The sequence below is a fragment of the Rhineura floridana genome, chromosome 3, assembly GCF_030035675.1.
Source record: "Rhineura floridana isolate rRhiFlo1 chromosome 3, rRhiFlo1.hap2, whole genome shotgun sequence".
Taxonomy (NCBI): Eukaryota; Metazoa; Chordata; class Lepidosauria; order Squamata; family Rhineuridae; genus Rhineura; species Rhineura floridana.
In genome coordinates this window covers 222,075,123-222,136,606 of record NC_084482.1, presented here as the reverse complement: position 1 = coordinate 222,136,606, position 61,484 = coordinate 222,075,123, and the positions used below count along the sequence as shown (strand labels likewise).

The following is a 61,484-nucleotide window of genomic DNA, read 5'->3' as shown; positions in this document are numbered from 1 at the left end:
TGTAACAAATGGTGGCAGCGGTGAAGAGAATAACAATACCAGTATTCAGAGTCTCTGGGAATACTAGTATTGGGACGTTACTGGTGGTTGCCTAGCAGGGGGATCTGTTGAGATCTGTGCTAGAGCGGGGAGAGAAATCATAAGAGAGAGCGGTCCGGACTGGTGGAGTCCCTGGTGGTGCCTAGAGACAGGCAGTAACCACGAGCAGGTAGGAACCAGACAGGGAGAGCCAGGGAAGGACGCATCACAGTAGGCCCTGCTGGTTATTGGCCCTCACTATTCATCTCTCCCTTATTTATTCATTAAATAAAAAAGAGGTTTACAGACATTAAAGCTAAAGACATTATGCACTATGACCCCAAAGTCTCTTTCCTGGTCAGTCCCTGCTCGCCCCGCCCCATTATACACTCTTGGGGCATGCATTGGTGGTGAGATGACTGGCTAGGAACAAAACCTTGAGATCACAGTGTACAACGTGATGATGATGTTTACCCCTTGTGTGAAAAGAACTGAAAATAACCCTGCTGTCAATATCTATTATTTGTTGGTTTGAGGCTGTGTGTTTTTACTTGATTGTGTTTAGAATACCAAAACAAATCATATTACATTTAATATATCCATAATAATAATAATTTCATCAGTACTTTTGATGCCAACACAAAAATGGTATCAAGTTCTTCTGAAAGGTCTCCGTGTTCTGAATTGTTCCCTCCAATAATTGTTTGGAACTGTGATGACTCAGAGCCAGCGTTTTTAAGAAAAAGAAACTAAGTTTAGGAGGCCTAGAGGAGTCACATGCCTTGCTGAAGCTTATCAGTAAAATACATGCTGGGAAGCTGTTGTGTGAAGGCTAGCTTGGAATGCAGATATGGGTGGAGAAATTAATGTGCCGGGTACATAAGAAATGATGGGCATGCATAAGTTAGAAGATGGACCAATGGAAAGGTGGCAGGATGCCATTAGGGGGCCAATTAGAATGTGCCATGAATTTTTGCTTGCATTGTATAAAAGTGTAGCACCCCCCCCCCATAAGGGATGTGCTTGTTTTGTGAATTATCGCCTTGCACCTCTTCTGGCCAGAATGAAATAAAGCTTGTTGGACCCTTCAACCTGGGTATGGTCATTTGGCTGTACTGCGTACCGGGCAACTAACCCATTTGGGAGACAACAACTGGTTATTTTATTCAACTTCTTGATACCTCAGGTCTTCTTCATTTTGATGAGGATGGCACTGAGAGTATGCTGCACAAAACCTGCCTCCAGGAAGAGCCCAAAGTTCTCAATAAACATCTGTGTCAAGGCGTCTGTTGTCCTGTTTTGAAATTTTGAAAATCCCATTTGAGTAGAGATGACTGTATGAGACAATAAAATTGTCTCTCTGTTCAGCAGGAGCAGCGAAACCTCTATGAAATCATTTTCAATATTCTTTCAAACATTAATATCTGTCTCCAGGTTCAGTCAACATCCATCCCACTCACTCTCTGAATTCTCCTGAGAGATTACAAAGTGGAACTAGGCTCAGACACCAAATGCCCCAGCCCTCTCCATTCCTACCTGTGAAGTTTTATAGATGCCCAACAAGCTTGAAATCTGGATTGAGTTTTGAGAGTCAGCCCCTTCAAGAACAGCCAGTAAATGATTCTGTCTTCCACAGTTGTAGTTTGGAACATTCACCTCCCCAGGAGACAGCAGGTCTAGCAAAGCATCATACGTCACCCTTCCATCAAAAAAGTTCTCATGGATGCTGTAACCCAGTGTGATGTTCGGTAAGAGCCTGGGATTTTTGTTGATCTCCTGAATGGCAAACAAGTAGGAGACAAGCTGCCAGAATCTTACGGCTGATTTCCTGCAAAAATGTGCTTATTGCATCATCATCCTGCATTCATTGAATGAGATTCAACTGTTGGTTTTTGACATGCTTTTACAGACAATGTAAAGTTCTGGATTTAATTTCTAGAACTTATGCTAATACTGATCCAAAGCCAAATCCACAAGCTCCAGCCAATCCTCACTTAACGACATGTGGGGGGGGTTGGGAGGGGCAGAATAGCCTTGTTCATGAATCAACAGCCATTACCCTTTTGAAAGAGTGGAAACATGGTCACTGTTCTGCCGGTTTGATTTTATTTATTTATTTATTTAATTAATTAATTAATTTATATACCGCCCTAAGCCCGAAGGCTCTCTGGGCGGTGTACATAAAAAGTAAAAGCAAGCACAATATATAAATACAATAAATACAATAACTCAAGAAACAAAAACACACAAACAATACGAGAACCAAACAACATCCAAAATACAACATAGTAATAAAATACTGTAAAAATACACTTTAAAATGCCTGGGAGTATAAAAAGGTTTTCACCTGGCACCAAAAAGATAGCAGCGTCGGCGCCAGGTGCACCTCATCGGACAGACCATTCCACAGTTCGGGAGCCACAACCAAAAAGGCCCTATTTCTAGTCACCATCCTCCGAGCTTCTTGATGGGATGGTACTCGGAGGAGGGCCTTAGGTGTTGAGCGCAGTGTATGGGTAGGTTCATATTGGGAGAGGCGCTCCACCAGGTATTGCGGTCCCATGCCGTATAAGGCTTTATAGGTCAAAACCAGCACTTTGAATTTAGCCCGGAAACAAATAGGAAGCCAGTGCAGACGGGCCAAAACAGGTGTTATATGAGCGGACCTTCTGGTCCGCGTCAACAATCTGGCTGCTGCATTCTGGACTAACTGTAGTTTCCAAGCTATCTTCAAGGGCAGCCCAATGTAGAGCGCATTGCAGGAGTCCAATCTAGAAGTTACCAGAGCATGAACGACTGAGGCGAGGTCGTCACTGTCCAGATAGGGACGTAGCTGGGCTACCAATCGGAGATGGTGGAAAGCATTCCATGCCACTGAGGCTACCTGAGCCTCAAGAGACAGGGAAGGGTCGAAAAGAACTCCCAAGCTACGAACCTGTTCTTTCAAGGGGAGTGTAACCCCATCCAGAACAGGGTGAACATCCACCATCTGGGCAGAGAAGGCACTCACTAACAGCGTCTCTGTCTTGTCTGGATTAAGCTTCAGTCTGTTAGCTCCCATCCAATCCATTATCGCGGCCAGGCAACAGTTTAGTACGTTAACAGCCTCACCTGAGGAAGATGCAAAGGAGAAATAGAGTTGCGTGTCATCAGCGTACTGGTGACAATGCACTCCAAAACTCCTGATGACCGCACCCAGCGGCTTCATATAGATGTTGAAAAGCATGGGGGACAGTACCGATCCCTGTGGGACTCCACAATGGAGAGTCCAGGGTGTCGAGCAGTGTTCCCCAAGCACTACCTTCTGTTGACGACCCACCAAGTAGGAGCGGAGCCACTGCCAAGCAATACCCCCAACTCCCAACTCCGTGAGCCTTCCCAGAAGGATACCATGGTCGATGGTATCAAAAGCAGCTGAGAGATCAAGGAGAATCAACAGGGTCACACTCCCCCTGTCCCTCTCCCGACAAAGGTCATCATACAGGGCGACCAAGGCTGTTTCGGTACCAAACCCAGGCCTAAAACCGGATTGAAACGGATCAAGATAGTGTCATCCAAGAGTCCCTGGAGCTGGCCGGCCACCACCCGTTCCAGAACCTTGCCCAGGAACGGAACATTTGCCACAGGTCTATAGTTGTTCAAGTTATCTGGGTCCAAGGAGGATTTCTTCAGGAGCGGTCTCACTACCGCCGCTTTTAGGCAGTCAGGGACCACACCCTCTCGCAAAGAGGCATTGATTACCTCCTTGGCCCAGCCGGCGGTTCCGGTCCTGCCAGCTTTCACCAGCCAAGAGGGGCAAGGATCCAGCACAAACGTGGTCGCCCGCACCAGTCCAAGGGTCTTGTCAACATCCTCAAGCTGCACCAACTGAAACTCATCCAATAAATGAAGACAAGACCGTGGTCTGGATGCTTCATTGAATCCAACTGCTATAATATTGGAGTCTAAGTCCACCTTGTGTCTCCACCTTTCACTTCAGAAAACCAGGACACACAACACTAGTCAAACCCTGCCTCTTTTTAAGAGTAAAAATAGGGTTGCCAGGTGTCCAGTTTTAGCCCGGAGACTCCAGTTTTTTGAGGTTGCCTCTGGGTCTTCAAGTGAATCTCCTTAATCTCCGGACTCTTAGCTTTCATTTTTTAAATAAATTAAGTTGCTAGGTGGTCTGGTTCAAAAGATATAAACCAAAATGTCAGCTGCTCCCCCCCAGCAATGTTTGTTAGCACCGGCTCCTCTAATCCTTGCCCTTTCAGGATTTTAACCAATAAGTGAAGTCAGGGTTGTGATTGACAAGATTTGTTGACCTCAGGCAATAGCTAAATTCACAGTTTCCTTTTCCTGCTTGTCTCACATCAGGAAGTCAGTAAATATATAACTTTCAGCAGCATAAAAAGTACTTTCTCTGTACAGGATTAGGACTTTTTGGAGACCAGGGTTCAAATCCCCACACAGCCATGAAGCTCACTAGGTGACCTTGGGCCAGTCATTGCCTCTCAGTCTCAGAGATAAACCCCCTCTGAATACCCCTATTCATAGGGTTGCCATAAGTCAGAATTGACTTGAAGGTAGTCCATTTCCATTTTGAGAATGGCAGGTGAGGAAGCTTTATTCTACCCTACCCAAAAAGGCTTTGACTTGAAGGCAGTCCATTTCAATTTCCGAGTAAACATGCATAGGATTGCACTATAACAGAAGATCACAGCAGGTTCTTGGTGGGAATAAAAGTGTACGTGCCGGTTTTTTACTTGCAAACATGGCATACATATTTTATCTTTCAAATAATTTTTGAACAGAAATTTTAAAAAGTGTACATGCTGCAATTATTTATATTTGATATTTATTGCACTTGTATACCACCCCATAGCCAAAGCTCTCTGGGCGGTTTACAGCAATCAAAAACATTAAAACAAATACACAATTTAAAACATATTTTAAAAACAATTTAAAACACAATTTTAAAATTCAAAACAATATTAAAACAATTTAAAAACACATACTAAAATGCTTGGGAGAAGAGGAAAGTCTGGACCTGGCACTGGAAAGATAACAGTTGGCACCAGGCGCAATGTTATACTTTTCTAATTAAGGAGTCAAAAAAGTTTAATTTTTACTTAAGTGTTACTGGACAAAAAAACCTGCCCTATTCATTTGTCTTATTCATAACATGTTTTGAAAACCTTCCCAAAATGTTCATAAAATTGTGGGGAACATTTACTGAGCTTTACAGTATGTGAGTTTTTTCAGAGTTGGTGGTGACTGGAGGTACTTTAAAATGGAGCACTTAGATCCTAAATTGGACAAGCAGTAAGTGAACAAACCATCTATTTCTCTGTCTCTGCTGTGAGAATGAGAATGAGGGGAGAGTTGGAGTGACTTCATTTGTCATAGATTCTTGTGCTCTAAACACGCTCTGAATCTCAGTTGCAGTGACTCCCCTCTTTCCAGCATTCTACATTCCTGACATTCTGTTTTCCTGCCACTGTGTCCAACTCCCATGTGCTTTGTATCCAGAGGTCCTTCCCCTTGGGTCCCCACATGTTGTTGGACTACAACTTCCATCATCCCTGACCATTGGCCAAGATGGCTGGGGCTGTTGGGAGCTGCAGTCAAAGGAAAAATCTGCAAATTACTTGAGAAGATAGGTGGACTAATGTTAGTGTATTGGAAGAAGCAAAGACCACCAGTGTTGAAACACTGATCCTCCAACATCAACTTCGCTGGACAGGCCATGTTGTTCGAATGCCTGATCACCATCTTCCAAAGCAGCTCCTTTACTCCCAACTTAAGGATCGAAAAAGGAATATCGGTGGACAGCAAAAGAGATTTAAAGATGTTCTCAAAGCTAATCTAAAAAAATGTAACATAAACATTGAGAACTGGGGAGCCTTGGCCCATGAGCATCCCAATTGGAGGTCAACCATTATCAAAGGTGCTATGGACTTTGAAGAAGCACGAGTACAGGACGAAAGGGACAAACGAGCTAAGCAGAAGGCACGTCAAGCAAATCCTCATCGTGACCATCTTCCATCTGGAAACCGATGTCCTCACTGTGGGAGGCTGTGTGGATCCAGAATTGGCCTCCACAGTCACTTACGGACCCACCACTAAAGACCTTATCTTGGAAGACAATCTTACTCGGCCACGAGTGATCGACAATGAATGAATGAATGAGTAATAAGAATAAGAATGCACACACAGAGAGACGTACAGCCACATGTGCAGCTTAAAATGACACATGTTCCCTTTTCTAATAGTTGAAAATACACATCACCCCACACACACACCATTCTCCCCTCAAGGCACGTTGACTCTCTGGGCTGCCTCCCCTCTTGCCATTCTCCCCCACTGATCATTACTCTGCTAATCCATAGGATCATAGAATAGTAGAGTTGGAAGGGGCCTATCAGGCCATGGAGTCCGACTCCCTGCTCATTGCAGAAATCCAAGTGAAAGCAATTCACTTGTCCCCAGCTCTTCAGTTAAAGGTGCATAACAAACCCCCTTCCAAGAAAAGGTAAAGTGAGGGGAGCAACAGTAACTCCATCCCCACAAAATGACTTACTGTTCAATGCTGGTAGAGGGAGGCTTGTTGAACTCACGTGGATGAAAGAAAGCTTGTGTGGCAGAGATGACCCCACCAATGAAGTGATCTCCTGGACTGTAATAATTGAACGGGTCTATCTGATCCCTCTCCAGAGTCAAGGGGCATTTTGCCTTCAGAATTCCACAGTCCGCATTGGGCACTTGCAGCAGCAGCTGCAGCAACACCATCCTGTGTCTGCCTGGAACAGTCTCCTCCCTTGTGGCTGCTTCCCCTCAACTAATCTGAAAAATTATTGGATAAAGCCAAACTCTTTCTGCAAGGCATTCCCAACCAAGACTTCACATCTGAAGGGGATGGAAATCAACCTCACATCCAAATTTTCCTTCTCATCTGTCCTAAATCTCAGCCCGTCCTCTCAATGGCACAGGAGACAATTATGCTTCAGCCCTTTCTGCCTCGGATGGGGAGGATGTCACCTCGTGTTGCTCTCAATTCTGATGTTTATTTTTGTGGACTCAAAGTCAATCTTTGGAGCTTTGAACATGAAAAAAAATCACTATGATTTTGATAATTATAAGGGGAAGAAGCACCTCCTCTAACTCCATGCTCAGGTGAATGATTGGAGAAAAACATGTTTGCAAAAACTCCCAGATGTGGCTCTAGATGGATAACAGAGGGAGCAACTGAACATGTCTAATCGTGATGAAAAAACACATTCACAAGAGTCAGGATCAAAATTTCCTTTTAGGACAGTGATGGGGAACCTCTAGTCCACAAGCTAAATTAGGCCTGCCAGACAAGCGAGGCTGTTTTTGTTCAAGGCATTCCCACCTGCGCTACACCTGACACCACATGTGGGTCAGGTAGACACAACTGGTCCACAGGGGGTTTGTAGGCAACACCAACAAGCTGCTTGGTGGCACTTGCAAAGTCCTGTCCAGAGTGTTTTACAAGCACTGGCAATCGGTTGATTATTAGGGGTTGGGAACGTATTGGTCTTTGCTTCCAGGCATCCAGAGAAGGGAGAGGTGGGGAGAAGAGAAATAGAGGCTTTCCTCTTGGAATACAGACACTCATGCACCCTTAGTCAATTTCGCTTTCCTGCCTGCAAGGCTACTCTCTTGGAGTCTTGTCAATTTCAACCACAGCCTGCAGGTTCTCCGCAGCCCATCTGAGCTTGCAGTAGCTTTTGCAAAATATCGCAAATACAAGCAAAAAACCCACAGGAATTATTGGCATGTAAGTGGTTTGCTAGAGCGTCTCAGCCATCCACAACCATAGAGACTGGTGGTCTACCTTCCTAGACATGACACATCATTACTTGCTGTTCTGGAGAAATAAGTGGAATTGCAATCATGTGTATGTCCAGAAATGTTAAAGGTAGAAAAGCATACAGTCGGTTTTGTGAAATATCGCAAATACAAACAAACAAAAATACAGGAATTATTGGCATATAAGTGGTTTTCATGTTTCTTTTATCAGAGGGAACACCGCAAAGCCTGCGCTGGTTGCGTCAGCGCAGATTGACACAGCAGGACATGGGGCTGTTTGCCCGCATTCCGTGCCCGAGCCAAGAGCGGCCACCTGTGGGAGGGGCTGTTTGCTTCCCTCAGAGGCAGCATTCCTGCCGCCGAGCCTCATAAAGGTCTGGGGCTGAACCCTGCAGTGAATGAGCCCAAGGGTTACGGGGGGATTCACCCTGCGATTACAAGCGCTGATCCCTTGCACTGCCCACAATCCCCCTGGATGGTCAGGGGCACCTGGAGACACACACCCCACCGGCGCTGCTCCAGAGTGGTGAGCGACAAGGAACTCCATTACAGCCACTACTACCAAACCATCAGGAAATTCAAACTTTCACGCTCGTACGTTCAAGCACATGTGCCTTGTTGTGCTTTGTTGCAAAGGGGGAGAGGAGCATATGTCATATTTTTGTGGACCAATTGGCTGATAGCGGGAGTGTTATGGGCGGAGCTGGGAAAAAGTGAGAAGTACAGTTCTTCTCGCTGCATGTGTGGGCACAAAAAAAGCGGGTTTTTTTATTGGGAAAGAGCAAACAAACAGGCAAAGTGAGGACTGAGGGCTCATCCAGACGACTGCAAAATGTGTGACATGCCTGCTATGTGTGTTCATTATTTTTCGGTCGTCCAAATGATGTCTCGCGCTGTTACGCATTTTCGCAGGTTAAATCCGCTCCTTGCAATACCTGCAAAAATGCGATTTGCTGTTTAAAATTGGGATTCATCCGCTGTGCCTTCAGGAGTTAGGATGCAATACCGCGGACTTTACAGCTGATGGGCAGTTCTTGGGCATTTCCCCTTGCCCCTTCTCCTCATTCCAGCCAATCACATATCTGCACTTTTGCGCATGTGCGAGAATAAGCCCGGGAAAATTGAACCAATCATCGCAATGGTGGGGTGTTGGAGGGGGGGGTCTGCAACTACTGCGCAGATGCATTTTATTTTTTGCCAGCCTGCAAACTGGTCGGCCGCTCTGGGTGAGATCTGCAATGCACAGCAAGCGAGAAAGGGGCTGCTGGTCGGTTTCATGCCAGCCTCTGGAAAGTTTTGTCAATTTCATTCTACTTGCTGGGGTTTTTGCTTCAAATCAGAAAAGCATACATTCCTTTAAGTGTAATATCAAATACGCACAAGAAAAGGGCTTCTGGACGGTTTCTTTTTTTTTTACAATAATTTTTATTCAAATTTTCATAAAACATAGAAAACAAAATCATAAAACATTCAAAGACAAAAAACAAAACAAAACAAAAATGATTAAACAAAAAAATAAAATAAAATAAAATGTTGACTTCCCATTTGTCACATATCAAATCAGTTATAGGTCTACAATATATAACAATCCTGTCTCTTAAATCATATTATAAAATCACTTTCCTCCAGTAGTTATCTTAATTAATCATCAAATCTCATAAACATTACTTTATTCTTTCCACAAAAAGTCAAAGAGAGGTTTCAATTCTTTAAGAAATATATCTATCAATTTTTCTCCAAATAAACATGTCAATTAATCCATCTCGTTAATAATTATAATAATCTTATTGTCATAACCATAGTCCAAATAAACATTTCGATTAATCCATCTCATCAGAATCTGTTAGGTCCAATAATTTCAATAGCCATTATTCCATTATCCCTATTAGTTCCATCTTCCATCTTCAATAGTCCTGTTAAGTCCAGTAATTTCAGTGTCCAATCTTCCATCATCAGTATTCCATAATAATCTTGCTGTTGTAGCCATAGTCATATAATAAGAGTCTGATGGGAATTTCCTCTATCCCAAATATTTTCTTGCCATCCATTCTGAATAAGTTGCTGAAATACTGTTGTAAAGTCATATCTGTGTTCTTCTTTTTTACAAAATGCACTGGCTCATCTCTTAAGAGTTTTTCCATTGTCACATGGCTGCAGTTAATTCCATAGATTTTCTCTATATCAAGCTCCATCACATCATTCCAGTCCAGAAGATTATCCAAGCCATTGATAACTTTATCTCTAATATCTTCATTAATTTCTTCAGAGATAACGTTAAATTCCAAACAGTAGATTTTATTTCTAAAATCCATAAACTCCAGATCTTTTTCCAATTCCACATTTGTTCCAATCTCCAGGGCTTGTATCTTCCCTTTATTTTTTCTTTTCTCATCTCTGATCTCATTCTCCTCTCTCACAGGGTCCCCTATTTCTTTAAGCTCCTGCGTCATTTTGCTCAGTTCAATTTTCAGCTCCTTACTACCCTGTCGCAGGGTTTGTTTCGTTATCTCAATCTCATCCATTATTTTCTGAAACATAATTACTTCCAGATTCTCAGCCACTTTCTTGATTGCCATTTTTAAAACCACGAAAACAAAGCAAAACAAAAATAAAGAAGAACCACTTCTTATTTCAGCAACAATTGGGTTAATATTCCAGGCTTGATGACATCACAGTATAAACAGAGCAACCTGCCTTATCTCTCTTGTGCAAGAATGCAAAACAAATTTAGTTCCCAGCATCAAAACAGTTAGTGGCGTCGTGAAGAAGCAGATTCGTCAAAATAAAATAGACCAAAAAGAGAATAGTCCCAGACAATATAATATTCCTCGGAATAGAAATCAGGAATAGAAATCCCTCTTCTGTTTATTATCTTTAGAATGCACTTCCAGGACAGCTTTTTGCGACAGAAACAGAGATAAGCTGTTAATTTCGTGAATAACAGAGAAGAGCTATATCTCACCCAGAAGTTGTCCAAAGCCGATCAATCTGACAAATCTCCTTTTGCTGCAACAATTTAAACCAAGTAAAAAAAATAATAGAAAGAAGGGTGCTTGCCTGTTAGTCCGTTCTCTCTTTGAAGAAAAGATAAACGTATCGCTTAAGCAGATAGAGCTTGTTAGAAAGTCCGTCCGGCATTGTTGGCTGGACCTTATCTCATAAATTAATGAAATCCAGTCCTCCCAACAAAAACAGGCTTTGAGGTTGATCTCTACGTTTCTCCCTGCCCGGGAGAAATTTCATCAGTCAAAAAAAAAAAAATGTTCTGACTGATTTATATCTGAATAAGCTTCTTTTGAGGCGGGAGCCCGTCCCAAAAGCAGGCACAAGCGAAGTCACCCTTCCCGGAAGTCCGCTTCTGGACGGTTTCAAGCCTGCTCCGGAAAGCTTTTTCAATTCATTCTCTATGGGAAGGAAAGGGAGAAGGGGGGGGTGACACGTTTCTTGCTTTTTTGGAGAAATAAGTGCAATTGCCAGCGTGTGTATCTCCTTAAATATCAATAAAGGCAGAAAAGCATACATTCGTTTAAGCATAATATCGCAAATACAAACAAGGCAGGCGTGAAACCGACCAGCAGCCTTTCCTTCCGAGGCGAGAACTCCTTTACAGCCATATTGTGCTTCTTTGCAAAGGGGGAGAGGAGCATACGTAATTTTTTTGCTGACCAATTGGTTGATGGGGGAGGTTTTAGAGGCGGAGCTTGGAAAAAGTGAAAAGAATGTAGGGGTCTTACCGCTGTGTGTGCAGGGGCAAAAAAGCAGTTTTTTTAACTGGGAAAGAGCGAACTAAAAGGCAAAGTGAGGACTATCAGATGACAAACCAAATATGGAAAACATAGATTATCCCGCTCTGTTTGGATGAGCCCAAAGACAACAAAGGAAGGGAGGAGAAACAAAGACAGGACAAAGCAAGGACTTCAATGCACGAAGTCTAAGTATCCAAATCATAGAAAGTAAAAAACCTAAGTGGAAACTCCAAAAGCTTTGGAGGGAAAAAAAAAAGGTTTGAAATTAAGGGACCAGTTGGCAAGTCCTCCAGGAGACAATTCTAGGAATACGGATCAGCAAGACAAAATGGCCGAAGTCAAGGTAAAGTGCAGACACCCTTGGGATGGGTAAGAATCACTGAGTTTGAGGAGGATCCTGACCAGGGCTCTAAGGAGAAACAAGACCTGCTGAATAGAAAGGATGCCGGGGGGGCTGGGAGGTCCTCCAAACTGGTGTTTTATTGCAGGTGTATTCCGCATCATGCTCTTGACACAATTATAGCACATTAGTGGTGGATTTATTCTCCTTTCTTCATTGTTCTGTGAGGCTTCCCCAAAGCTACCACTTTACTGCTGTCCGGAGGGATAATAAAAATTTAAACATTAGTGGTATAACAAGTTACAGGATTTCAGCAAGAAGTTACCCGATATGCACTGACTGGAAACAAGCAGTACATCTTCCCTGAACCTTCAGCAGGCACGAACAGTACTGAAAGGGCATGCGGTCATATATGTCCATCCTGATGCCACCATGAGCACCAGTCATCATGGATGCATCTTATAAATGGCACCTGGAGGGTCCCTTATTTATTTCCAAATGGAGTGGGGGTGGGACAGCACCTGGCCTTTGAGTCTAGCCTTTCCTCTGAGATAAGGCTCCATATACACGTCTGTTAACCCACCACAGCTCAAGCCACACAGTCCAGACCAAAGGGTGCTACAAATGGAGAAGAGAGGCATGAATGAGAGGTGGGAGTATGTGAGATTTTTGCAAGAGAGGCAGAGACAATCGTGACTGCACATTTCCCCTCATACCTCAAGTGCTAGAAACATGCTCCTTTTTTTTAATTGGAAAGCTAGGAGTGTGAAGATTATGGTCCATCCAGGGGGTGGGGAAAATGCACTCTTTGCTTTCCTCACCATAAATGGCCATGGCTGCAGAGAAAACAGCTCCAGAAAGGCATCTAAACCACTCACAGCTCAAACAAAGGCAAAGCAAGACAAAACATATGGGGGGGGGTTGGCAGTCAACCTCTCCCCAAACCCTTAAAAATTACCCAGACTCCCCAGGCATACACCCTGCCACTGTCAAGAGGGCCAGTCCTTTGCTGCAATGGGAAGAACAGAGCAGGAAGCCACTCCAAGGGAGGGCAGGGAGGGAGGGCCAGGGACTGTCTGAAGCCCGCATCTGGATCCAGGGTAGCCATACAGATCCATGGCCTCCAGAACTCTTTTAAGAAATCAGTGGTGGAATTGTGGGAGCTCTTCCTCTTTCTCTTCTAGCAAATGCCTCCCAGCCCCTCAGGACCAAGTTACATTCTGAAGAGATGGATATGAGTCCTTTAAGCATTTAAACATAAGGAGAGCCCTGAGGACTGTCATACATTGAGACTTGATGATCTCTGTGTTGACCACTGGTGGAAGCAACACAATGGAAACAACCATACCCTCATATGCTGGAGATGAATAATACAAATACTACTACTACTACTACTACTAATAATAATAAAATTGTTGTTGTTGTCATTTACTGCCTTTCAAACAAGGTCCCAGGATGGATTACAACAGCTTAAAATTCAATATGAAAAATTATTTAAACAAATTACAATCACAGAAATAGGGTGAGACACCTTCAGTGTCAAAAGGTCGGGTATTATTATTGCCGTTGTTGTTGTTATTGTTATTATTAATGAAATCTATTAATATTATTATTTATTAATATTTATTTTCCAAAATGGAACTCAAAGCTACTTACAAAAAAACCTGTGCTCAAAGTGGTTTACAGCAAAAGCAAACAATTACAAAAACAATTTCATAATAAAATAATACAGCAGCAGTAATAAAACAATAACAAATGTCACAGCAAACACAAAAACCTTTTCAATACTAAAAATATAACATTACATTCTTTAGTAGGCCACGTTACTTTAGGTAAAGGGTTGCACCTTCAGCATTCCCATAACTATAAAGTGATATTGCTAGATACGCCTGGGTGGGGAGGGAGTTCCACAACTTAGAGGCTGCTACCGACAAGGCCATCTCCTGGGACACCCCACTGAGCTCCTGAGTATGGTGTAACCACCAAAACAGCGCCTTCTGCTACATCAACACTTGAGAGCGTCTGTGGGGAAGGAGGTAGTCTTGCAGATATTTGGGACCCAAGTCATTTAGGGCTTTAAACACTAATGTGAGCACCTTGAATTGAGAGATTTCCCTCAGGAAGTGTGGAAGCCTGCCCTTATGGAGAAACTGGAATAAAAGATCAGAGCAAAGCTCAGGGGGAACTACCACAAAGGACTTCAAAGCTGCGCTTGGAGTAACCATATTAGTTATGCTGCAACACTTGGAGATAACTGTAGGCCACCCTCAGCACATGGGAACTTGAGGAAAGATGATCTTGGATGACAGAAAGGGACTCTTGCTTCCTCTTGAAGAATGACATCAACATTTTCGCCTTGTGGAACTCGCATATGTAATATTGACTCTCTCAGTGGTTGTCACTGTTACTCTTTTGCATTTATGTTTACAAAACAAATAAACATCATACAACAACTTTTGGGGGGGCTAGGAAAGTGACAGGGAAATGGATTTACAAGTGTGGGATAACAATCGATTGACGTGAATTAGGGTTGCCAGATCTCCGGCAAATGGCCGGAGTCTCCAGCCCTGCCCTTACCTTTATCACCTCCAGCCAGGATTGCCTCCATGTTGTGTAATCTCCGGTTTTCGGCTGGAGTCTCTGGCTACCACCCCTTAATCTCCGGACTCTCAGCTTCAATTTTTTTTAAAAAAGTAAGTTTCTAGGTGGTCTAGTTCCCGAGATATACACCAAAACGTCAACCGCCCTCCCATGCGACTTTCTTTTACAGATCCTTGCTCTAGCTACAACTCCCATCAGCCCAATCCAGTGGCCATGCTGGCTGGGGCTGATGAGAGTTGTAGTTTAAAAATGTAACTTTTCAAAGCTCTGGCTGTAACCCCGCCCTTTCAGAATTGTAGCCAATGAAGCCAGAGTTGTGACTTGTTGATCCAGGCATGCCTAGGCTCAACGTCAGAAAATGGTGGCTTTAAGATTTTTGCAGTTTGGGTAAGTAATATGGCTTAACATTTTTCCCCCTCTTCTGTCCAAGAGTCAGACCCTGGGCTATGAAATATGAAAGTATTTAATCCAATATCTGCTTTTCTGGGAGTAAAGCAATTTCTGGGAGTAAAGCAGTACCTGGAGTAAACCCCATTGAACTCCATTAGGACTTACTTTCCAGTAGACATGGTTAGGATTGTGCTGTAAATTAATGTCACTTTTGAGTAAACATAGCACAGACTTGTGTTTGTGCTGTAAATCTTTCTCTCTCCCTCCAACCCTATTTTTAAAGAAATTAGGCAGGGTTTATCACAGTTTTTATTATGTAGGAAACTAATACTGATTTTTTTAAAACATGAATGAAGTTTATTTATTTTTATTTTTTTATTTTTTTATTTATACCCCGCCCTTCCTCCCAGTAGGAGCCCAGGGTGGCAAACAAAAGCACTAAAAACACTTTAAAAATCATAAAAACAGACTTTAAAATATATTAAAACAAAACATCTTTAAAAACATTTTTAAAAGCTTTAAAAACATTTTTTTTTTAAGAAAAGGTTTAAAAACATATTAAAAAACAATTCCAACACAGACGCAGACTGGGATAAGGTCTCAACTTAAAAGACTTGTTAAAAGAACAAGTTCCTTATCACTTCAGGGTACAGTTTTCCCTGGTTGAGTAAGCCCCATTGAATACATTGGGACTTGCTTCTGAGTAAACAAACATAGGATTGCACTATAAATATCTTTACAGGTTGTATAAATAATAAACATATTTGATAGTCATGCTTATATAAATATTTTCATAGAATCATAGGATAGTAGAGTTGGAAGGGGCCTATAAGGCCATCAAGTCCAACCCCCTGCTCAATGCAGGAATCCAAATCAAAGCATTCCCGACAGATGGCTGTCCAGCTGCCTCTTGAATGCCTCCAGTGTTGGAGAGCCCACTACCTCTCTAGTAATTGGTTCCATTGTCGTATGGCTCTAACAGTTAGGAAGCTTTTCCTGATGTCCAGTCAAAATCTGGCTTCTTGCAACTTGAGCCCATTATTCTGTGTCCTGCACTCATGACCATTGAGAAGAGATCCCGGCCCTCCTCTGTGTGGCAACCTTTCATGTCCTTGAAGAGTGCTATCATATCTCCCCTCAATCTTCTCTTCTCCAAGCTAAACATGCCCAGTTCCTTCAGTCTCTCCTCATAGGGCTTTGTTTCCAGTCCCCTGATCATCCTTGTTGCCGTCCTCTGAACCTGTTCCAGTTTGTCTGCATCTTTCTTGAAGTGCAGAGACCAGAACTGGAGGCAGCGCTCAAGATAAGATCTAACCAGTGCTGAATAGAGGGGAACTAATACTTCACATGATTTGGAAACTATACTTCTGTTAATGCAGCCTGATATAGCATTTGCCTTTTTTGCAGCCACATCACACTGTTGGTTCATATTCAGCTTGTGATCAACGACAATTCCAAGATCCTTCTCACATGTCGTACTGCTGAGCCAAGTATCCCCCATCTTATAACTGTGCATTTGGTTTCTTTTTCCTAAGTGTAGAACTTTGCATTTATCCCTGTTGAATTTCATTCTGTTGTTTTCAGCCCAATGCTCCAGCCTATCAAGGTCCCTTTGAATTTTGTTTCTGTCTTCCACGGTATTAGCTATGCCCCCCAATTTTGTATCATCTGCAAATTTGATAAGCATGCTCTGTACCTCCTCATCCCAGTAGTTAATAAAAATGTTGAAGACCACAGGGCCCAGGACCGAGCCCTGTGGTACCCCACTCGTTACTTCCACCCAGTTTTGTCATGCTGTGTCCCTATAAGTATCCGATTTCACACTATGGTTGTACAATACTTCCTTTACATTTTAAGTATGCCTTGGGGTGGTCATGGTTCTCCATTGTTTTCATCCTGAGGGGCAGATAGGCTGAGAGATGGTGAGTAGCCCATGGTCACCCACTACAGTTTATAGCGCATTTCTATTTTGAAAAATTAATTAAAACAATTTACATGCAGGCAAAATTTATTAAGTGGATTCACACAATATGTGTAAAGCACTTCCAACTCACATTTAAAATGCATGACTTCCCTTAAAGAATTCTAGGAACTGTAATTTCTCCCTCACAGTTATAGTTTTCACCACTCTTAACAAACTGCAGTTCCCATGATTCTGTGGTGGGATTCATGTGCTTCAAATGGGTGTTGAATGTGCTTTAAATGAATGGAGTGGATCTGCCCTAGGTATGATGTTCATTCAAGAGTGAATTGAAAAGAACAATTTTAAAAGATACTTCTTACTCTTACTCATTTCTCAGACCTCCAGAAAGGTTTACTTCAGAAAGTCAAATCTGTAAAAGCGTTTGGAGCAGCCACATTAAAAGATAAAGCCAGGGTATTCCAGGCAGGGGGTTGCCAACCCTGCTGGGATATGGATGTCTTTGCAGAAGAACCCTAGTCAAGGTTTACCAACAGCACAGTCCAAACTATATCTACTTAGTAGTCAGTCCTTTTTGGGGCTTAATCCCTATGGGGCTTAATCCCTTAGTAAGTGTGTTTAGAATTGCAGCCTTCAGGAGCCTCCATCTTTACTCCCCAAAGCTCCCATCTAACATCTCCACAACACTAGGCTCCTTTGTCTCTGCAGTGGCCTTCTTGTGACTGCCCTGGCCTGAAGGCACTTAACCCTTCTTGCTGAAAGCAAGTAGGCTAGATTAAATGTTCCCTACCCAGGCTCCATCTTTTAGCTAAGATTTCTATCTTAATTTCCAATCAGATATTTTTTTTAATTGTATGCTCCAAGCAACTGTGAATGATGCTTAATGTATCATGCTTAATGACATTACTGGGGCCCGCCCTGTGATATCACTGTGGCCTGCCCCATGACATCCATCGGGCCCACCCCATGACATCACTCAGGCCCGCCCCTCAAATCCTAACGTGGATATAACTCCCACGAAAGCAAATCTGGGTGAATGCTCATTGCTGTATAATCTCCCTTTAAACAAATTGGAAAGGACGCTCAATAAAGAGGGGACATTGCATAACCCTCTGTGCAATCCAGATGAATTATCAGTGAACAGGTTGTCAGGAGGGGCCCAAATTTTTTTCTGGTTTTAGTTCCTATGTGGGATATATACCGTCTGAATCCCACAGAGTAACCAAAGGTTGCATCACAGGTGCCCAAATACGTTTCATTTCTCTTTCCTCATTGCTCAGTTCCCTAAGATCACACTTACCACTTTAGTGTATTTTAACACCAAGTCATTAAACAAAATTCATTGTTAGCCATTTACCATCTTTTTAAGGATGCAGAAGCAGGAACAGCACTCTTCAGTTTAGGGTGCTAGCCTGCTAAGTGTAGGATTGTGTGTGCACCAGGCTGTTGTTTTATTATTTATTGATATTTAATTGATGGGTTTGCTTTTTTATTTATTTTATTTATTATTTGATTTATATCCCTCTATTCCTACCAGCAGGAGCCCAGGGCGGCAAACAGAAACGCTAAAAACACTTTACAACGTCATATATGTTTTACTGATGCATTTCTTTGCGATTTCTTTCTTATGATGCTGTGTTTTATGTATACCACTTAAGAGATTTTGCATGTTAAATGGTATATAAATATTATTAATCATAATGATTCTTCAAAGTGCTCAGAGTGGCATGTCTGGATCTATCCTATGTCCGTGGGTGACAATTTAGTGCCACTGATCTGAATTCTGCCTTCTTGAACCTTTCTGAAAGGAGGGTTTCCAGATGCCTCTCTACCATAGTTGGTACTATGGGATTTACAGGGCAGAAATTCCTAAAGGACTATGACAGTGATATTCCTTCTTGTAGCATCATCAGACCATAATCTCCATATTAAGAGACAAGAGAGAACTCTCACTGAGAGCTCAAACATACAGAGTTCACCCAGCAATACACTTTCAGATGAAAGATTGTGTTTAAGCAGAGGCCCCAAATACATGTAAAAGAGAGGATGGACTATCATTTAAAGCAGGGCTGAGGAACCACTGGTCCCTGGGCCAGGTAAGGTCTCTGCGGCCTCCCCTTCCATCTTGGTCTTGTGGTCAATGTGAGTGAGAAGCTTTATGTGTGAGTGCTCGAAGTGTATGTATCACTGAGACCTGGATGGCCCAGATCTGACTCAAATCTGCCTACCTGGGTGCTCATTATGACATCAACCCAGACTGGAATGGTGGAGGGAGGAGGTGTTGCTGTAGTGCATAGGAGTTCACTCCCTATCACTGAGAAAGTCCTCTGTTGTGGAGCGAGCCTGGAGGGCCTGCCTCTGGTGTTGGGCCAAAGAGACAAACTAGGGATGCCATTGGTGTGGAAAGACCATTTGTGTGGAAAGACCATTCACCAGTAGAAAATACCACTTTGCTACTGCCTTTTTTCCTGGTGCCTCTTTCCGTACAGGGATAATTTCATGTTTTCTTAACCTTATTGCTTGATGGCTGAAATGCCTTTTGTGTAGGAAGGAATACATATTGCCCAATATGTTCTAGAGTGTCAGTTTCTAGAGTTTTCCTTTGAAGTTTGGATTTTAACAATTACTAGGATTTCCAATTATAAATTAAAACAGGACATTAGATGTAAACAGCACCCAAATGTAGAAATGGCTGCAGTTTCTGTGACCAAATACACAGAGAAGGATTGTGTGTAGGTCCTCTGCAAATTGTTCCAGAAACTTTCCCCTATGGTAAAAGTTAACCTAGATCCAAATTTTACCTTTGCATTATCTGCCATGAAGATCCATCTTGAAAGCCTGGGCATGACTCTTGCTGAGACTTGGAGCTTATCTTGCTTGTGACATCATACATGACATCATAATGAAATACTTTATTCAGCCATCTCCATGCTCACACCCAATGGCCAGTTTTGAGAGCAGTATGGATTAAGTTCAAAGCTCACTCTACAACTGGGGTTATGGCAGTTTAGAAATGATAGAAAATGGTAAATGATGCCTGAAAAATATTTGAGGCCCTGATGGAATTATTGTAAAAGCAAAGAAGGTCTATAATGGATTATGTAGCTTGTGGGGGGAGGTAGTGGTTTCACCTCTTTTTCTATTCACACTTGGAACATGATTGGATATCGTGAGAATCACACTGCATCACAGATTTCCAGAAATCAAGAAGAAATATTAGCTGGAATATGTTGTTCCCTTTTCCTACTATTCTTTGTCATGTTTTGGATGCTGAATCAGAATGGAGCACTATTTATTCTCCACCACAAAACCAATGTGAAAGTGAGGACTCTCACATAATTTTCACTTTAAGGCAGAACATTGTCGCTAAATGCTCTAAGCATTCAGGCATAACTTCAATCTTTGTATCTGGATTTCAGATCTCCCATATTTATCTTCATTTCTACAGATACAAGAGTAATTGGATAGATCAAAATTATACAGCCAAGAAAAGATAATTAATGACATGAGTAAATTTTTAATAAACCAATAATTGCTTAATCAGCATAGGTGAGTACATTTTTACTACAGATTAGCGAAAAGAGATCAGTCAATTTGGTTTAGTCAAATATAGCCTTGATAAAAGTTCTAGAGGCAAACAGTTCTGCAAGCCAAATAGAAATATCGAGGTAGAGTCATGAGATAATTTACTGGGACACACCAAAATGTTACTTAGTGGTGAACAAGCTGTGGAGCTCTCATAAGAAAATAAGAAGAGCTGGATTAGGCCACTGGCCCACCTGGTTCAGCATCCTGTTCTCACAGTGGCCAACCAGATGTCTGTGGGAAGCCTGCATGAAGAAGCTGACCTCAGGAGCACTCTTCCCTCCTGCGACTGGTATTCAGAAGCAGAGAATAGCATAGCCATTGTGTCCTCCAGAACTCTTCAGCAAGGGGATTTTAAGCAAAGAAAGGAACTGAAGGGGATTGTGGGCAGAGCAGCCTTGATGCTAAAGTTGCAGAGTTGGCATTTTGTTCCAGTCTTAAAATGGAGGTGCAAGGAAATTGTAGACATAAATGGATTGGACTCTAAGTGCTTCTTACAGGCTTCAGATTAAACCTTGGTTATTTGCTCTTTTGGGGAGTAGTAAATCCAGGCAATCTAAAACAACAACAACAAGAGACTGTGAGACATACTGTATTTTTCAGAAATAGCTTAAAAAGACATTCCATTTTGGAGTAAAACATTTCTTACTTCTTAGTTTCTTGTTCTTTCCTAATGCCCCCTCCAACTCTGATAAAATGGCACCAAATAATCTTTCACCCCAAAGACGATGATTTATTTTACTGCTGTTTAGTTCCCAAGGGGACAGTATGTGCTGTACTTGATGCCCTTTTGGATACAGCAAAATGGCCAGTTTTCACCCCTAAATAGCTAGGTTTGGTCGACTCAAATCATATCTCCACACCTCCAGGAGAGAAACAAGGAGGGGGAAAAGTAAAAAAAAAGAGGGACCAAGTAATGGTCAAAAGAGAAGAGATTGGCTCTGGTGCATTGTGGATGATATATGAAGTGCTCTACATGTTTTGGAGAAGTTTCTCCTTCTGGAGTGGAAAACATTCCAATAGACAAGATTAGTACCTTAGATACAGCACTATGGTCATTACGATTAACATATTTTAATAACCTTTAAACCACATTTAATGTTAAAACAATTATATTATATATCCACAGTATACACACACATACTATACATACATATACAAACATTTCACCTTATGCTTGCTAAATGATGCATTTGAAAAAAATGTTTCATAAGAATCGGATTTCTCCTTTTGTTTTTGTTGTTAGATGCTCCTTTGTATTCAGGTCAGGTCTCAGGACAATAATGTGGCACTTGGGCATGAAGATGCAGCCCAGAAGACCAGCACTGGAGGCCAAGATGGAGAAGACCTGCAAGGCTACCATGTATTTCCCTTTCGTGCTCAGATAGGTGGGCACAAAGGATCAGCTTGGCCTCATTGAAGGCCCCAGGAAGCTTCCTGGCTAGGAAAGCTACTGTGAAGCAGATGGCAGCCAGGAAGCCCATGTAGCCAAGAGCAACATAAAACATGGCAACAGACCCTTCATTGCATTGTTGGATGATCTCTCCAGGTTGGGAGTACATGTCTGAGTCTGGGAATGGGGGAGAGGTCCCCAGCCAGAGGGTACAGATGACAACTTGGACACTGGAACTGGAAATGACAATGGAGTTGGCCAAACTCTTCCCCAGCCATCTTCTCACCTTGTTCCCTAGCTTTGTGGCCAGGAAGGCCAGTACTACAGTGATGGTTTTTGCCAACACAGAACAGACAGCAACCGAGAAGATGATGCTGAAGGCTGTTTGTCTGAGAAAGCAGGTCACTTTCCTTGGCCGGCCGATGAAGAGGAAGGAGGCCAAAAAGGAAAGCAGGAGGGAGACAAGGAGAATGTAGGAGAGGTCCCGGTTGTTGGCTTTGACTATTGGAGTTTTGAGGAATTTAATGAAGATTCCTAACACAAAGCTAGTTATCAAAGAGAAGAATAGGGTCAAGGAAGCCAAGAGGATACCCAAATGTTCTTCATAAGCCAGGAAGGTGATCTTTTTGGGGACACACTGATCTTTGGCTTTGTTTGGATATTGATCTTCTGGACATTTGGTACAATGCTCCGAATCTGCAAAGCACATGAGTAATATTTTATATCCATCTTTACATCTTATCATTTACAAAAAGAAATACCAAAGAAATTCACACTTTAAAACAAATTGAATAAAAGTCATTACTACTTTGCCTATGACCTAGGTGATCAGGAACTGGTGTTAAGAGGGAAAATCTGGGGAAACAGGTACAGTATGTCTTTAGTTGGTGGTGAAAACATCCACAGTTGGTGCTCACATGATGCCAACAGGGAGAGTATTCCACATGGTAAGCGCCACAGTGGAGATTGCCCTCTTTTGCAACTGGAAGCAAGTGTTTCTCAGTTTTTAAAAATGTGTGTGTGTGTGTGTGTTTCTTTTGACAATAGATGCATAAGTGTAATCAATATGTGTGGATTGGCTTAATTTCTAAATAAGAGGCATGAAGTCAGTCTTGTCTGAAAATCAGTCTTTGCCCCTTTTACATGAAAGGTCTTCCCTTGTTCACAGATGATGATGATTTTAATTTGTATACCACTTCATACTTTAAAAAAAAGCCTCTATGCGGTTTATAAAAAATCCAACAAAATTACACATTTATAACAATAAAAAACATTTGAAAAATCATCAATATCTTGACATTGACATTAAACATCATAAAAACAAAAACTATACATTTAAGACAATACAAAGCATTTGAAAAAATATCTTAAACATTAGTTCAATCTGAAATAACTAACATAATAAATCACAATTACTACTAGCAGATTGAAAGACAAATATACCATGAAGAGGAATGACCACACCCACCAAAACACACAAGGGTGTGTATATAGGTAGCAGCATCCCTCCCACTTCTGCTGTTACCACCCAACTTAAGCTCCCATCAAAAAATGGGATGAAACTAAACACTCTCAACCTCTGGAGCTCCCTCCTCTCACCAGGGAGCACCAACAATCATTCCACCCACATACCACAGGGGGTAACACCGTAGTCCTGAGGATAATGCACAAATAGTGATCTGCAGCCACCCAAGTTGCATGTCCATGGACTGGGATGTGGAGATGCATTGGGTTGAAACCATCCAGCGACTATACTCTTCTTCCCCACCAGTAACCTGGCAGTCTCCGTTAATGCCTTATAGGCCAGAATCTTCTGCTCAGGCTGCTCGCCCCCAGGTGAGAGCCACAGGACGGGAGCCCTGTTTGCTCTCACCCTTCGGAGCACACCAAGGGCTCGTGCCTTTTCAAGGCGCAAGTTTAAATAGGCAGCTGGAGAGAGGGACCAAACACAGCCTTCAGTCAGGGACCCCACTGCATCTCCTTTCACTACAGGCTCATCCAAACTCACCTGGATAATCCACATTTTGCCTATTCATGTTGTGCTTGAATAGTCCCCACTTCTGTTTTTTTTCCGCTTTTTCGCCTGTTTTTTTTTAAATGTCCAGAAAACCGCTGTTTTTTTGGCCATACATCAAACATTCTTTCCGGATTTTCCCAAAGTCCAACCTCTAACTCCGCCCCTATGAGCCAATTGGTCCACAGAATATGACGTGTGCTCCCTGCACCAAAGCACACGCAGGCGCTTGGACGCAAGAGTGGGAAATTTGAATTTAAGTTGCTGTAATGGAGGACGAGCGAGGGAGCTAGCAGAGGGTGAGTGAGCAAGCGGGCAGGAGCCCAGAAATCCCCAGCCAGGCAGTGTGGTAGTTGCAATGGAAGCAACATGCCAACCACAGCCCCCCGCACTTACCCGCGAGGGGAGGGGAGGGGAGGGGGTAGAAAAAACCCTGCTTTGGAGTTACGACGCTGAAAGTCCAAAACACTAAAAAAGCACTTCAAGCTAACTTAACATGTCTCTGAACCCCAAAATATATGTTGGGGTACCCTGTATGATATATCACTGTCATCGGGCGACTCTCCCCTTCAAGAATAGCAATACATTTATGCAATCGAAACCATCAGGCTTCTGATATTACTGTAAATATAATGATGGCATAAAATCATAACAAATAAGTAAATCTGCTCTGGGCCAGGACTGCACTGGCATCTCATAGTGGACACCCTCCCCTTTCCTGGGGTATATAATTTATCCTACCCCAGAGCAGAGTTTGGGGTGAGCACCCCCAGTTACTTATTTTTGCTGTATGTCTTTTTCTGCTTAGATTTAGTGTAGATGCCCTCTTCTGTGCCCTGCGCCCAGCAGAAGCTCTGGGCCAGGCGGGATGCTGTGGCATCTCATAGAGCACACCCTCCCCTTTCCTGGGCTGTATCATTTGTCCTGGCCCAGAGCAGATTTTCGAGTGGGCACCCCCAGTTGGTTATTTTTCATCTTCCACACTGCAGAGAATAACCGGTGGGATATCTTTGCTTGTTTTTTTTTTTAGTGAAGAGATAATAGCAATCTGCACATGTGTATGCACCCCCGCACCACAAAGGAAGACTGAGACACAAACACTGGCTTTATGTTATATTTATTTAAATATAACAAATAGTTGGAGAACCTGCAGGCGAAATCAACCAAATATGGCCAAATTCAAACTGTCCAGGCAAGTGAAGTTCAATCTAAATCAATCTCCTGGGCAAGTATTAGGAGGAAATAACTGTTGAATTGTCCCCTCAGCATGTGACCAGCTATAGGCTGTGGCTCCCACGCCAAAGATTAGGAGGAAATACCCCCCTTATTACATGAGCCTTGGGTGTTTCCCCCACTGTTGCACCTGGCCCCCGGTGTACTGGCGTTCACCTAAAATGCACAACCACGGTCATGAGGTTCTTCCTCCCAGTCGCTCCATCCCCTTGATCATTCTGGTTGCCCTCTTCTGAACCTTTTCCAACTCTATAATATCCTTTTGGAGATGAGGCGACCAGAACTGTACACAGTATTCCAAATGCGGCCGCACCATAGATTTATACAACAGCATTATGATATCGGCTGTTTTATTTTCAATACCTTTCCTAATTATCACTAGCATGGAATTTGCCTTTTTCACAGCTGCCGCACACTGGGTCGACATTTTCAGCGTGCTGTCCACTACAACCCCGAGGTCTCTCTCCTGGTCGGTCACCGCCAGTTCAGACCCCATGAGCGTATATGTGAAATTCAGATTTTTTGCTCCAATATGCATAATTTTACACTTGTTTATATTGAATTGCATTTGCCATTTTTCTGCCCATTCACTCAGTTTGGAGAGGTCTTTTTGGAGCTCTTCACAATCCCTTTTTGTTTTAACAACCCTGAACAATTTAGTGTCATCAGCAAACTTGGCCACTTCACTGCTCACTCCTAATTCTAGGTCATTAATGAACAAGTTGAAAAGTACAGGTCCCAATACCGATCCTTGAGGGACTCCACTTTCTACAGCCCTCCATTGGGAGAACTGTCCGTTTATTCCTACTCTCTGCTTTCTGCTTCTTAACCAATTCCTTATCCACAAGAGGACCTCTCCTCTTATTCCATGACTGCTAAGCTTCCTCAGAAGCCTTTGGTGAGGTACCTTGTCAAACGCTTTTTGAAAGTCTAAGTACACTATGTCCACTGGATCACCTCTATCTATATGCTTGTTGACACTCTCAAAGAATTCTAATAGGTTACTGAGACAGGACTTTCCCTTGCAGAAGCCATGCTGGCTCTGCTTCAGCAAGGCTTGTTCTTCTATGTGCTTAGTTAATCTAGCTTTAATCATACTTTCTACCAGTTTTCCAGGGACAGAAGTTAAGCTAACTGGCCTGTAATTTCCGGGATCCCCTCTGGATCCCTTTTTGAAGATTGGCGTTACATTGGCCACTTTCCAGTCCTCAGGCACGGAGGAGGACCCAAGGGACAAGTTACATATTTTAGTTAGCAGATCAGCAATTTCACCTTTGAGTTCTTTGAGAACTCTCGGGTGGATGCCATCCGGGCCCGGTGATTTGTCAGTTTTTATATTGTCCATTAAGCTTAGAACTTCCTCTCTCGTTACCACTATTTGTCTCAGTTCCTCAGAATCCCTTCCTGCAAATGTTAGTTCAGGTTCAGGGATCTGCCCTATATCTTCCACTGTGAAGACAGATGCAAAGAATTCATTTAGCTTCTCTGCAATCTCCTTATCGTTCTTTAGTACACCTTTGACTTCCTTATCATCCAAGGGTCCAATTGTCTCCCTAGATGGTCTCCTGCTTTGAATGTATTTATAGAATTTTTTGTTGTTGGTTTATATGTTCTTAGCAATGTGCTCCTCAAATTCTTTTTTAGCATCCCTTATTGTCTTCTTGCATTTCTTTTGCCAGAGTTTGTGTTCTTTTTTATTTTCTTCATTCGGACAAGACTTCCATTTTTTGAAGGAAGACTTTTTGCCTCTAAGAGCTTCCTTGACTTTGCTTGTTAACCATGCTGGCATCTTCTTGGCCCTGGCGGTACCTTTTCTGATCTGCGGTATGCACTCCAGTTGAGCTTCTAATATAGTGTTTTTAAACAACTTCCAAGCATTTTCGAGTGATGTGACCCTCTGGACTTTGTTTTTCAGCTTTCTTTTTACCAATCCCCTCATTTTTGTGAAGTTTCCTCTTTTGAAGTCAGATGTGACCGTGTTGGATTTTCTTGGCAATTGGCCAGTTACATGTATGTTTAATTTAATAGCTCTGTGGTCACTGCTCCCAATCGGTTCAACAACACTTACATCTCGCACCAGGTCCCGGTCCCCACTGAGGATTAAGTCCAGGGTTGCCATCCCTCTGGTCGGTTCCATGACCAACTGGTCTAGGGAATAGTCATTTAGAATATCTAGAAACTTTGCTTCTTTGTCATGACTGGAACACATATGCAGCCAGTCTATGTCTGGGTAGTTGAAGTCACCCATTACTACCACATTTCCTAGTTTGGATGCTTCCTCAATTTCATATCTCATCTCAAGGTCTCCCTGAGCATTTTGATCAGGGGGATGATAGATCGTTCCCAGTATTAAATCCCTCCTGGGGCATGTTATCACCACCTACAACGATTCTGTGGAGGAGTCTGCCTCTTTTGGGGTTTCGAGCTTGCTGGATTCAATGCCTTCTTTCACGTATAGAGCGACTCCGCCACCAATACGTCCTTCCCTGTCCTTCCGATATAGTTTATATCCAGGGATAACCGTATCCCACTGGTTTTCTCCATTCCACCAGGTCTCCGTTATGCTAGTACAATGGCAGACATAGACAGCAAGCACATCCGCGTCCAGAATGGTGCAAAGGGGGGGATGTGTTTTGCATATGCACAGTAACTCAGCAGTTTGTGTATTTTCCTAAGTAGCAGGTTTTTACCCTGCATTTAGATCTCTGAGACTTAAGATCTAGTAAAATAAAAAAAGCTACTTTATTTATAGAAATACATAGTAGATAGAAAGACATACCTAGTTCTAACTAACTAACTAAGCTGAGGCTCAATGCCCAGGCTTGGATATTGCCCTCATGGCTCAGGAGAGAGAACCAAGACAGAGATGCCTCCTCTCTCCTCGGACAGCCAAAGAAAAAGGCAAAGGAAGGAGGGGCAGATCAGGTTCTGTGAGCATATCAATTTACAACAGAAGGAAGTTAGGTACAGAAGAACACAGGTAAAGGTAGGCCACCCTAGCCAGCTGGAAGACCCGGACTCTTATCTTCCTTCTGCGATACAAACACAATAACCCAAACAGGAGTTGCTCTTGCCCCAATTCCAACAATACTTTCATCAACAGTATGAAAAGCCACTGAGAGATCGAGAAGCAGGAGCCAGATCACATTCCCCCATCCTGCTCTCAATAGAGGTCATCTATCAGAGTTACTAAGACTCACTCAGTCCCATGGCGAGACTTGAACTCAGACTGGAGCGGATCTAGAGGATGATTAGATTTATTTTATTTATATCCTTCCCTTCCTCCCAGGAGGAGCCCAGGGCAGCAATCATCATCATATACTTTACACTCCAGTTTGCGCATTGTCTCTCTTCGTAGGTTTCAGCCACAGACATAAAATAACGAGAGTATGGTGCAAATTGATATATTTGTATAGAAGCATTTTATTGTCTGGATAGATCATTTATGGGTTCTAACAACAGGTGCTGTTTTTAAATTACCCTCTTCAGGGCAAAAGTTTGAGGTGCCCACAGTAGGACAAATCCAAGATTTCATTGTAGGTGTGGCTGGGCATCCTGGTATATGAGGGTGGAAGGAAAGTAGGACCAAAGTCCAATTGTTGACTGGTTTTATTGCAGTTATATCCCACCTTTTCTCCAAGGAGCTCAAGGTGGCACACCTAGTTCTCCACCTCTTCCATATAATCCCCAAAATAACCCTGTGAGGTAGGTTAGGCTAGACTGAGCAGTCACTGGCCCAAGGTCACCCAGCGAGCTTCATGGCTGAATGGAGATTCGAACCCAGGCCTCTCCCAGGCCATAGTCCAATAGCAGGCGCCATCTCTGCTATCTTTTCGGCGCCTTTTGAAGACTTTCCTCTTTCAACAAGCCTTTTAGGTTGAGACCTATCCCAGTCTGCGTCTGTGTTAGAATTGCTTAATATGTTTTTGATAACGTTTTCCACCATTTTTAAAAATGTTTTAACGCTGTTTTGTTGTAATGTATTTTAAGCTCTGTTTTAAGATCTGTTTTTATGATGTTTTAAAGTGTTTAGGGCGGGATACAAATTAAATAAATAAATAAACAGTCTGACCACTACCCTACTCTGGCTCTCAATCTACTTAAAAGCGAGTTCCTAGTAAGTGTCCATACGATTGCAGCCTTTAAATATAAATTGACTTTATAGCCACAGAAGAAAAAAAGAAAAGAAAGGTTTTTTGAACCCAGAAACTGGCTGTGCCTGCTCAGTCTTTCTCAAAGTCTATACGGGGAATGTCCCTGTCGCGGGAGAAGTGATGCAATCGGGGCGCGACGCTCCCCTCCAGGCTTTTTGTATGTCCAGTACACGTGCAGGCAGCCCTTTGTGGTCAGTCCTGGCGGAGGCGACCAAGGCCTGGAGAGGCTCCGGCTGCTCCAGAAGGGTGAGGGGCTTGCGAGGAAGGAGGGGAGGGGGTGTGGGAGAGGGCGGGGTGCTGAGTTTGGGGGCGCCCCTTTCCATCTGGCGCGGGTGGGGTGATGCAGCAGCTCATCAATTGAGCATGGTTACGCTCGCATGACCCGCAACGATATTACACAAGGAAGTTGTTGTGTTTTATGCTCTTCTCTTGCTTAATATATTCCGTTTTGCACTGCGCTAGCTTTCTGCAAAAAACAAAACAAAACCCTTCCAAATATTGGTGTGCAATAAAGTAATATTGTTTAAAAAGCAGAAAACAACCCAGCCAGTTCTGGACTTTGCTTCAAGAAGGATGCACCGCAACTGGAACGGGTTCAGAGGCGGGCAACAAGAATTCCCCCAGGCGCCTGGTTAGCCACTGTGAGAACCGGATGCTGGACTAGATGGGCCACTGGCCTGATCCAGCAGGCTCTTCTTATGTTCTTAATGATCAGGTGAAACAAAGCCCGGTGAGGAGAGAGTGAAAGAACAGGCGTGTTTAGCCTTGCGAAGAGAAGACTGAGGGGAGGTATGATAGCACTCTTGGAGTACTCGAAAGGTTGCCACACAGAGAAGGGCCAGGATCTTTCGATCATCCCAGAGTGCAGGACATGGAATAATGGGCTCAAGCTGCAGGAAGCCAGATTTTGACTGAACATCAGGAAAAACTGCCTAACAACTGTGGAAGCAAATGTTAGACTTAGCGTGAGAAATTCCTTTTCTGCAGGGGAGGAGGGGAGTCGCCCCACTAAGTGTTTTTTGGCCACTGTAGGGGGGTGGTGAGACAAGGAATTTGACAGGTAGGCAGGGGAAAATATCATATTCAGGCTGTCTGAGAGGCCCCAGTTACAGCGGCCAGCCACCTCCCTGTTTTGTGACTTGATTCCTGTTCGGTGTAACCAACTCCGCCTTTCCTGCACCTTTACTAAAACGAGGCTCTCCCCTTTTTTCTATCTTGTCTCTGCCTTTTTTCCATATGTATATATATGTAAGAGGATAGGCTGATTATAATGTAGGGTTTAATCTGTGTTTTGTTTTGTTTTTAGACCACAAGCAACACCCAATTATTTGTCTTTTTCCCAGTCCATGGTATCTGCAAAGCTCTCCTCCAACACCACATTTCAAATGAGTTTATTTTTTTCTTGTCCGCTTTTTTCACTGTCCAACTTTCACATCCATACATAGAGATCGGGAATACCATGGTCTGAATGATCCTGCCTTTAGCATTCAGTGATACATCTTTGCATTTGAGGACCTTTTCTAGTTCTCTCACAGCTGCCCTCCCCAGTCCTAGCCTTCTTCTGATTTCTTGACTATTGTCTCCATTTTGGTTAATGACTGTGCCGAGGTATTGATAATCCTTGACAAGTTCAACGTCCTCATTGTCAACTGTAAAGTTACATAAATCTTCTGTTGTCATTACTTTAGTCTTCTTGAAGTTCAGCTGTAGTCCTGCTTTTGTGCTTTCCTCTTTAAATTTCATCAGCATTTGTTTCAAATCATTACTGGTTTCTGCTAGTAGTATGGAATCATCTGCATATCTTAAATCATTGATATTTCTCCCTCCAATTTTCACACCTCCTTCATCTTGGTCCAATCCTGCTTTCCGTATGATATGTTCTGCGTATAGATTAAATAAATAGGGTGATAAAATAAACCCCTGTCTCACACCCTTTCCGATGGGGAACCAGTCAGTTTCTCCATATTCCGTCCTTACAGTCGCCTCTTGTCCAGAGTATAGGTTGCGCATCAGGACAATCAGATGCTGTGGCACCCCCATTTCTTTTAAAGCATTCCATAGTTTTTCATGATCTACACAGTCAAAGGCTTTGCTGTAATCTATAAAGCACAGGGTGATTTTCTTCTGAAATTCCTTGGTCCGTTCCATTATCCAACATATGTTTGCGATGTGATCTCTGGTGCCTCTTCCCTTTCTAAATCCAGCTTGGACATCTGGCATTTGTTGCTCCATATATGGCAAGAGCCTTTGTTGTAGAATCTTGAGCATTACTTTACTTGCATGGGATATTAAGGCAATAGTTTGATAATTACTGCATTCCCTGGGATCCCCTTTCTTTGGAATTGGGATGTAGATGGAACGCTTCCAGTCTGTGGGCCATTGTTTAGTTTTCCATATTTGTTGACAAATTTTTGTCAAAATTTGGACAGATTCAGTCTCAGTAGCTTGTAGCAACTCTATTGGTATGCCATCTATTCCTGGTGATTTGTTTCTTCCCAGTATTTTAAGAGCAGCTTTCATCTCACATTCTAAAATTTCTGGTTCTTTATCATATGGTTCCTCCGTGAATGAATCTGTCATCCTGGCACCTCTCTTATAGAGGTCTTCAGTGTATTGCTTCCATCTTCCTTTTATTTCATCTCGGTCACTCTTGGTTTAAATTTCCCTTTCATTTCTCTAATCTTTTGGAACAGGGCTCTTGTTCTTCCCTTTTTCTTGTCCTCTTCTATTTCTATACAGTAACTATTGTAATAGTTCTCTTTGTCCCTACGTACTAATCGCTGTATTGTTGCATTTAGGGTTCTGACGGTGTTTCTCCTTTTGCTTTTGCTTTTCTTCTCTCTTTAACCATTTTAAGAGTTTCTTCGGTCATCCATTGGGGTCTTTCTTTTTAACTAGAGGTATTGTCTTTTTGCATTCTTCCCTGATAACATCTCTGACTTCATTCCATAGTTCTTCTGGTTCTCTGTCAACTAAGTTTAAAGCCTCAAACCTGTTCCTTATTTGATCTTTATATGCTTCTGGGATGTTATTTAAATTGTATTTTGGCGTTATGATTGCTTTGTTAGTCTTCTTTAGCTTTACTCTGATTTTCGATACAACCAGTTCAGGATCTGTACCACAGTCTGCTCCTGGTCTTGTTTTTGTAGAAAGTATGGAACTTCTCCATCTTCTGCTACCAATTGTATAATCAATTTGATTCCTATATTGACCATTTGTTGATGTCCATGTGTACAGTCATCTTTTCAGTTGTTCAAACAATGTGTTTGCAAGAAACAAATTATTGGCTTCACAGAATTCAATAAGTCTTTCCCCTGCTTCATTTCTGTCTCCTAAGCCCCATTTCCCCACAATTCCTAGTTCTTCTCTGTTCCCTACTTTTGCATTCCAATCCCCCATGATTATCAGCACATCTTGGTTTGCTGTGTGATCAATTTCTTCTTGTACTTCTGCATAAAATCTCTCCAATTCCTCTTCTGCATTTGATGTCAGAGCATAGACTTGGATGATGGCTATATTGATAGGTTTCCCATTTAATGTCATTGATATAACTCGCTCAGACCTTGTGTTGTAGCTCCTAATTGCTTTTGCTAGATCACTTCTCACTATTAAAGCAACCCCATTTTTTCTTAATTTCTCATTTCCTGCATAAAATATTTTGTAGTTGCCTGATTGAATATGTCCCATTCCCGTCTATTTTAGTTCATTCACACCAAGTATTGTAATGTTGATGCGTTCCATTTATTGCTTTATAGTATTTTATGTATTTTAATTGTATTTACCCCCTCTAGGATGCACACGTGAATGTGGTGAGGCGGTTTGAGAGTGTTGAAGAAGCTAAGAGCAATGCTGTCGGGAGTCTAGACCAAGAGGCTAGACTCCTAGCAGGGGCACCCAAGGTGGAATGGTCAAAGCTGAAACACCAGACTAAGATGCATCCATACTCAGAGGAAGGCAATGGTAAACCACCTCTGAATATCTCTTACCACAAAAACCCTATGAACAGAGTATCCAAAATGCAACACGAGATAGTGCTGGAAGATTATAGATAGATAGATAGATAGATAGATAGATAGATAGATAGATAGATAGATAGATAGATAGATAGATAGATAGATAGATAGATTCCCACACGTATATACTAAAGGGACTACAAAGGTAATATTTAATGCAGAAAGCATAAGAGCAGTGTCAGGCTTGACCTTCAATCCCTCCCAAAGTCTCTCCGGAACAAGATCGTTTTCAGAAGTCTCCGAAAAACCATCAGAGAGGGAGCAGAGCGGACTTCTTGGGGTAGAACTTGGGATAGAATTATCACCTTATTGTGTAAACTGACAAGGCCCCGGACACTTGTCAGATGCTCCTCTAGAAGCACTGATTTTCACAGCCAAGAATATGGCCACTATCATTGTTGCTAATAGAGCCCCCTGGTTAACTTACGGGACAGTTGACAGAACTTCTAGAAATAATCTGGCTGCTGTTCCTTTCACAGGATTCAGAGTTTGAGGAAGAAAATTTAAATAAAATCCTCGTTGAGACAAATGACAAGCTATACCTTCACTCCCCCCCCCCAAAATAAGTGTCCTAATCAAAAGATCTTCTTACTCCTTTCACCCCCAAAGAGGAGGCTTTTGTTACAGGGGCTTTTGTGGAGAGAGACCAGTCTGAATTCCAGCAGAAGGCCAGCCTTCAGCAACCCCAACTCTGGCCCCAGCCAAAAAGTCCCATCAGGGGACATGTGCTGATGCTAGGCTCCAGAGGTCAGGGACAAGCCGCAGGGGTTTGCTGAGGTTTGGCAGCAGACCTCAGATGTATGGGTATTAGTGATACTATCCCAGGTACTCAGACTGGAACTCTCCTGTCTTCCACTCACTCATTTCTACCCCACACCAGTCTTCAGGGACCAGATCAAGGCTCACAACATGTCCCAAGAGAGAGAACGCCTCCTATTGGGATTGATAGAGCCAATCCCAGTGTGGGAGCAGGGGTTGCTGATCTACTCCCACCTGTTCCTAGTCTCCAAGAAAGGGGGGGCTTTTGGCCTGTCTATAAGCTCAGATCCCCCATCAAGATATTCTTTAGAGGTGGTTCCGCAGGAGACGTTAAAGTCCATCACAGGGGTGTTACAATTGTGAGATTTTCTTGCATCCGTAGGACTCAAAAGGTCCACCTCCACGTTCCAATATTCCCAGCTCATTGGAAATTTCTCAGATTCACTTATGGAAACAAAGGTTTTCAGTGCAAGGCAATGCCATTTGGCTCACCTCAGCACCATGAATGTTCGCTAAACTCGTGACTAGCTTGGAGCCACACCTCAGGCAGCAGAAACTCCACATTTATCCTTATTTAGATGACCTCTTGATCAGGTTTCTGTCACTACTTCAAGCACAAGGAGATCTTCAGCGTATGCTGCGGTGCCTGAGGAGTCACGGGTTCCTCATATTAAGTGCTTTTTGAAGGGACAGCACTATTTCTCCGTTTGCTCTTCACAGGTTTCCTGCATGGAACCTTCACAAGGTGCTCAAGTACCTTACTACAGCCCCATCTGAGCCTCTGGCCTCAGTCTCCGCAAGACTCCTGGCTCTCAAGGTAGCTTCCCTCATGGTTATCCCCTCAGCCAGGTGGGTGGCAAACAGCATAGTGTCAATTAAGGGTGACCTCTGCACATTTCATGCAGGCAAAGTGCTACTCAGAACTAATCCTTCTTATATTCCTAAAGTTAATTCAACTTTTCATATGTCTGAGGAACTGATCTTCCCTTTTGCCCTAACCCGTCACATTCCTCAGACATTTTACTGCACAAATTGGATGTGAGGCAGGCACTGAAAATTTTTGTTAAGCACGCCAAGGTGTTTAGAAAAACCACCACCCTGTTTGTTTCCATTCATGTTTCCGCTAGGGGAAAGAAAGCCCAACCGGCAAGATTTGGCAAATGGATTAAGGCCTGTTTTGGCTTATCCTGTGAGTCCCAGCACCTTTGGGCTATCGGTCACACCTCGGCTCCACCGGGGTGGCAGTGACCTTGGTGGTATTAGCAACTAACACTAGCAGTGCCGAAACCTGCAGAGCGGATACCTGGGCAGTGCCATCTACTTTTACTAAACACTACAAAGGGGACACATGCGCTTCAGCTGAAGCAGCCTTTGGGCAACGTCTCCTCCAGGCAGTGGTATCTTCACAGTGAGCGGAAGTGCAAATTCCCACCCAATGGACTTGGGCCCTGGTAAGTCCCAGAGTGGCTATGTGGATGAGCCTGCTAGGAAAATGGAGCGTAGGTCACTTATAAGATCTGTTTTAAAGGCCTTTCCTAGCAGATGAAACCCACATAACCACGCTACACCCTGCATGCATCTGCTCACTGCTGCAACACATGATTTTAGAGTCTTGCTGTTAGGCTTAAACAGTTTTTTTTTTTCTGGACATGTGTTGCTTCCCTCTCTTTTTAACCATTTTAAGAGTTTCTTCAGTCCTCCATTGAGGTCTTTTTCTCTTTTGAACTAGAGCTATTGTCTTTTTGCATTCTTCCCTGATAACCTCTCTGACTTCATTCCATAGTTCTTCTGGTTCTCTGTCAACTAAGTTTAAAGCTTCAAACCTGTTCCTTATTTGAACTTTATATGCTTCTGGGATGTTATTTAAATTGTATTTTGGAATTATGATTGCTTTGTTGTTGTTCTTTAGCTTTACTCTGATTTTCGATACAACCAGTTCATGATCTCTACCACGGTCTGCTCCTGGTCTTGTTTTCACATATATGTAATCAATTTCATTCCTATATTGACCGTTTAGTGATGTCCACTTGTACAGTCATCTTTTCGGTTGCTCAAAAAATGTGTTTGCAAGAAAAAAATGATTAGCTTCACAGAATTCAATAAGTCTTTCTCCTGCTTCATTTCTGTCTCCGAAGCCCCATTTCTCCATGATTCCTAATTCTTCTCTGTTCCCTGCTTTTGCATTCCAGTCCTCCATGATTATCAGTACATCTTGTTTTGGTGTGTGATCAATTTCTTCCTGTTCTTCTGTGTAAAATCTCTCCAATTCCTCTTCTTCTGTGTTTCCATTGGAGTGTAGACTTGGACGGTGGTTATTTTAATAGGTTTCCCATTTAATCTCATTGATATAACAGGGTGGCTCATAACATGCTCTTGGAGGTCACTGATTCATAGGGTCGCCATAAGTCATAGTTGACTTGGAGGCACATAACAACAACAACATTACTTTCAGACCTTGCGTTATAGCTCCTAATTGTTTTTGCTACATCAATTCTCACTATTAAAGCAACCCTGTCCCAACTTAATTTCTCATTTCCTGCATAAAATATTTTGTAGTTGTCTGATTGACAATGTCCCATTCCCATCCATTTTATTTATTTATTTATTTATTTTATTATTTGCTTTATATCCGACCCTCCCTCCCAGCAGGAGCCCAGGGTGGCAAACAGAAACGCTAAAAACACTTTAAAACATCATTAAAAGACCTTAGAATACATTGAAACAAAACAACATTAAAAACATATTAAAAAAAACTTTAAAGACATCTTTTTTTAAAAAAGAAAGAGTTAAAACTTATTATTAAAAAAAAATTAAAAGCAATTCTAACACAGACACAGGCTGGTATAGGTCTCCACTTAAAAGGCTTGTTGAAAGAGGAAAGTCTTCAAAAGGCACTGAAAAGATAGCAAAGATAGCGTGCCTAATATTTAAGGGGAGGGAATTCCACAGGGTAGGTACCGCCATACTAAAGGTCCATTTCCTATATTGTGCAGAACGGACCTCCTTATAAGATGGTATCTGCAGAAGGCCCTCACCTGCAGAGCGCAGTGATCGACTGGGTATATAAGGGGTATGGTGTCCTGCTCCCAAGCTGTATAGGGCTTTGTACACCACAACTAGAACCTTGAGCTTGGCCCAGTAGCAAATGGGCAGCCAATGCAATTCTTTCAGCAGCGGGGTGCATTTTGTACCAGCTGCAGCTTCCGGACCAACCTCAAGGGCAGCCCCACATAGAGCACATTAGAGTAATCCAGCCTGGAGATTACCAATGCGTGGACAACTGTGGTCAGGCTATCCCAGTCCAGAAACCTCACTTATGCCAAGTATTGTCATGTTGATACGTTCCATATCTTTCTTGAAAATTGCTAACTTTCCCTGGTTCATGCTTCTCACATTCCATGTTCCTATTAATAATAATAATAATAATAATTTAATTTATATGCCGCCTATCTGGCCGATGGCCACTCTAGGCGACATACAATTTAGTTGCAATAAATGCATCATAATAAAATACACATAAAATACATATAACAATAAAACTATGAATAAAGAACAATAACAGTTCAGAGTAATAGGCGATTAGTCCTAAAAAATTAACCCTCCCCGGAAGTCCCAAAGGCCTGTCTGAAGAGCCAGGTCTTCAAGGCTTTGCAGAATACATTCAGGGAAGGGGCATGCCGAAGATCATACGGGAGGGAGTTCCAGAGAGTGGGGGCCGCCACTGAAAATGCCCTCTCCCTAGTCCCCACCAACCTAGCTGTTTTAGTTGGTGGGACTGAGAGAAGGCCCTGAGTGGCTGATCTTGTCGGGCGGCATAATTGGTGGCGCTGGAGGCGCTCCATCAGGTAAACTGGGCCGAAACCGTGTAGGGATTTAAAGGTTAATACCAACACCTTGAATTGAACCCGGAAAATAACTGGAAGCCAGTGTAGATCGAACAACACTGGGGTGATATGTTCCCGGCGGCGACAATTTGTGAGTAGTCGAGCTGCAGCATTTTGTATCAGTTGTAATTTCCGGACCGTTTTCAGGGGTAACCCCACGTAGAGCACATTACAGTAGTCTAAACGAGAGGTGACCAGGGCATGTACTACCAGTGGGAGCTGGTGAACAGGGAGGTAGGGTTGCAGCCTACGAATGAGGTGTAATTGATACCAAGCTGCCCGGCTCACTGCCGAAATCTGAGCTTCCATGGACAGCTTGGAATCAAGAACAACCCCAAGGCTGCAGACCTGGTCCTTTAGGGGCAATCTCACCCCGTTGAACATCAGGTCAACATTTCCCAACCTTCCCTTGTCTCCCACAAGCAGCACCTCAGTCTTATTGGGATTTAACTTCAACCTGTTCCTTCCCATCCATCCACTCACGGATTCCAGGCACTTGGACATGGTCTCCACAGCCAACTCTGGCGAAGATTTAAACGAGAGATAGAGCTGAGTGTCGTCCGCATATTGGTGACACTGCAGCCCAAATCTCCTAATGATTGCCCCCAGCGGCTTCATATATTTATTTATTTATTTATTTAGTTTCATTTATAGACCGCCCATAACCAATGGTTCCCTGGGCGGTGTACAACATACAAAATACAATATAAAATACAAGTAGGCTAAACAATATCAAAAACAACTAAAGCAATTAACACATCAAATACATAAAAATATATTAAATATATTTAAAATGTATTTAAAATGCATTTAAAATGCCTGGGAGAATAGGAAGGTTTTAGCCTGGCGCCAAAAAGATAACAACGTAGGCACCAGGCGTACTTCCTCGGGGAGACTTCCACAATTCAGGGGCCACCACAGAGAAGGCCCTAGATCTTGTCATTACCCTCCGAGCTTCTCGATGACTCGGTACTCGGAGGAGGGCCTTAGATGTCGAACGAAGTGCACGGGTAGGTTCATAGCGGGAGAGGCGTTCCATCAGGTATTGCGGGCCCACACCGTGTAGGGCTTTGTAGGTCAGTACCAGCACCTTGAATCTGGCCCGGAAACAAATTGGCAGCCAGTGCAAATGGGCCAGAACGGGTGTAATATGTGAGGACCGACTGGTCCTTGTCAGTAATCTGGCTGCTGCGTTTTGCACTAGCTGCAGCTTCCGAACCGTCTTCAAGGGCAGCCCCACGTAGAGTGCATTACAGTAGTCCAATCTAGAGGTCACTAGAGCATGAACAACTGAGGCGAGGTCGTCACCGCCAAGATAGGGGCGTAGTTGGGCTACCAGACGAAGATGGTAGAACGCATTCCGAGCCACCGAGGCTACCTGAGCCTCGAGTGACAAGGAAGGATAGAAAAGAACCCCCAAACTACGAACCTGTTCCTTCAGGGGGAGTGTAACCCCATCCAGAACAGGATGAACGTCCTCCATCTGTGCGGAAAAGGCACTCACCAACAGCGTCTCAGTCTTATCTGGATTGAGTTTCAGTTTATTAGCTCCCATCCAATCCATTATCGCGGCTAGGCAACGGTTCAGCACATCAACAGCCTCACCTGAGGAAGATGACAAGGAGTAGTAGAGCTGCGTGTCATCAGCGTACTGGTGGCAACGCACTCCAAAACTCCGGATGACCGTACCCAGAGGCTTCATGTAGATGTTGAAAAGCATGGGGGACAGAACCGATCCCTGTGGGACTCCACAATGGAGAGTCCAGAGTATCGAGCAATGCTCCCCAAGCACTACCTTCTGGAGACGATCCGCCAAGTAGGAGCGAAGATATTAAATAGCATGGGAGAGAGGATAGAGCCCTGTGGCACACCACAATTGAGAGGCCAAGGGTCTGAAACCTCCCCCCCCAATGCTACCTGTTGATGCCTATCGGAGAGAAAGGAATGGAACCACCGTAATACAGTGCCTCCTATTCCCAATCCCTCCAGGCGATGTAGAAGGATACTGTGGTCAACAGTATCAAAAGCCGCTGAGAGATCGAGGAGGACAAGAAAGGTGAATTCTCCCCTATCTAATGCCCTCCTCATATCATCAACCAGAGCGACCAAGGCTGTTTCAGTTCCATGTCCAGTCCTGAAACCCGATTGGTATGGATCCAGATAATCCGTTTCATCCAACTGTCGACAACTGATTAGCCACCACTCGCTCAATGACCTTGCCCAAGAATGGTAAATTCGAAATTGGGCGAAAGTTATTCAAAACCTGGGGATCCAAGGAGGACTTCTTTAAGATGGGCTTTACAATTGCCTCCTCAGGGCTAATGGCATTACACCCTCCTTCAAGGATGCATTGACCACCGCCTTGATCCCCTCGCCCAGTTTCTCTTTGCAGCTCACGAGGAGCCACGATGGACAAGGATCATTTAGACAGGTGGTAGGCTTCACAGTCGAGAGCACCTTGTCCACATCCTCAGAAGGGAGAGGCTGAAATCGATCCCATTTGACTGGCTTGCAACTGGCCAACTCTGATTCATTCACTGCATCCATGGCGTACGGGATCGAGCTCCGTAAATGTTCGATTTTGTCAGCAAAGTGCTTTGCTAATTTGTCACAGGAGGCCTTGGACTGTTCCAAGGGTTCCTGAGCAACTGGACCGACCAGGCTTCGGACCACTTGGAACAACCTCCTGGGACAGCACTCTGCTGATGCAATAGAGGCAGCAAAGAACTTCTTCTTTTCTGCCTTTATTGCCACTTGGTAGGCAGTTACTGCTGCTCTAACCTGTGTCCGGACATCTTCAGAACGGGATTTCCGCCACCGGCGTTCTAGTCGTCTCACCACCTGTCTCAGATTTCGCAACCGTGGTGTATACCATGGTACTAACTGAGTTCTGTTCAGGGGGAGAGGACGTTTCGGTGCCACCCGGTCCAGAGCCCTGGTGATCCCTTCATTCCACTCCAACACCAGGGTATCAACCGAGCGGCCTTCAGCAGGTTCCAATTCCCCAAGCGCAGTCAGGAATTCCCCAAGCGCAGTCAGGACCATTCTAATAGGTCCTTTCCCCCTGCGGAGAGTGTGAGGCATCAAGAAGTCTATGTTTACCAGGTAGTGATCTGACCATGACACAGGGGTGGAAGAGATCACCCCCAACTTCCCCTCCCCTCTCAGGACAAAAATAAGGTCGAGAGCATGACCGGCTACATGGGTGGGCCCAATATTACTAAGGTGCAGTTCCCAGGAAGCCATGGTTTCCAGGAAATCCCGAGGGGCCCCAGTGAGAGTGGTCTCAGCATGCACGTTGAAGTCACCCAGCACCAATAATTATGTCCATCGTACAACCCTGGACTCTCCTTTCACATCTGTGCGCATCAGCCTCTGGGCTTCCTTTTGGCTTTGACCCAGCTTTATCATTAGTCACAGCGCTACTCATACTTGTCCTTTGTTCTTCCCCAGTAGCTCGGTGAGTGCCTTCTCACCTGGGGGTCTCATCTTCCAGCACTATCTCGTGTTTCATTTTGGATATTCTGTTCATAGGGTTTTCGTGGTAAGAGGTATTCAGAGGTGGTTTACCATTGCCTTCCTTTGAGTCTGGATGCATCTTAGTCTGCTGTCTCAGCTTTAGCTATTCCACCTTGGGGGGCCCTGGTAGGAGTCTAGCCCCTTGGTCTAGACTCCTGACGGCATAGATTCTCAGCTTCTTCGTTAAGGTGTGCATCCTAGAGGGGGGATAATCTTTGACAAGTTCAATATACTCATTGTCGACTTTAAAGTTACATAACTTCTGTTGTCATTACTTCAGTCTTTTTGATATTCACCTGTATTCCTGATTTTGTGCTTTCCTATTTAGCTTTCATCAGCATTCATTTCAAATCAGTTCTAGTTTCTGCTAGAGGTATGATATCATCTGCATATCTTATTGATATTTCTCCCTCCAATTTTCACACCTTCATATTGGTCCAATGCTGCTTTCCATATGATATGTTCTGTGTATAGATTAAATAAATAGGATGATAAAATACACCTGTCTCACACCCTTTCTGATGGGGAACCAATCAGTGTCTTCATCTGTCCTTACAGTAGTCTCTTGTTCAGAGTATAGGTTGCTCATCAGAACAATCCGATGCTGTGGCACCCCCATTTCTCTTAAAGCATTCCATAGTTTTTTGTCAAAGAGATCGCTATAATCTATAAAGCACAGGGTAATTTTCTACTGAAATTCCTTAGTCCGTTCCATTATCCAATGTATGTTTGTGATATGATCTTAGGTACCTCTTCCCTTTCTAAATCCAGCTTAAACATCTGGCATTTCTCTCCCCATTTGTTGTAGAATATTTTAGCCTTTGTTGTAGAATCTTGAGCATTACTTTACTTGCATGGGATATTAAGGCAATAGTTTGATAATTACTGCATTCCCTGGGATCCCTTTTCTTTGGAATTGGGATATATATTGAACGCTTCCAGTCAATGGGCCATTGTTTTGTTTTCCATATTTGTTGACAAATTTCTGTCCACATTTGGACAGATTCAATCTCTGTAACCTGTAGAAATCTGTTGGTATGCCATCTATTCCTGGTGATTTGTTCCTTCCAATTATTTTAAGAGCAGCTTCTACCTCTCATTCTAAGATTTTTGGTTCGTCATCATACAGTTCCTCCATGAATGAATCTGTCATCCTTACATCTCTTTCATAGAGTTCTTCAGTGCATTGCTTCAATCTTCCTTTTATCTTATCTCCATCAGTCAGTGCATTCCACTGTTGATTATTCAATTTTACACAGCCACGAGAGTGGCTGTATATTATAGCCAGCGTGAATTTTCCACATTCCGCAATGTTTATTTATTTCTTTATAGAATTTATTAGTCGCCCATCTGGCTGGCTGTCCAACCACTCTGGGCGACGTACAACATAGGCATATAATACCTAGACATTGAAAATCTAAAAACAATGAAGATAAAATCTAGCACACCCCAAAAGCCTGCCTGAAGAGCCAGGTCTTCAAGGACCGGCGGAAACTCATCCTAGAAGGGGCATGGCGGAGATCATTTGGGAGGGAGTTCCACAGGGTGGGGGCCACAATTGAAAAAGCCCTCTCTCTAGTTCTCACCAGTTTACATTGTTACATTGAAAATACCCCCCTTCCCATTCTGATGCTTTCCATAAGCTCATTTGAAAACAAAACCTCACGAAACATAGTCCTGAACTCAGAAATGCTTGTTTAACCTCTAAATTAGATTGACCAACAGATTATTGGCTTCACAGAATGCAATAAGTCTTTCACCTGCTTCATTTCTATCTCTTAAGCCTCATTTTCCTTCTATTCCTAGTTCTTCTCTGTTCCCTACTTTGGCATTCCAGTCCCCCAAGATTATCAGCACATCTACATTTGATGTGTGATCAATTTCTTCCTGTACTTCTGCGTAAAATCTCCCCAATTCCTCCTCTTTTGCATTTGCTGTTGGAGCATAGACTTGGATAATTGTTATGTTAATGTTTTTCTTGTTGGGTCTCATTGATATCACTCGCTCAGACCTGGTGTTATAGGTCCTAATTGCTTTTGCTACATCACTTCTCACTATTAAAGCAACCCTGTTTCTTCTGAATTTCTCATTTCCTGCATAAAGTATTTTGTATTTGCCTGATTGAAAATTTCCCATTCCCGTTCATTTTAATTCACTCACCTATTGAAATGTTTATATGCTCCATTTCTTGTTTGACAATTTCCAACATTCCCTGGTTCATGCTTCTTATGCTTTGACCCAGTCGTGTCATTAGTCACAGCGCTACTCATACTTGTCCATTGTTCTTCCCCAGTAGCTCGGTGAGTGCCTTCTGACCTGGGGGTCTCATCTTCCAGCGCTTTCTCATGTTTCATTTTGGATACTCTGTTCATAGGGTTTTCATGGTAATTGGTATTCAGAGGTAGTTTACCATTGCCTTCCTCTGAGTGTGGATGCATCTTAGTCTGGTGTCTCAGCTTTGTCCGTTCCGCCTTGAGTGACTCTGCTAGGAGTCTAGCCTCTTGGTCATGACTCCTGACGGCACTGCACTCAGCTTCTTCAACACAATGAGACCCCCTCACCACGTTAAGGTGTGAAGGAGAAAAACTTGCTTCTCTCCATTTTCCCCACACCATGCATAATGATATACATCTCTGTCATGTCCTTTCTTACTCATCTTATTCTAAACGACAAAACTGCTCCAACCCCTTGATCGTTTTAGTTGCTTTTTTGAACCATTTTACAGCTCTCCAAAGTCTTTTTTCATGTGAGACAGCTAAAACTGTAAACAGTATTCTAAGGGTGGAAGCCATGCTGATTCTGCTTCAGAAAGACTGGGTTCTTCTATATGCTTGGTAATTCTGTCTTTAATAAAAAAATTCCACAAGTTTTCCTGGAAGAGGTATTAAGCTAACTGCCTCTAACTTCCAGTATACCCTTTAAATCCCCCTTTTTTGACTTTTGTATTACATTGGCCACTACCCAATTCCTGAGATATGATAGCTAACCTCTTGGTCAAGTTAAATATCTTTGTTAGAAGATCAGCAATTTCACTTTTGAGTTCTTTATCAATGCATAGATGCCATCACAACCCAGTGATTAATGAACCCTGAAGGAAAAATCTCCACTTGCCACATCTCCAGATTGTGAGTGAAGGATAGATAATTTCCACACCTTTCCTGGGAGTGTTGATGATGAAGGTATTTATTTTCTTATTTCAGGATCCAGGGACATTTGAAGAGGTGGGCTTGCACTTCACCAAAGAGGAAAATGTCCTGCTCCATCCAAACAGAGAGCTCTTCAGAAGGAGATCACAGTAGAGTTTGATGCAATGATAAGCTCTTTGTGTAAGGATCCCAGTTAGATCACTAGAAGGGTATTGATGGGCTTACCCTGGATGTAGAACATAAGAGGAGTCCTGCTGGATCAGGCCAAACGTCCATGATTCTGTTCTCACAGTGGTCAGCCCGATGCCCAAGGGAAGCTCACAAGCAGGACATTCAAGACTTTCACGAGCAGGACACTCATCACCTAAAGAAAACAAGAATGTCTTCTGACTGCAGTAAAATCTGGCCAAAACCCCAAATACACATTGGCAAAAACATATGAAAAAGAAACCATATAAATGCTTAGAGTGTGGAAAACGTTTCACTCAGCTTTGCCTCCTAACTTCTCATCAAATAATTCATACAGGGGACAAACCTTATAAATGTATGGAGTGTGGAATGAGCTTTAAAGACAGTGGCACCCTTACTGTGCATCAAAGAACTCATACAGGGGCAAAAACTTATAAATGTTTGGAGTGTGGAAAGAGCTTCAGTCAAAGAGGTACCCTTACTGTGCATCAAAGAACTCATACAGGGGCAAAACCTTATAAATGCTTGGAGTGTGGAAAGAGCTTCAGTGAAAGAGGCACCCTTACTGTGCATCAGAGAATTCATACAGGGGACAAACCTTTTAAATGTTTGGTGTGTGGAAAGAGCTTCAGTCAAAATAGCAACCTTACACTGCATCAAAGAACTCATACAGGGGCAAAACCTTATAAATGTTTGGTGTGTGGAAAGACGTTCAGTCAGAGTAGCTACCTTACTTTGCATCGAAGAATTCACACAGGGGACAAACCTTATAAATGCTTCGAGTGCGGAAAGAGCTTCAGTGGCAGTGGCAACCTTACACTGCATCAAAGAACTCATACAAAGGCCAAACCTTATAAATGTGTGGAGTGTGGAAAGAGCTTCAATCGGAGTGGCTCCCTTACTGTGCATGAAAGAACTCATACAGGGGACAAACCTTATAAATGTGTGGAGTGTGGAAAGAGCTTCAGTGACTGTAGCGCCCTTACTAGACATCAAAGAACTCATACAGGGGCAAAACCTTATAAATGCATTGAATGTGGAAAGAGCTTCAGTCAAAGTGGCGGCCTTACTTCGCATCAGAGAACTCATACAGGGGCCAAACCTTTTAAGTGTTTGGTGTGTGGAAAGAGCTTCAGTGGCAGTGGCACCCTTACACTGCATCAAAGAACTCATACAGGGGACAAACCTTATAAATGTGTGGAGTGTGGAAGGAGCTTCAGTCAGAGAGGCAACCTTAGATCACATCAGAGAACTCATGCAGGGGACAAACCTCATAAATGTGTGGAGTGTGGAAAGAGCTTCAGTCAGAGTATCCACCTTACTTTGCATCAAAACATTCATACTGGGAACAAACCTTATGAATGCATGGAGTGTGGAAAGTGCTTCAGTGTCCGTGGTAACCTTACTGTACATCAAAGAACTCATACAGGGGCCAAACCTTTTAAGTGTTTGATGTGTGAAAAGAGCTTCAGTGGAAGTGGCAGCCTTAGATTGCATCAAAGAACTCATACAGGGGACAAACCTTATAAATGCTTGGAGTGTGGAAAGAGCTTCAGTCGGAGTAGCACCCTTACTTTGCATCAAAGAACTCACACAGGAGACAAACCTTATAAATGCTTGGAGTGTGGAAAGAGCTTCCGTTCCTCTGGCCAACTTACTGTACATCAAAGAACTCATACAAGGGCCAAACCTTATAAATGCTTGGAGTGTGGAAAGAGCTTCAGTCAGAGTAGCTCCCTTACTGTGCATCAAAAAAGTCATACAGGGGACAAACCTTATAAATGTATGGTGTGTGGAAGGAGCTTCAGTGACAGTGGCACCTTAACTAAACATCAAAGAACTCATACAGGGGACAAACCTTATAAATGCGTGGAGTGTGGAAAGAGCTTCCGTCACAGTAACACACTTTCTCTTCATCAAAGAACTCATTCAGGGGACAAACCTTATAAATGTGTGGAGTGTGGAAAGAGCTTCCGTCACTGTAACACACTTTCTTTTCATCAAAGAACTCATACAAGGGACAAACCTTATGAATGCATGGAGTGTGGAAAGAGCTTCAGTCATAGATGTACCCTTGCTGTGCATGAAAGAACTCATACAGGGAACAAACCTTATGAATGCATAGAGTGTGGAAAGAGCTTCAGTTTCAGTGGTAACCTTACTGCACATCAAAGAACTCACACAGGGGAAAAACCTTATAAATGCATGGAGTGTGGAAAGAGCTTCGGTCACAGTAGCCACCTTTCTACACATCAAAGAATTCATACAGGGGACAAACCTTATAAATGCATGGAGTGTGGAAAGAGCTTCGGGCACAGTGGCCACCTTTCTACACATCAAAGAATTCATACAGGGGACAAACCTTATAAATGCATGGAGTGTGGAAAGAGCTTCAGTGACAGTGGCACCCTTATTAGACATCAAAGAACTCATACAGGGGACAAACCTTATAAATGTGTGCAGTGTGGAAAGAGCTTCAGTGACCGTGGCACCCTTACTAGACATCAAAGAACTCATACAGGGGACAAACCTTATAAATGTGTGGAATGTGGAAAGAGCTTCAGTCAAAGAGGCAACCTTAGATCACATCAGAGAACTCATACAAGGGACAGACCTTATAAATGTTTGGATTGTGGAAAGGGCTTCAGTCAGAATAGCCACCTTTCTGCACATCAAAGAATTCATACAGGGGACAAACGTTATGAATGCTTGGAGTGTGGAAAGAGCTTCAGTCGGAGTAGCACCCTTACTTTTCATCAAAGAACTCACACGGGAGACAAACCTTATGAATGTATGGAGTGTGGAAAGAGGTTCAGTGTCAGTGGTAACTTTACTGCGCATCAAAGAACTCATACAGGGGACAAACCTTATAAATGCTTGGAGTGTGGAAAGAGCTTCAGTGAGAGTGGCACCCTTATTAGACATCAAAGAACTCATACAGGGGACAAACCTTATAAATGCGTGGAGTGTGGAAAGAGCTTCAGTGTCAGTGGTAACCTTACTGCACATCAAAGAACTCATACAAGGGACTAACCTTATAAATGCATGGAGTGTGGAAAGAGCTTCAGGCACAGTAGCCACCTTTCTGGACATCAAAGAATTCATACAGGGGACAAACCTTATAAATGTGTGGGGTGTGGAAAGAGCTTCAGTGCCAGTGGGGCCCTTACTAGACATCAAAGAACTCATACAGGGGACAAACCTTATAAATGTGTGGTGTGTGGAAAGCTTCAGTCAAAGAGGCAACCTTAGATCACAACAGAGAACTCATACAAGGGACAAATCTTATAAATGTTTGGATTGTGGAAAGAGCTTCAGTCAGAATAGCCACCTTACTCGACATCAAAGAACTCATACAGGTGACAAACCTTACAAATGCGTGGAGTGTGGAAAGAGCTTCAGTCGCAGTAGCACCCTTACTGCGCATCAAAGAACTCATACAGGGGACAATCCTTATAAATGTGTGGAATGTGGAAAGAGCTTCAGTCACAGTAGCCACCTTTATACACATCAAAGAATTCATACAGGGGACAAACCTTATAAGTGCGTGGAGTGTGGAAAGAGCTTCAGTCGCAGTAGCCACCTTTCTACACATCAAAGAATTCATACAAGGGACGAACCTTATAAATGTTTGGATTGTCGAAAGAGCTTCAGTCAGAACAGCCACCTTACCTCACATCAAAGAACTGATACAGGAGACAAACCTTATAAATGCTTGGAAACTACAGTTCCCACGATTCTGTGGTGGGATTCATGCAGTGGTGTGCTGGAGCCGGCTCGTACCGGCTCGCAAGAGCCGATTGTTAAATTTTCAGGAATTCTGCGAGGCAGTTATTAAGCAGCTTCCACAAGTCAGGGCGAGAGCAGCGGTGGTAGCTTCCAGAGCCTAGGAAAGGCAGTGAGGGAAAGGGAAGGGGAGAAAAAAAGGCAAGCCACCACAGAGCAATCGGCTCATCCCATGATGCGCCTCAGCGCCCGCCTCTCCTCGCACTCTCCTGCCAGCCCTGCCCCGGGAAGGGAGAAAAGCAGTGAGGAGGAGACACACCTGTAGGCGCTGCACATATCCGTTGTGAGCACAAAACCAGACAGGAAACAGAGAGAAGGAGGAGGAAAGGAAGGAAGAAATAATAAATACAAAAGCAAGGAACCAGCCCTGGGAGAAGAGAAAGGCTCTCGGCCCGGCCTCTAGTCCTCGCCTCCTCCCACTCTCATAGCAAGCTGGGATGTTCTCCTGTATTTTATATATACACTGCCTAGAGTCTGCTGGTGCGAGAGAAGGAGGGGAAATCTCATGCTCTCGGGGTCTCTTGCTAGCCTCTCAGCGTTGTTTATCTGCCAGCCACTCAGACTTCCCGGGGCGCTGAGGGGGTTTGGCTTGCTGACGTGATAGGGGATTAAGCTTTCTGGCTTGGAAGACAGATTAGTTTGGGTGGGTGTAGGCAGGACTTAGTTTAGCTCTGGAACCAGGTTTTAGGACCTGCACAGTATCCAGGATTACCTCTACCATCACGGTTTAACTGAGGCATTATTTTTCTTCCTATAAACATTTAAGCTGGTGGAGTGGGAAAGTGCCATCAAGCATGTGCAGAGTGCCTTTCATATGAGTAAGCATTCTGTGCTTTTAAAAAAATTAGATGTATCTCACTTGGAATTTTCTCTTAAGATTTGTGGGACAGAATACATGAGGCAGCTTCCTTGTTTTTCATAACAGGTTAGCCAGGTTGGCTGACAGATTTTCATTCCACTAGGTAGGTTTCTGAATCCCAGTTTCTGCAGCCCAGCACAGTATACTCTGTGGCTATGCTTCACTGTCTTACAATAGCCCTTGTGTATTAGACAATCCTTCCACAACCTTTCATAAGGCTTGTTCCAAGCCTTATGGATGGCTGATTTTTCTGTGTTTTAAATTGCCATCATTAGTATGGATCTCCACAGATCCTTTTATTACCTGTCAGCTAAAAAGACAGAAAAATAAGCTGAGATATGGCTGAAATTGGAAGCCTTTCAGTTTCTTTGGAAGTAAGATCTACTGCTGAGTAAACTTGATCATAATTCCCTCAACGCAAATTAAGGCGTGTTTGCAGTGGAGGAAGAGGAAGACCTAGGATCTTTTACAGGTACCTTTCTTTTTCATAAGGTAACTTTGGACTCTGGAAACAAGTCTCTGGAGAGAGAAACCTGACTTCTCATCTAAGAAAGAGAAATCTGACTTCTAGTCTGCTCTTTGGAACTCCCTGCCTATTGACATCAGGCAGATATCTTCGCTGTATTTCTTTTGGTGCCTGCTTGAAACTTCTGTTTAATTTTTTCAGTTAGTAGCTGTTTTAATTATTTTAAATATGTTTTAATTACTTGGTTTTAACTATTTTATTGATCATTTTAATGTTTTTTTGTAAACCGCTTAGAGGTCTTTACATTCAAATGGTATACAAATTTTGTCAAATTAAAAAAAAAGAGGTTGTACACATGCTACTCAATTTTTTTCTGAACTTGAAACAGTTATACCTACCTACTCAGAAGCATGCATGCACAGAGCCACCCCTAGGCACCGGAAAGCAGGGCAGTTGCCCCGGCCCCCACACTTTGGGGGGCCCCACGCGTGCTGCGCTTGGTGATCTGCACCCCCACTCCACACCTCAAACAAACAAACAAAAAGGCAAGCATGGCGGAGCTGCCTGGAAAAAAGGACACCTCCCATCAGCTCCCGTGGAGGCCCTCCCTCTGGCGTCACACCGCTTTCCCTCTTCTGCAGTCACGTGCACGGGGATTTCCTCTGCTCTCTCTTTGCTGGCGACACGCAGCATCCCGGCAGCCAATGGGCGTGGAGAGGCTGCCCTGTAGCGGAGCGCAGCAGAAAGATGCCGTCGGATCCTACGCAGAGGAAGGAATGGCAGGCAGGCAGGCAGGCATGGCCCTGAACAGCAGGGGGAACCCCTTTGGAACGACCCGGGAAATCCCTTCCAGGTGCATGGCTTCTCTTCCCACTCCTTGTGCCACTCGTTCCAGGGTAAAATGGGCGCTTACCCCAGTCTCTGATGCATACCGAGGTAACATAGGTCATTCTTTGGACATTAAACTCTGCTTCCTGCAACCCGTCTCCTGCCCATCTTTTTACGATGCCTGTGCCTGCCTTTGCTTCTTGGTTTACCTCTGTTTTAAGCAGAGAGGTCCAGCCTCCCCTTCCCTGGTAAGTCAGGGGTGGAGTGCAGTAACCCGGGATCCTGCTCGTTCCTGCCTTTCGCTCGTAAGCGGTTGGTTGTCCTTTCCCCTGTTGCTGGGATTGTTGCATGCTGTTCAGTCTCCATCCACTTTTAAGAGATAAGTCAAGGCTTTAAGGGGGAAGCTCAGTGGTAGAGCAATCTGCCTCGCACGCCGAAGGTTCCAGGTTCAGTTCCCGGCATCACCAGGCATGGCAGGAGGAGACTGCCTGTTTGAAACGCCGGAGAGCTGCTGCCAGCCAGTGTAGACCATACTGAGCTAGATGGGCCAAAATTCTGGCCTAGCTATAAGGCAGCTTTCTGTGTTCCTATTTAAGTCAGCCCTTGAATCCAGAACATTGAGGACTGGAATCTTGCTTTGTTGCTCAGTTGGGTGGAGCATCTTCCTGGCATGCAGAAGGTCCCAGGTTCAGGCCCCAACATCTCCAGAACTGACACAGGAGCAGCAAGTCTCTGCCAGACTGCCACTTATTAGAAGTGACACCTTTATCTACAATGGGCTGTAGAGACGGAAGGTGCATCTATGGACACCAGGTCATTTCTCACCCTGTGCTAGATTTGAGAGGGACTTTATTCTGATAATCTTTTGCAAACTGCTCTCAGAGTCTTTGGGGCTATAAAGCAAGACATAAAAATTATACGTAAGCACCCTTGAGAAGTGAAAAGGGGCAAGGAGCAATACAACATCGGGCAGCCTACAAGCCAGGCAAAGGACTTCCCTCCTCTCCTAGTCTTTTCCACAGCATCTGGGTCTGAGAACATAGGATGAAGGAACGGGAAAGGGGGGGAAATCTTCCAAATCGTATTCACCTGCCATTTTCTCGCCTAATGTAATTTAATTAAGTTGTTCGGCCTGGCCACACATGCCCAAATCCTATTTCCTCTCGAAGTGCTGCACCCTCATCCCCCTTCCTATATTTTATTGTAAGTAAGCCAAAGCAACTGTAAATGAAATAATTGCATATTCTTCCCATGCCTCCATCCTCCCTCTCTCCGTTGTCCCCCTGGGTTTGTCTTAGATTGTCAGTCTGCCCCTTGAGGCTTGGACCTATTATCTCTGTTCTTTGTACATGTGTATAGAATTCGTTGACTCCACTTCTGTCCATGCGGTGAGGAGTGGTACTTCCGTTGCCCACCCATGAGGGCCCCCAATCTCTTCTGTGTGGAAAACACAGGTGTGGTGTACTTCTACATGTCCAGCACAAGCAAGACTGTTTTGCTTTGGGGAAGGTGAACAGAGCTTTTGTACCTTTAACAGCTGCAGTGACAGGCAGCCATTCAATGGGTGAAGATTTTGTGCAATTTCGATGCTGGGTGAAAACTTGACCTGTTGAATAGATATATATATATATAGAGAGAGAGAGAGAGAGAGAGAATGTGTGTGGGGGGGACTATGCTTTTGCTCTGGGCCCTGCACATGCTAAGGGAAGTATGTCCAACTAATAATGGGACTTTTTCCCTAATAAGCCTTGTAACTTTGCCAGAAACTTTATGCAAGCAGACAAAGATAAAGGCTCAATAAACAGGTCTGGAAGCAACCAGTCACAGTGTAGGTGATATTGATAACACAAACATCCTAGGATCGGTAAGTTAATTAACTCACAGTACTGTGATAAGAAATCACTATTCCGATTCAGACCACAAGTGATAGCATCCATTCCCTCCATAAATTGCAATTCACTGGTTTCATGTTGTAGCCTTCCACTGAAGTCTCGTTGTTTAGGAATGGCCACCTTAAGGTTAGTGGCAGAGTGTCCTGGGAGGTTGAACAGTGGAGGCTGGTCCATTTGAGTGAATGGGGCACTGCCCCACCATCTTCAGTCTGTCCTCAGCCAGTCCCCAGCTGCCTGTCCTACTTACTAAACTAGCCCAAGGGGTGGACCTGCCTGTCAGCTTTCTCCTCCTTAATCTCATTTTTGCCCTTGTTGAACTAAGCAGGAAAGGTGATGGGGACAAAACTCGAATGAGTTGGCTCTGCCTGTCATTGGCTCTAGCTCCACCCATCATTGACTCTGGCTCCACCCACTGTCGGTCTCCCTTGCCTTCCGCCCTACCAGTTCCAGTGTGCACCAGCTACCCCTGAAGTTGAAATGTTCACCCACTGGTCTTTGAATATTGTCATTTCTGATGCCACGTATGTACCCATTTATTAGTTTGTGCAGTGGCTGGCTTGTTTGTTCTAGGTAGAACACAGAAGGGTGTTGTTGGCATATGACAGCATTTACCATACTGGAAGATAAGAAGGTGCCTAGTCCATGAAAGCCTATGCCAGGGATAGCCAACATGGCACCCTCCAGTTATTATTGGACAGTGACTCCCATCATCCCTGACCTTTGGCCATGCTGGTTGAGGCTGATGAGAGCTGGAGTCTGGTATCTTTAGGGCCACAGGTTCTTCACTGCTGCTTTTAGGAGGAGGGCCATAGCTCATAGGAAGCCAAGTAGATTGGGGTAGCCAACGTTTATTTATTTATTTTATTCGATTTCTATACCGCCCACAGCCCAAAGGCTCTCAGGGCGGTGCACAACATAGGATAAAATACAATAGTATCACAAAAACAGTAAAAGCATACATATTAAACAATTAAACAACCTGATATACATTAAAAGCTAAAAGATAGATTAAAATGCCTGGGAGAATAAGAAGGTTTTAACCTGGTGCCGAAAAGATAAAAGTGTAGGGGCCAGGCGCACCTCATCGGAAAGACTGTTCCATAATTCGGGGGCAACCACTGAAAAGGCCCTAGATCTTGTTACGAGCCTCCGAGCCTCCCTGTGATTCGGAACTCGTAGGAGGGCCTTAGATGTTGAACGTAGTGAACGGGTAGATTCATATCGGGAGAGGCGTTCCGCTAGGTATTGTGGTCCCGCGCCATGTAAGGCTTTATAAGTCAAAACTAGCACTTTGAATTTGACCCGGAAACAGATAGGTAGCCAGTGCAAATGAGCCAGCACAGGTGTTATATGTGCGGACCGCCTGGTCCTCGTCAACAGTCTAGCTGCTGCATTTTGCACTAGCTGTAGTTTCCGAACTGTCTTCAAAGGCAGCCCCACGTAGAGCACATTGCAGTAATCCAATCTAGAGGTTACCAGAGCATGCACAACTGAAGCGAGGTCATCGCTTTCCAGATAGGGACGTAGCTGGGCTACCAACCGAAGATGGTAGAACGCATTCCGTGCCACCGTGGCCACCTGCGCCTCGAGAGACAGGAATGGATCGAAAAGAACCCCCAAGCTACGAACCTGTTCCTTCAGGGGGAGTGTAACCCCATCTAGAACAGGTTGAACATCCACCATCTGGTCAGAGAAGGCACTCACCAACAGCGTCTCAGTCTTGTCAGGATTGAGCCTCAGTTTATTAGCTCTCATCCAGTCCATTATCGCGGCCAGGCAACGGTTCAGCACATTAACAGCCTCACCTGAAGAAGATGAAAAGGAGAAATAGAGTTGCGTGTCATCAGCATACTGGTGACAACGCACTCCAAAGCTCCTGATGACTGCACCCAGCGGCTTCATGTAGATGTTAAAAAGCATGGGGGACAGAACCGATCCCTGCGGGACTCCACAATGGAGAGTCTGGGGTATCGAACAATGCTCCCCAAGCCCTACCCTCTGGAGGCGGTCCACCAAGTAGGAGCAGAGCCACTGCCAAGCAGTACCTCCAACTCCCAACTCCGTGAGTCTCCCCAGAAGGATACCATGGTCAATGGTATCAAAAGCAGCTGAGAGATCAAGGAGAATCAACAGAGTAACACTCCCTCTGTCCCTCTCCCGACATAGGTCATCATACAGGGCGACCAAGGCTGTTTCGGTGCCAAAACCGGGCCTAAAACCGGATTGAAACGGATCTAGATAATCGGTTTCATCCAAGAGCACCTGGAGCTGGCTGGCAACCACCCATTCTAAGACCTTGCCCAGGAATGGAACATTCGCTACAGGTCTATAGTTGTTCAGATTATCTGGGTCCAGGGAAGGTTTCTTCAGGAGTGGTCTCACTACCGCCTCTTTTAAACAACTAGGTACCACTCCATCTCTCAAGGAGGCATTTATCACTTTCCTGGCCAAGCTGGCTGTTCCAACCCTGCCAGCTTTCACTAGCCAAGAGGGGCAAGGATCCAGCACAGAGGTGGTTGCACGCACCAGTCCAAGCACCTTGTCAACATCCTCAAGCTGTACCAACTGAAACTCATCCAATAAATGCGGACAAGACCGTGCTCCAGATACCTCATTAGGTTCAACTGCCATAATACTGGAGTCTAGGTCCCAACGGATGCATAAGATTTTATCTTGGAAGTGCCCAGCGAACTCGTTACAGCGGGTTTCTGAAGGTTCTATAATATCCTGAGGACTAGAGTGTAAAAGCCCTCGGACAACTTTAAAGAGCTCCGCTGGACGGTTAAGACATGATTTAATGGTGGCAGCGAAGTATCACTTTTTCGCTGCCCTCACCTCACGTTGTGCCCTCCAGAAGTTGCTGGGCTACAACTATCATCCCTGATCATTGACCATGCTGGCTGGGGCTGATACGAGTCCAACAACAACAGGAAGGCACCATGTTGGCTACCTTTGGCTTATGCCATCATAAATGTGTTGGTCTTTAAGGTGCCACAAGACTTCTGCTGCTACAAACTGACACTGACACCCCTCTGGAAATGCCCTACTTATGTACGTATATATATGCATACTTTTTTTTTTGAGAGCCAGTTGTTAAACATTTACCAGCACACCACTGGATTCATGTGCTTCAAATGTGTGTTGAACAGAGCTTGGAATAGTTACTTTTCTGAAATACAACTCCCATCAGCCCCAGCCAGCATGGCCACTGGATTGGGCTGATGGGAGTTGTAGTTCAAAAAAGTAACTTTTCCAAGCTCTGCTGTTGAATGTGCTTTAAATGAATGGTGTCGATCTGTCCTAGCTACAACACAATAGCTTCTACGTGCCAGGATAGGCTTTCCTAAACAAGAATGTTTTTAGCAGGTGCTGAAAACAATACAATGACGGTGTCTGCTAATGTCAGTAGGCAGGGAGTTCCAAAGCGCAGGTGCTGCCACGCTAAAGGACTGATTTCTTACAAGAGCAGAACAAGTACTGTGTGGCACCCATAACACGGAAAGCACACCTTGAACTTGGCCTGATAGCAACTCAGCAACCAATGCGCATTTCAGAGCAGAGATATTATGTGCTGATAGGGTCTCACTTGTGTCAGCAATCGTGCCACAGCATTCTGCACTAACGGTAGGATTGCCAGGCTCAGGGCAGGAGAATGATTCTGTATCTTTAAGAGAAGAGAAAATTCAGCCAAGTGCAGGTTTCTTGCAACACTGTAATGGGAAAAACCACAATGTGGAATTCTCCCTTCCCCCTGCAAAGCTTTAAAGATACAGAAGACCTCTTGCAGGCCGGGCCTGGCAAACAAGAGGTCTTCTGTATCTTTCAAACTTGTGCAGGGGAAAGGGAGAATTCCACCTTGTGGTTTTTCTCATTACAGGGTTGCAAGAACACCTGCACTTGGCTGACTTTCTCTTCTCCTAAAGACACAGGAGCAGTCTCAGGCCATGAACCTGGCAACCCTACCTGGAAACCACTGTGGGTGGGTTATAATACTAATAGTAAGAATAAGACATACACATACATGTGCAGCCTAAAATCACATACACATTCCCATCTCTAATCTTCGAAAACACACATCACCCACACACACACACACTCAAACACAATTCTACCCCCAAGACTTGCTGCCTCTCTGAACTGCCTCCCCTCTTGCCATTCTCCCCCACTGATCATTATTCTGCTAATTCATAGAATCTTAGAATACTAGAGTTGGAAGGGGCCTATCAGGCCGTGGAGTCCAACGCCCTGCTCAGCACAGGAATCCAAATTAAAACAATTCACTTGCCTCCAGCTCTAGTTAAAGTTGCACGACAGACCCACTTCCAAGAAACAAATCAGAACTCAATAAAAAGATCATCTGGAAGTGACTTACAATTGCTTCCTCATTGGAAAACATTCGAATGGCTGATAGGTTTCTGAATTTCATAGTAGATTTACTACACAGAAGTTGCAACTGGGCATCATTGATTGACTTAACAGGCAGCTATTGGAGAGATTGATGAAGGCAAAGGAGGTGGTTGGGGGGTGTTCTGGGCTTCTGCACTTGCATAAGCAAGAAAGAATTTATTATTTATTTTATTTATTTATTACATTTATATACTGCCCCATAGCACATTTTTAAAAAACACATTTTAAAAAATACAATTTAAAAACACAACTTAAAAAATTTAAAAACAAATCACTTTCAGCACAGAAAAAGGTCTGTTCACAGGACTTGTAAGAAAAGCTGTTTTCTATACATTAAAGCTGGACTACAAAGACACTCTTGTCTGGTGTTACCGCCAGTTACTGTTGAAAATGGAATGTGTGAAATGGCAGGTGACACAGTCAATGGTGCCTTAGGACTGATGTCTCCACAAAGTCTCCCCCAAAGACAAAACAGGAGACGGTTTACTAGGTGAAGAAAAGAGGCTGGTCATTGGCAATAATAATCAATAATGAGTGGAGCAGCAGGAACTCCATCCCCATAAAATGACTCACTCGATAAAGCTGGTAGAGGGAGGCTTGGTGAAGAGGTGTGGATGAAACAAAGCTATTGTGGCAGAGATGACCCCGCCAATGAGGTGGTCTCCTGGCTTGCAATAATTGAATGGTTTTATCTGATCTCTCTCCAAAGTCAAGGGGCATTTTGTCTTCAGCACCCCACAGTCTGCATTAGGCATTTGCAGCAGCAGCAACACCATCCTGTGTCTGCCTGGAGCAGCTTCCACCTTTCTGACTGCTTCCCTTCAAGTAATCTGAAGAGTTATTGGATGAAGTGAAACTCTTTCTGGAAGGCTTTCCTAATACTAATGGAGCCCAGCCAAGACTTCACACCTGAAGACAATGAAACTCAACGTCACATTCGGATAGTCTTCCTTGTTTGCCCTAAATCTCGGCCCATCCTCTCAATGGCACAGGAGACAATTGTGCTCAAGTCTTCTCTAGGTCACAGCTAAGTCATCATCTCATGTCGCTCTCAGTTCTGATGCCAAAGCCAATCTTTGGAGCTTTGGTGAGAAGATGAGGAATATCACTATGATATTGATAATTATGAGGGGAAGAAGCATCTCCTCTAAGTCCATGCGCTGGAGAAAAACATTTGCAAAAACTCCCACATGTGGCTCCAAACTGTCAGATGGATAACAGAGGGAACAACTGAACATGCCTAACCTTGACTGGAAAAAAACACATTCACAAGAGTGAGGATCAAGATTTCATTTTTGGACAGTGGTGGGCAACCTCTAGCCCCCACAGGCCAAATTAGGTCAGCTAGACCTCCTCATTTGACCCACGAGGCCGTTTTTAGCCAAGCCATGCCCACTGCCCTACACCTGATGCCATGTGTGAGTTCGGTAGACACAGCTGGTCCAAAGGGGGTTTGTAGGCAACGCCAACAAGCTACTTGGTGACACTTGCAAAGTCCCATCTACAGTGTTTCACAAGCACCAGCTATCAGCTATTAGGGTGGCGATCATGAGGGGTGCTTGTCTGCATGTTGTTGTTGTTATTATGTGCCTTCAAGTTGATTACAATGTATGGCAACCCTATGAATCAGCAACCTCCAAGAGTATCTGTCGTGAACCACCCTGTTCAGATCGTGTAAGTTCAGGTCTGTGGCTTCCTTGATGGAATCAATCCATCTCTTGTCTGGCCTTCCGCTTTTTCTCCTCCCTTCTGTTGTTCCCAGCATTATTGACAGACCCCAATATATGTGCCTATTTTACCCTGGGTGTTAACAACTTCCACCCCTGTTTGCAGGAGCAAACAGTATTGGAAGCAGGATCATGTGTCCCCGCTCTGATACCATTTGGAGTGCAAATCATCATGAAACATACATCTGGGGGGGGGCTTAATTTCTTTAAAAGCACTGTGGGTGGAACAGCAGCTGGCTTATCAGTCTGGCCCGTGCAGTTCACACATCCATACACCCACCAGAGCTCAAGCTACACAAACCGAAACCAAAGGGTGTTTTACAATCAGGGGAAAAGGCACGGCTGAGAGGTGGGAGTGGGTGAGATGGCTGCAGGAACGCAAAAACAACAGAACACTGCCTACACCTTTCCTCTCAAGTGCTAGAAACTTGCTCTCTCTGTCTCTCTCTTTAATGGAAAGCTGGAAGTGTGTAGATGATGGTCTGTTCAGGGGGTAGGGAACTCCACTCCTTGCTGCCCCCTCCGTGAACATCAATGACTGCAGAGAAAACGGCTCCAGATGACAACTCCAGGAAAATCATCTAAACCACTCATAGGTCAAAGAAAGGCAAAGCAACACAAAACAAATGGAGGCTAACCAGCCAACCTCTCCCCAAACCTTGAACAATTACTGAGAATTCCCAGGCAGAGTTCATGTCACTGTCAAGAAGCCCAGTCCTTTGCGGCAAGTGAAATAACAGAGCAGGAAGCCAGTGGCCATTCCCTAGTTATACTGTTGGGGGGAAGGAGAGAACACGGCCCTGTCTTCTGCCAGCCCCTCACTTCCCCCCTTTATCTTTCTGGCTCAGTTTACATCTGAGCCTTTATTTTCTGAATAAAAGCCTCTCTTTGGGGGGGGGGGCTCCCAAAGAGTTTCAATAACAATAGGGTCTCCCTGGCCCAGTTAATTGGCACTTGACAGACCCATTAGCCCACCTGGCCACTCTATTGGACTAACAAAGGAGACTCATCTGAACACTGCAACAGGTTTCTCATGAGAAGACATGATTCACTCGAAAAGACAATAATGCTGGGAAAAACAGAAGGGAGTAGAAAACGAGGAAGGCCAAACAAGAGATGGATTGATTCCATAAAGGAAGCCACAGACCTGAACTTACTAGATCTGAGCAGGGTGGTTCATGACAGATGCTCTTGGAGGTCGCTGATTTATAGGGTCGCCATAAGTCCGGTTAAACGAAACCAAACCCCTGCCTTCTGCCAAGCACACTGGTGGAGGGGAGAGAGAGTCAAAGTGATCCCTACCATTGGCCATGCTGTCTGGCGTTGATGGGAGTTGGAAAGCAACAATATCAAGAGGGCCGCCACAGGTTCCCTATGAGTCCTTCCTCAGCTAAGGGACGTCAAGGGTTTTTTTCTCCATTGCCTCCGTTATCTACAATAGTAATTGGGCTGATCTACCTTATAGAAGCTTTTGGTGCTGTGACTTCATTGGTGTTTGCTCTTTTATCCTCCAAGGTAATTTGTGTGTGTGTGTGTTGTGTTATATGTAGTTGCACTTCCATAAAATGGTGTATTTCTTCAAAGCAAGCAAGCAATACAATTACACATGTTAGGTTTTCTCATCATTTATATAGCGCCATCAAGGTTCAAGATGCTTTGCAGAGAAACAAGGTCCCTGCCCTGAGGAGCTTGCACTCTAGTTTTCCACAACGGGGAGGCAACAGGAGTAGGGGGGAAAGGTGGAGGGATGTGTGAGTGTGAGTGGAAACCAACCTCCTGTACGGACCATTTGGTTTTCATAGCCAATGTAAGTAAATTACTTGCTGTAAAATATTTTGATTTGTACGTATACTTGCTGCCTATGTGAATGGTTTCATTAAGATCATGATTTTGACCGTATTAATATGAGCCTGTCTGAGCCCTGAGATCATCAGAGCAAGCCCTCCTGTTGTTCCCGCCACCCTCACGGGCACTGTGATGTTCCTGTATTAATGTATATATGGTAAGTGCTGTTTGTATAGGAGATACATGGTAAGTGTTTCGGCGAGACATGCAGGCTGGAAACGCCGGAGGAGCCCCTCTTTGTGCGCAGCGATGTTGGCCAGCGGGGTTGCGTGGGGGGAGTCTCGAGACAAAGGGACTGGTGAGCTTTGAGGAAGGGTCCTTTCACTTCACCCAAGAGGAACAGGCTCAGCTGGATCCAGACAAGAGAGCTCTGTACAAAGAGATCATGCGGGAGATTCCTGAGATGGCGACCTCTTCTGTTAGAATTAGGAGAGGTTAAGGATAGCCTTCTTACTCCCTTCCTGGCACCCCTGCTTCGTAAATCCTTGGAGGGCCACTGTTGCCATCTGCCCGCTGGTGTGCTTCATCGCTACCTAGGACTCCGCCCCTTCGCCGGGTGTGCTGTCGTCGTCGCCGCCCACTTGTTTATGCGAGAGCTGCAGACGCTGCAGCTGTTATTACGGACTGTGTCGCTGCTGTGTGCTATCGCTGTGACTTTGTACTATCTATGGGCTGGCTTTGCCGCTGTTCAAGATGCCGGGGCCTTATCGTCATCCCGTCACTGTCGTCGCCACTGCCCCATCTTGTGGGTCGTGTCGCCGCCCGGATCATCTTCATCGCGACCTTACGTCACCGACACAGCCATTGTTGCTGTTGTTGCCCCCTGCTGGCCGTTGCTGTCTGTTTTGCTGGCTGGCTTTGGATGCATATACCATCTCGCACTGGCATTGTTGGGGTCTTATCATCACGACGGCTATCTGCATGGCACTGATACCATCTGTTATTAGTAGAGCC

General features: G+C 44.0%; 1 protein-coding gene and 1 pseudogene across 1 annotated transcript; one reads left to right on the top strand and one right to left on the bottom strand.

The window, feature by feature from the left end:
- Window positions 1–20,388: 20,388 nt before the first annotated feature.
- Window positions 20,389–23,971, bottom strand: LOC133381763 (vomeronasal type-2 receptor 26-like). Its single transcript, XM_061621183.1, has 3 exons — window positions 23,818–23,971; window positions 22,096–22,505; window positions 20,389–20,972 (listed from the first exon to the last, which is right to left on the bottom strand). Exons 1-3 carry the CDS (start codon window positions 23,843–23,845, stop codon window positions 20,925–20,927), a joined length of 486 nt encoding a protein of 161 aa, XP_061477167.1. The 5' UTR covers window positions 23,846–23,971; the 3' UTR covers window positions 20,389–20,924.
- A 5,406-nt stretch (window positions 23,972–29,377) lies between these two features.
- Window positions 29,378–50,561, top strand: LOC133379027 (zinc finger protein 91-like; annotated as a pseudogene).
- Window positions 50,562–61,484: the final 10,923 nt, after the last annotated feature.

Bases quoted from the DNA above. Each gene is read 5' to 3' on its own strand.
- LOC133381763 (XM_061621183.1), bottom strand. From the start codon at position 23,845: ATGAATAGGCAAAATGTGGATTATCCAG. The intron at 22,506-23,817 runs GTGAGTTTGGAT...TGTGCTTTGCAG, and splicing joins GCAAAATGTGGATTATCCAG to ATTCGGAGCATTGTACCAAA. The intron at 20,973-22,095 runs GTGAGAAGATGG...TTGTTGTTTTAG, and splicing joins CCACAAAGCTAGGGAACAAG to ATTGCCTGGATTTACTACTC.